The sequence below is a fragment of the Phoca vitulina genome, unplaced genomic scaffold (assembly GCF_004348235.1).
Source record: "Phoca vitulina isolate PV1807 unplaced genomic scaffold, GSC_HSeal_1.0 scaffold3, whole genome shotgun sequence".
Taxonomy (NCBI): domain Eukaryota; kingdom Metazoa; phylum Chordata; class Mammalia; order Carnivora; family Phocidae; genus Phoca; species Phoca vitulina.
This window is the reverse complement of record NW_022589706.1, coordinates 112,087-180,940: the sequence shown is the minus strand read 5'-3', so window position 1 is coordinate 180,940 and position 68,854 is coordinate 112,087. Positions and strand designations below refer to the sequence as shown.

General features: G+C 58.2%; 2 protein-coding genes across 3 annotated transcripts in view; one reads left to right on the top strand and one right to left on the bottom strand.

The window, feature by feature from the left end:
* The first annotated feature begins 11,698 nt into the window (after positions 1–11,698).
* WFS1 (wolframin ER transmembrane glycoprotein) lies at positions 11,699–42,221 on the top strand. 2 transcript variants are annotated; one of them, XM_032399667.1, is made up of 8 exons: positions 11,699–11,850; positions 19,160–19,392; positions 28,502–28,584; positions 29,166–29,310; positions 31,124–31,294; positions 32,795–32,875; positions 35,533–35,678; positions 40,341–42,221. In XM_032399667.1, the coding sequence occupies exons 2-8, from the start codon at positions 19,161–19,163 to the stop codon at positions 42,147–42,149; spliced, it is 2,667 nt and encodes an 888-aa protein (XP_032255558.1). In that variant the 5' UTR covers positions 11,699–11,850; position 19,160; the 3' UTR covers positions 42,150–42,221. The 2 variants fall into 2 exon arrangements, with proteins under 2 accessions (XP_032255558.1, XP_032255564.1); XM_032399673.1 differs by having other exon boundaries at positions 19,157–19,392.
* Positions 42,222–53,390: 11,169 nt separating this feature from the next.
* The window catches only part of PPP2R2C (protein phosphatase 2 regulatory subunit Bgamma), a 97,539-nt gene continuing 82,075 nt past the window's right edge, over positions 53,391–68,854 (bottom strand). Inside the window, exons 7-9 of the mRNA XM_032399657.1 lie at positions 68,620–68,789; positions 63,259–63,350; positions 53,391–55,264 (exon numbers count right to left, since the gene is read on the bottom strand). Of these exons, the coding sequence (XP_032255548.1) occupies positions 54,973–55,264; positions 63,259–63,350; positions 68,620–68,789 (554 nt within the window). The 3' untranslated portion in view covers positions 53,391–54,972. The remainder of the gene's footprint in view (positions 55,265–63,258; positions 63,351–68,619; positions 68,790–68,854) is intronic.

Here is a 68,854-nt window from a genome sequence, read left to right as displayed (position 1 = left end):
TGTTGGTGATGGTGATGATGATGGTGGTGATGGTGATGATGGTGGTGATGGTGATGATGGTGATGGTGATGGTGGTGATGGTGATGGTGGGGATGGTGGTGAGGATGATGGGGATGGTGATGATGATGATGGTGATGGTGGTAATGAGGCTGATGGTAATGATGATGGTGAGGATGGTGCTGGTTGTGATGGTGATGATAGTGGTGATGGTGATGATAGTGATGGTGGTGATGGTGGGGATGGTGGTGATGATGATGATGGGGATGGTGATGATGATGGTGATGGTGGTGATGATGGTGTTGGTAATGATGATGGTGATGATGGTGATGATGATGATGGTAATGATGATGGTGATGATGGTGATGGTGGTGATGGTGATGATGGTGATGCTGGTGATCATAGATGGGTTCCTGTGTGCTGGATAGTGGTTTCCTCAGCACGGGGATACACAGTTCCAGGGACCAGTGAGCACCCACGCAAGTAACCTCAACCATTCACCACAGTCTGCACAAGTACTTTTTTCTGTGTGTGCTGTGGTGTGACAAAGATTGGAAAGCCCTATTTAACTTGGGGCTGCTCATTTTACCTTCAATTTGTTGCTTAGTAACATTGTCTCCTGTTTCTTTTTTTTCCCAAAGACAAAGTCTTCCTACTTGCTCTTTTCCTTCCGCTAAACAGACCCTTTAAAAAGTCCCGTGCCCTCAGTGGAGGAGAAAATCAGAGCCCTGATTCCAGCAATTTGCCTCTTCAGCTGAAATAGTTTCCTGTGCTGACCACATGCCATAGAGGACTGTGTAACAGAGAAGGATCCTGGTGGGGCGCCCTGGAGAGAAGCTCAGCTCTGACTTTGCCCTCCTCGGCTGTGACACCAAGCTGCTCACTTAATGTCCTGGGGCTCCTTGCTGTGGGACACTAAAAATGCCCGCATGTTCTGCATCACCCATCACGCCGAGTCTGGGCTGGTTTCTCTGTGACTATTTTGAACAAAAGCCCGTGTACATCTTGTGGAAGTAAATGCTAACTTCTGAGGCGGGGCCTTAAGAGATGTGCACCTTCTGCTTTGCACACCTTAGAACCAACCCCTGCATGGAAGCCAGCTGCCATGCAAGATGCCGCGCTGCCCCAGACCGCCACGTTGGCAGGAAGCCCAAGCAGCCCTGTAGAGAGAGAGAAGCTATCTGGAGGACACCCAACATCCTCTTCATGTGAATGAAGCCTTCTTGGACCTTCCAGCCCTGCTCACCACCAGCTCCATGCATCTGAGCAACTGCCCCCAGCTGATGCCACATAGAGCAAAAGACCCACTCAGCTGACTTCTGCCCAAATTCCTGACCCCAGAATTATGAGCAAGTAAAGCACTTGTTTCAAGCTGCTAAGTCTAGGCATGGTTTAGGACGCAGTAATAGATGACCGAGGCTCATGAAATATGCCTTCACTCTCCCCAGGGGACCACTTTGGGACAAGCGAGTGGGGAGAACGAGGTGCTATTCCTTTCCCTATCAGACAATTTCCACCCCCCCCAAAATCTGGTCCTCTCCGGCCTCATGGGCAGCCGCCCCCACCACCTCTGCTCTCAGTAGCCCAAACATCTGCCAGGACCCCCTACTCCACTGCCCTCCATGGCTCTGCACCCATCCCTTCCTGCCTTCTCTTTCAAGGGCCCTGCTTTCCCCTTCCTAGAGCAAACCTCCCTTTCTTCTGTAGGCCCCAGCTCCAGTGTTACCCTTTCCCCAGTGGCCCTCAGGCACCGCTGGACTCCACAGGCCTTCATGCATGCGTCTGAGCCTTATTCGGAAAAGCACTACCTGCTGCCCTTGACATGGCATGTGTCCTGGGCCCCTGCGTCTCCCCACGCCAGTCTCCATGCTGACGTCAGGCCAGACCCACCTCCCCTTTGCTCAGGGCTGAAGGGCAGATGTACACTGAGGATGGCAGCTCGTGGTCCCTGCCTCAGGCAGGACAAAGGCAAGCGGCATTGAGATTAGCTACTGACACTGTGCTTCCTCCAGGAAAAAATGTTCAATTCAATGAATCCATGCAACATCTCATGCCCCACACAATAACAGTCCCAAAGTGAGCACCAGGATCATGTCGTACCCAGGCTCCTGCTCTGTTCTCGTACCGGAAGTTCCCTGGCATGTCCCAAAGCAGGTTGCAATCAGAACCTGACAGCTTCCATTGTATCGAAATTTTAAAGAAAACAATTATCTGTGATCACAGTGAGCTTTCTGGGTAATTTATATTTCCAACAATTGTCAAAAACAGTATCTCTTCTGCTTAAGTGTCCAAATTGCTCCCACAAACATCAGAAGTGCTTTTCCCTCAGTCTTCCCTGTCAGTCTCCCCGCAGCTCGTATCTGTTATTCTGAGCACCGTCTGCAAAGTCTTGGGGAGGGTTTTGAAGTGGGTAGTGTTCACCTCCCCCTGACATTTCCCGAGTGCTGAAATGCCTACATTTTCTTCTATTGTTTCCTGGTGAAGTGAGCAAGACGTCCCCTCTCCCACCAGCTCTGGGTTTTGTCACGATGATAGCTGGAACTCAGGACTGAAAGCATACTTCGCTTCAGAAGGGAGGGAGGAGAAGCCGCACCCTCCTCCAGCCCCGGAAAGGCACAGATGTGAGGAATCCACACCGCGGGGGTGTTTGTTTCAATGAGGCCCTTCATGACACAAGGTGTACGTGCTTTAGAGCCACATGAACCCCGCCCCACGTGGGAGCTTGTTGGGTTTCAGACATGGGGTCTACAGGGGGAGGGGGGATGGGAGTGGCATGCCAGCAGGGATTGGGGACAATCCGATCAAAGAGGTGTCTCAGCATGATCTTGTGCACGTTCCTCAACCTGTTAGAACCTCTGCCTCCCTGTCCGTAACCTGAGGATAATACCTGCCTCCCAGGGCCATTGTGTGGATGTAATGAGCCACCAGGTATAGTAACCATTCAGTACAGGGTGGCGATGGTTTCTGGGTGCTATGGAAGGAACCAGCATCCAGCAGTCCCACTGAGCACTCGTGGACTGTCCCGACAACCTACAGGGTACCGGGGGATGCGAGGTGACCCTCCGAGAGGTCTGTGAGTCACCTTAGCCAGACTTACCTGATGACCCTCTCATGCTCAGTTCTGTGATATAAAATCAGCACCTCCTGGGTGCTCCAGTAGGTGCTGGATAGACTGTGGTCCATCCACACCATGGAATGTTATTGAGCGCTGCAGTGGGATGAGCTTTCAAGCCATGAAAAGACTAAACGAGACTCGGATGCACATTACTCAGGGAAAGGAATACGATTCCAGCTACATGACCTTCTGGAAAAGGCAAAACTGTGGAGGCAGGAAAGGATGGGTCGTTGCTGGGGTTGGGGGGAAGATGAATAGTCAGATCATACAGGATCTTTAGGGCAGTGAAACCACTCTGTGATACTGTAATGGTAGATACGTGTTATTATACATCTGCCAAACCCCAGAGAACGTACAGCTCCGAGGGTGACCATAATGTACACTCAGGACTTTGGGTGACTGTGATGTGTTGATGTAGGTTCATTGATTGTAACAAATGTGCCGCTGTGGTGTGGGATGTCACCAATAGTGAGGAAGAATGTGCATAGGGCAGGAAGCATATGGGAACTCTCTGTACTTTCCACTCAATTTTGCTGTGAACCTAAAACTATTCTAAGAAATAAAGTCTATTTAAAAAAAAAAAAAAGATCATAGGGTAAGGGAGGGAAAAATAGAACAAGATAAAATCAGAGAGGGAGACAAACCAGAAGAGACTCTATAGGAAACAAACAAGGTTGCTGGAGGGGCGGGGGCTGGGGGGATGGGGTAACCAGGTGATGGGCATTAAGAAGGGCACGTGATGTAATGAGCACTGGGTGTTATATAAGACTGAAGAATCACTGAACTCTACCTCTGAAACTAATGATACACTGTATGTTAACTAATTGAATTTAAATAAAATAAATAAATAAATAAAACAAGCGAACAAAGAAGGACAAAAAAAAAATTTTAGGTCAGCACCTCCTCCAGGGAGCCTTCCCTGACCACCGCAGTTGGTTGCAATTTCTCCCAATGTCGGGAATCTGCAGGCCAGTGTGGGTTCTCCCTGGTTATCCTGTGCCTGCTAACAGGTGGGTGGCTTTCTGGCTTCTGAACCCAACCAGCCCATTAGCCCCTCCAGAGCAGGGACGGGGTGTTTCTTTCCTTGCCGTGGGTGGCGCCCAGGGAGGCACCTCTTTGTGCCCCCGTCCATGGGGGACGTGTGTGAGATGGCCTGGCCATCAAATGGGAGATGGCGGGGCGCCAGACTCATGCACGTGCTCAGCAAAAGTTGCCACTACAGCCCTTGGCTCCAGCCCTGGTGACACCCAGCCATGTGGCCTATTGACCACGTCCCCAGGGGCTCCTGTGTTGACTCAGCTGGGCTGAGTGGTGTCCAGAGAGCTGTTAAAGCACATTTCTGAGCACATGAGGGTGTCTCCGCGAGAGCTTAGCAGCGCGTCCTCCCCAGTGTGGGGGACACCGTCCAATCCGGTCAGGGCCTGAAGAGAACACGCAGGTGCGGCAGGGCTCTGTGCTTGAGCTGGGACATCCCTCCTCTTCTGCCCCTGGACACCAGCGCTCCTGGGGCTCGGGCCTTCTGTCTTGGACTAGGACTGTACTACGGCTCTCCCGGGCCCCCAGCGTCGTGGGACTTCTCAGCCTCTGCAAGTCTGTGAGCCAATCCCCCATGTGTCTATATCTCTATATTTGTTGTATCGGTTCTGTCTCTCTGGACAACGCCGACTAATGACCAATGGCTCATGGCTAGTGTCAGTGGGGTGACGGGACACAGGAGAGGTCTTGGAAAAGCGCTTCTCTTCTTGCAGGCCATTTGTCTTTCTTCTGCCTCAAAGTTACGTGCCCATTCTCAATGCTCTTTTTTCCCATATGAAACTTCACAATGTACTTGGTGACTCATCACAAGGCCATTAAGTGGCATTAACTCTCTGCCTTCGGAGATGAGTAAATCACGACTCAGACTCGTGGGGGGCCTCAGCTGCCTGGCCGCAAGGCAACGTATGGAGGCAGGCGTGGGGGGGGGGGGCTGGGAGCCCCTGATGTAGCACCCAGTCCTGGTGACACAGAGCCACGTGACCAGCACCAAGCCCTCCATCAGGGAGCGTAGGAAAGGAGGGAGGGGAGCTGCTCGTGGGACATGGGGGTGCGTGGGTGGAGGGACAGAGGGAGAAGAGGACAGAGCAAATGCTCTGCCACCGACCGTGGTGTGACCGTGGGGAGCCTCCAGCTCCTCAGAAATTGGAGGGAGGCCACCCGGTTGGCCATGGCATCAGGAAGATCCATTGAGAAGTGACACCAGGGACCTTTCTGTCCTAGATGTGGCCAAGGGTGGGTGGGACAGCCTCCAGCAAGGAAGCTGGGAAGGGATCCTGCTTGCGGTGGGAGCATGACCTGCGTGCACTCTAGACCTCGCTAAATCCTGAACGTGGCTCCTCAGTTCCCTATCTCTCCAGAATGGCCCACAGAATCCAGACTTCCAGTTCTGCTGGCCTGGGCGGGACAGGCTCTCGGTGGCTCTGATATATGTGCAGCCTGGGCTGGGAGCCTCCTGCCTAGAGCAGGGCCCCTCTGACTTTAACAGCTCTACAGATCACAGGGGTGTCTCTTTAAGATGTGGATTCTGACTCAGGAACCATGAGGGGTTCTGCATCTCGAACACTTGTCCAGGTGAAGGATTCCAGTGCTTGCTGGCCCAGCGACAGATCCATTGCAATCGCTCAGCTCTACAGTCATGGGTATCGAATCCCCCTGTAGGTCAGGACTTCCCTGGGCAACCGTTGAAATGCAGATTCTTGGGCCTCGCTCTGGGGCAGATACCGATATGGGGGGGTCCTGAGGTCACACGGTGGTAGCAGTCCGAAGTGGGGCATGCCAGGCATGTTCCCATGTGTCCTTCTTATCTGACTAACCCACACACTCAGAGTTGAGGTCACTGAGTGCCGCAGATGTCGTGAGGGCCATAGAACCTCTGGAACACTCAGCCTGGTCTTTTGAGCGTATCTCCCAACTATCAGTACCGCTTGCTTATTCTCCTGGGAACCACAAAGGGTGCTTTGGCCCCTTGATTCCTTGATTCTGACGAATATTGATTTGAATGCCAAGGGGCTGGTTCAGCGCTCCCGTTGTGTTTACCCCAAGCCAGCTTGCCAAGAGTCGGAATTTCTGTGCCGCACCCAAGCTCATCTGCAGGCCCCTGTGGGGACACCAGGTGATAGTGACACCAGAGTTCTGACACATCACTGATTATATTAGTTCCCCAAGGCTGCTATAACAAATTGCCACAAACCCAGGAGCTCAAACAACAGAAATGTATTTTGTCACAATTCTGGAGGCCAGAAGTCTGAAATCAGGATCACTGGGCCAAAAAATCAAGGAGACTCCATTTCTTGCCTCTTTTAGTTTCCGGTGACAGCAGGCTTTCCTTGGCTTATGGCCCCATCCCTCCAATCTTCAAGGCCATCATCTCCATATGTCTCCTGGTCCATCTTCTTGTTGCCTTTTCTGCGTGTGGTGGACTCCCCCAGCCCCCACCTCTCTCCTGAAGGACACCTGTGATTGCATCTAGATGCCTGCCCAGGAATCTGGGAGAATTGCCCCATCTTATGCGAACACAGCATATGTAATCCAGTCACATCTGCAAACACCTTTTCCCAAATAAGCTAGCATGCACAGGTCCTGGGAAGCAGGACCTGTATCTTGGGGGTCATTTTCGGTCTAGTGCACTAACAGTCTGCAAAAGCCCCTAACCCAGCTCTCCTCCAGAAGATAACTCACCAACCTCCTTCTTCACTTTTCTTTGTAGGTTTGGCATGCAGCCCAAGGCTTGGAACGGGTGGGAAGTGGATAAATGTCTGCTGGGTAAATTGACGGGGATTAAGCAGCAGGTAGGGAAGGAAGTGGGATGGGGGCATGAATGCAGACTCTGAAAGCGGGTAGAAAAAATCCGAGGGCTGAAATGTGGGAGGCATATTTAGATGTCACATTAAAGAGTCTGGGCACTGTCCTGATGACAAGAAAGAGCTCCTTATGAGGTCCTTGCATAGGGCAACTTGTTCATTCGTTCATTCATTCGTTCATTCATTCATTCATTCATTTATTCATCCATCCAAGCTCAGGGCTTGGCTCTGTGGGGGAGGGAAGACAGTTTTCCTGCCCTACACACTCACACACATGCACACACACACACACACACACACACACACATTATAAAGACAGAGAGAAAAAGATTTATTTTAAGCAATCAGTTCATGCGATTTTGGGGGCTGGCAAATCCAGTTTGCAGGGCAGGATGGCAGACTGGAGACCCAGGGAAGAGTTGATGTTGCAGCTCAAACCCGAAGGCCACCTGCCAGCAGAATTCTGTCTTCATCAGGGGACCTCAGTCTTTCTTTCTTAAGGACTTCAACTGATTAGATGTGGCCCACCTACATTGCAGAGAGTAATCGGCTTTACTCAAAGTTTACTAATTCAAATGTTACTCTCATCTAAAAAGTATCTTCAGAGCAACATCTAGACTGGTGTTTGACCAAAGCTAGGTACCATGGCCTGGCCACCGTGACATAAAAGCACATCACATAAAATACAGCACATCAGAGCCGCTGTATTTTCTGGTACATTCAGATTTATGATTATTGAATCTTTGTGGATTGTACTTTGCATCATTACGTAATATCCCTCTTTGTTCCTGTGAATGCTTTCTTTTTTTTTTTTTTAATTTTTTTTTTTTTTTAAGATTTTATTTATTTGCGAGAGAGAGAATGAGAGACAGAGAGCATGAGAGGGAGGAGGGTCAGAGGGAGAAGCAGACTCCCTGCTGAGCAGGGAGCCTGATGTGGGACTCGATCCCGGGACTCCAGGATCATGACCTGAGCCGAAGGCAGTCGCTTAACCAACTGAGCCACCCAGGCGCCCCTGTGAATGCTTTCTGCCTTGAATTCTTCCTGATGTAATACAAATTTGCCATTCTTGTCATTTTTTAATTTCAATTTTCAAACATTGTGCACTTTGGGCCTCTATTTCTCGTCAGTTTGGAGGGCATTTCTTGTAAATTGCAACTTTATTGGATTTTTTTTTTAATTTTTTTTATTGTTATGTTAATCCCCATACATTACATCAACTTTATTGGATTTTTATTTTTACCCCAATCTTATAGGCTTTTGATGGGAAATTCAGCCCATTCCCATTGTATACGAAAGCCAATATGTGTGGTTTTATTTACTTTGCCTCACTTTGTGTTTACGTGGACTGAACTTTGTTATTGCTATCATTTCTTTCTTTCCTCCTTCCTTAATTTTGCTTCCCTGCTCACTCTCGACACCCTCACCTGCTCCCCCCTCCCGCCTCTTCCAGCTCCTGATAGTCATAATTACACCGATACTCCCTTGTGAATGTAGGAAAAGTAAGCAGTAACAGCACCCCCCACGAGATTCTTCCTTTCCCACCCCTCCTGCTCGCACCAGAGCAAGCCCTTTGTCCAAGCCTCTCCCTGCCACCAGATGCGAGAACATCCCTCCGACCTCTCCATGGCCCCTTGCTCCTTCAACTCCGGGGGTGGCTGAGATTGATTCTATGTTTACTCCCAGATGAATATGGGTTTCCCTTACAGTATCGGGCACAGATTTCAAGAATTCTTACTTAGCAATTATCGTACAAAATCCCAGGCATATTTAGATTAAATCGAGCATTTTGCAAGGGTCACTGCCCACCAGCATTTTCTGTTCTCTGCTTCTGTTCTATCTTGAGATCTCCGCTGTACTTGAATTGTCTTAGTGAGAGGGAACCTTCTGTGGATAAAAGGGACCCTCTGCGCATCTTGCCGTGTGGGGTATTTTCTTTCTTTTTCCCCAGCAGAATTCCATCATAGCAGGGGTAGTGTTCCTTGATCAGATCATCAGAGTCCCTGGAAGTTGTTCCGAGGTCCCCTAGGAACTGGCACTATGCTGGTTCTCCTGCCTTTGCCCGGGACTAGTTCTTTCTGGAACTCTGCTAGCTATGGTCTCCCATTCTGGGCCTTGGGGCCTTCACCGCAGAGCTTCAGCCCAAGACATCTTCCTCTGGAAATTTCCTTGTTTCTTTCACTGCTGTCTGCCCACCAACTCCTTCTGGTGCTCCTGAGAGGTGGGTGCTCTCCCTCCTGGAACTGCCCGCAGCCTCTCGTTTTCTCCCAGAGGATTTTCACGTGTTTTTCCTCCACCCTGAAAGGCATTTGCTCCATGTTATCTTCCTGTTGGCTCATTTTCCTCGCCCTGATGGTTCTCCTTCTGAATCTGCCGATGACTTTCAAGGCCTTTCGCTCCATGGAGTGCCTCCAGGCTGGGCCCGGGCTGCTCAAGCCATCCTCGTCCTCTGCTTATTGAGTCCCCTTGAAGGGGAGTGTCTTGGCTTCTCTGTGATCATGTGTCAGGCCCGTAAGGACCAGGCTATGGTGGTCTCCTGGGCGGTGGCCCACCAGCAAGGGGGTGAATGACGAGTCATTTATGTTCTTGTAGACAAGGAAGACAGTGTTGGCAAGGCACTCCCATGTCCCTGGAGGAGGCTTGTCTGCTCCCAGCCTCCCAGGTGTGAGGATGGCTGCTGGCCCCAAGGGTGGGCTGCACAGGCCTTTCAGGTCTGCCCCCATCCTGCCAGCTGATGGGGAGGACAGGTGGTAAAGAAGGTAGGCTGGAAATAGAAGAACTCATCTCATCAGTTTTCAAAGAACCTAAGAAGCCCAATAGATGCATGAGAAAGTAGGTGCTTTTCAAATTAAGAAACATGAGGGGTGCCTGGGTGGCTCAGTCGGTTAAGCATCTGCCTTTGGCTCAGGTCATGATCCCGGGGTCCTGGGATCAAGCCCAGGGTCAGGTTCCCTGTTCAATGGGGAGTCTGCTTCTCCCTCTCCCCCTCCCCCCAATTCATGCTCTCTTGCTCTCTATCAAATAAATAAATAAAATCTTTAAAAAAAACAAAATCAAGAAACATGAAAAGTTTAGCCTCATTAGTTAGCATGGAAATGCAGGTTACGAAGGCAGGAAGGCCATTTTTCATTTACTGTAGTAGGAAAGGGGTTAAAAAGGTAGTTCCCCATGCCAGTGTGTACCCCTCAGATGTGAACTGGAAACAATATTGAGAAATCTGTTTTGTAAAAATGTATCTAGAGACCTGAAAGAGCCTACCAGGATCAGTGCTTCTGTTTCTAGGACTTGGCCCTAATTAAACAGGTATGTGCACACACTTGCAGTGTGAACACAGGGACCTTTGGAAACCCCTTCTTCAATATGCATAGATCCCAAATCATGAACAGTAATAGTCTTTGAATGATTTTTTCTTCTTTCTACCTTTTGTAATTCTCCAAATTTTCTGTAATAAAAACATTATAAGAGGTGAAAGATTTCTGTGTGGCATTGGGCAAATAACTACCTATGTCTGAACTTCAATTTTCTCATTGTTAAAACAAGCCCCATGCACTCATTAGGGGTGCAGTGAAAACCTCAATGTATGAAAGCCCCCCAAAACTGAACCTGGGGCCGAGCAGGTGCTGCTCTGTGCCCATTTCCTTCCTTCCCCTGTGAGCCTCACAGCCTTAGATGAGACGGGGTAGCCCCGGGGGAGGGGGCGCAGCTGAAGAATCAGATGAGGTGATTGGTGTGAATCACATAGCTTTGACGAAAGTCCCCAGGGCTGTGTGTTCAGTATATAGAATCCATCTCCAAAACCATCTGGGATCTTTGCTCCCCACATGTTGGTAACATATCTGTGGCAGCCACTCTGAGCCAGGTTCTGTCATGATGACCAGGACAGGCATCCCAGGTTGGCTAGGAGGACCAGACACAGAGCAGACACAGCCCAGGGGGGGTCACGGGCCACGACCTCATATTCCCAAGGCCCTGACTTAAGGATAGACCCTTCCCCTCATCTCCAAGCTGCACCTCCTCAGACATAGGAGGTGAGACTGAAAGAAGAGCGTTTCCAAACTGCCTGAGCCTTGCATCAGGACTGATATCTTTTCTTAAACGAATCCCATAATTACCTCGTGAAAAGCGTGCAACATTGCATTTAATTTCGTGCATTTAAAGCTGCACTTGGTTACTTGTACACATTTAAATGGGCCATATTTGTCTATCCCTGTATCAGGAGAGCCCTCTCTGTCTCTGGCAGGGCTGGAATTCAGGGGTCTGGCGCATAGCAGGCACTCAATTGTTAGTTAATATTGCAATAGCGACGATTATGAATCTGAAGTTGGGGACCTTGGGGCCAGAGTGGTGGGTGAAAGGTGGCCCGCGTCTTGCCCAAGGGTCCAACCACCTGTTGACAGAGAGGCAAGGGGCCTCCCTCTGCGATTGAACGCCTTGTGGGCGTGGCCCGGCGGGGCGGGGGCGGGGCGGGGGCCGGGCCACGACGCGGTGGGCCGGGCCGGGGCCGACTCGGCTCAGAAACTTTCGCTGTGGGCGGTTCGGACCCGCCCTCCCGGCGCCCTCCGGCCCCGCGGCACCAGGGGGCAGTCTGCGGCGGCCAGGCGAGGCGCCCCGTGACTGGCGGAGGCGCGCGGTGATTGGCAGGCGTGCCGGCCGCACAGCGGGCCGAGCCGGCGCCGCGTCTTGCGAGCCGCGTCGGGAGTGGAGCGCGGCCTGCGGCCCCGCCCCCGGCCCTGCCCCTCCGTGGTGGGCCCCGCTCGCCGGCTCCCGCAGCAGCTCGCGTCGCTAGCTCGGCCCGGCTGCTTAGCTCCCGCCTCTGGGCGTCCGGCTCCTCGCGAGCAACTTTGCGACAGGCCCGGAGGTCCGAAGGCGTCGCGGAGTCGCGTGCGGCCCACTTGCGGGCGGGTGAGTACTTCGGGGAGGGGGACGGCCGCGCGGGGGACTGGAAAGACACCCGGGAGGCGCCGCCCGCCTTGGGCCTCAGTTTCTCCATCTGCGCGGCTGCTCCCAGCGCCCCCCCAACAAGTTCCCCAGAAAGTGGGGGGCTGGGGTCCCGCACCGCGACGCCCACAGCGACCCCCGCCCAGGCCTGGGTTGGGACTTCCTGGGGGGGGGCGCGCCCCCTCGGGAGTCGCGGGACCCCGCGCGCTGCGAGCACCGAGAGGCCAGCAGCCGTAGCCCCCGGGGACCCGCGGGTGGCCAGAGGGTGGCCGGAGGCGCCCCTCCCCGCACCCCGCAGCGCCGGTCCCGAGGTGCCCAGTCATGGCCCTTCCCCCGCGGCCGTCGGCGGGACCCAGGGCGGCCCTCAGTGCCCGCGGGGACGCGGGTGGGGCGGCGGGGGCGACCGGGGTCCAGCCCGCACTGGGGACCGGGCCCGCCGGAGGGGGCAGCCCCTGGGTCAGGCTGAACCCCCCGGAGCCCACTTAGAATCAGTGCGGCGCTCACTCTCCCCCTGGGGCTCCTCCTCGGTAAGGGGGGCAGGCAGGGGCAGTGGCAGTCCCTCCCGGCCCCTGCTGGGGTGAAGCCGGCCTTCGGCCAGCCCTCCGCACCATTAATTTCTGTTGTGACAGATGGAAACTTTCTGAGGAATCTCGCCCAGCCCTTAGGGATGTGATGAAACCATGCCCTCCCAACGGTTTTTGTAGTTGATGTTAAGAAATTCCAAGGAGCTAACGTTTGTACAATATTTACACTCCCCTCCCCCACCCGTCTTATAGGAGTGGGAATTATAGCCCCAGTGGACACATGATGGAGCTGAGGCTTACTGGGGATTGGTGACCTGCCCAGGACCACAAAGAGCCTGGGGGAAGACTTGCACCCCGATGTGCACTCTCCTCAAGCAAGCCCAGTCCTGCCTCTCCTCACCTTGGACAGTGACCCCTGGCATTTGGCCTGTTTATAAAGGGCTTTCCCTTCTGCTGGGATCTGTCACTTGCAGAGTGCCCTGGGTACCCTCCATGCTGGTCGCCTGTTCTCACTGCAGCCCTAGTGAGGGAGCCATATCAACGGAAACGCAGAGGCCACGCTTTCCACGGTCCCGTCCTGGCCCCTGTGTCTCTAAGGGGCTGTGATTCTCACGGGAGCCCCATGGTGTCTGACCAGAGATTTAGAGGAAGGTTCCCTTATATAACCACTCCTTTGCTGCACCCCCTGCACCCCCCAACCCCCAAGCAGATGGACCTTTGAAAACAGGGAAGGTTGCTGGGAGACCACATCACACCTTCTTTGCCAGGATGGAAGACTATGTGGAGGGCTCCCTGCTCACGCCTCCCCAGCCCCTCCTACGCCAGAGCTGGACAGGCCTTGGGGGCTGGTCAAAGAGGAGACCCAGCTCAGTCCCGGCCCCCAGAAGTGCCTGAGCTCTGGGACAGAGATCAAACCCTGGTCCATGATGGTGATAAGAAGAATCATAACAGGGAGGGAGCTTTATGCTTTATATGGCTCTCGCCCTCTCCCACGTCCCCACCCCAGAAAGTGGCACCACTGCTGTGGCCCCCAGCCACAAACCAAGCCACCCTGTGCTCCCCACCCCTCACATTCAGTCGGTGATACTCCTGTCTCTTCTGGCCCCAGAGCTGCTGTCAGATGCTGGCCCTGGACCAGGCCTCCTTACCTTTCCCTGGATGGTCACCCAGCCCCTTTCCTGGGCTCTCCATCCTGTCCCCACACAGCCCCAGTGGTTCTTTAACTATCACTTCCCTGCTCAGCACTGTCCTTCCGAACTCCTCCTGGCCCTAGGCTCAGCTCTGCCTCCAAAGCTTGGCGTCCTTCAGGCCCTTGGGACCTGCCCTAGCCGCCCACACAGCCTCTTCTCTCATTCCTGTGTCCCATCCCCACGGTCACTTCCCAGCCATCCACACCTTCCTGGCCACATGGCTGGTCACTCTCCCTCTGCTGTCTTTTCTCCTGGGCAGTCCCCTGTTGGAATGCCCACACTCCTCCATTCCTCTTTCCTTCCACCCTCACCTGGCTCACACCTGCTTGTCTTAAAGGCTGAGTCAACGGCTCTCTTCCACAATCCCTACCCTGCCTTCCAAAGCTGAGTGAGACCCCCCGTTGGGTGCTTGCACCCCAAATGCTGCTCCATCTTTGTAGTTGTCTGTTTAGGTGTCATCCTTCCCACTGGGCATGAGCTGCTCGAAGGCCAGCCCTATGGGAGTGCTGTCTGGGGCCGGGAGGCCCAGCACAGTGCCCAGCGAAGGATCAGCCCCCAGTCCGTGTCTGCTGACCCGCCGGGGCCGGGCTCACAGCAGGTGCGGGGTGTGCCGTGTGGGCTCGGCATTGGGCAGACACTCGTGGCTGTCCTTGATCGAGGATTTGGGCATTCCCAACTTGCCTCCCACTTTGTTTCTATGGACTTGGCACATTGAGTGGAATTGGAATGTTCCTTGGTTTGGCCCTTAATACTCTGGAGCAAAAATAGGTATCTGGGAGCCTCCAAGGGCTTTGTGCCCTTGTCTTGAGGAGTAGCCCTTTGCCTTGGGCCATGCTCGAGCAGCCTCCTCAGACCCTGGAAACCCCTGGGCCCTTTCCCTTAGGGCTCAGTCATAGGCGGGTTTTAAAATATGTTTTGTTTTCATTTCAAACACCTTACACATTTTTTATAGAAAATCAGGGAAATACATTTAGAAAAAGAATAAAATAAAACCACTCATAATCCCTCCACTCAGAGAGAGCCAGTATTAACAGTTCGGGGGACATTTTCTTTCATCTTTTTCTGCAGGTAGATTTCGTTTTCATTCTAAAGAGACAGGATGATTCTCATGCTGCTTTAAATCCTGTTTAACAGTGTTACACCAACATTTTCCTTGACTTTAAACATTTATTTGTGTACGGGGTCATGGTTAACATCTTTGTAGGGGAGCACCGTGCTGGGGGGCTGTAATGTTCCTAGCTGCCCTCTGCATGGTGCCGGCAAGTTTGCCGGTGTCAGACCCCCTTGTCTGTGACACCTGTGGGCACCCCTGCTTATTCCCCGGGGCTGGGAGGGTAGTGTGGCGGCTCTGGTCAGAGGGCACTTGAACAACTTGAAGGCTTCCCGTGGGGGCTTGTTTCAGAGGTGGGGCTGCCCCCCCGGGGGACCAGAGTGGGGGCCAGCCTGCGCACAGATTAGAGCGTTTGGGGCAGAAGGCCACATGGGGTCATTCTGCTCCATGTCTCCATAGGTGCATGGTCCCTGCAGCCCTCCTTGGGGGTGGCAGCTCCTCAGCCAAGCTCCTTGGTGCTGGTATTTTGTGTTTTGATGGGATAAAAATATGCCTTGGGACTCACGTGGAAAGAATGCCAGCCACTTTGTTTTTTTGGATCTTACACAATGACAGGTTTCCAGGCTACCGCCCTGGCCATCAGGGGGCAGTGGGGTTGGCCGCCCCACCAGCAGGCAGGTTGGAGGAGTCTTGGAGCTGGGGCCAAGCTGGATGAAGACGCTCCTGTTTTGCCATCAGGATGCTGGGGCCTGGGGGGTGGGAATTGCTTAAAGTCACACAGCGAGGTCCTATAAGCTTGTTGCTTCCCTGAGGGCAGGCTGTCCCGGTGTGCCTTGCACATTAGGCCGCCGATGCGTGCCAGGCAAGGCTGCAGGTGCTCCAGGGGAAGGAGATGCAGGCTCCCAGAACCCCAGGAAAGAGAACGTGTTACAGCTGGAAAGGCCAGACCCTGTGTGGGTCCTTCCACCAGGAGATGGTCTGGGATCCTCCCTGTGACCCAACCCTGGCAGTGAATTGTCTCGTTTGCTTTAAAATAATAAGCCCTCTGCTCCCCAAAGGGCTTGACCAACTCTTAGAGAATCCGAAAATTTTCTTTTATTCATCCATTCTTACTAAGCAGAGATTTTATTTGAAACAGTTATTTTGACTGCCGTGCGACATGCGTAATACTCAGCCCAGAGGCCAGCCACAGCCTGTGGTTGGGTCCCTGCAGTTCCTACCAGAATGTGTTTTCCAACAGAATATGTCCTTGTGGAGCACCTGGGAGAACTAGCTTGGGTTTATTTGGTTGGTTGGTTGGTTGGTTGGTTGATTGTTCGTTTTAATGTTTCATAGTTTGCAGATTACTTTCTCTTCCTTCACACCCTTAATCCCCATGGCACCCCTACATGGGAGGTGGTATTCCCATTTTACAGATGAGGAAACTGAGACACAGTGAGATTAAGTAGCTGCAGGTCCCGGGTAAAACTGAGACTCACTCCCCATGTCTCGTGGTAGTAAAATTGTGTCCCTCCTGGCCTGGGGTCTCCTGGTAGAGGGGGGTACTACCTGAGACACGACTCAGGGAGGCATCGGGGACACTCCCAGGAACGAGGCACATTGGGTCCCGCACTGGAGGAAGAGGGCTCTCTCTCTGCCAGAGCACAGGGCAGGCGTGGCCGGGGTCGGATTGTGAGAGGCCCCTTTTTCAGAAACAGGCTTGGTGGATTTGAATTCCAGCTCCAACACCGTGAGCTGTGTGGCCTGGAGCACGGGTCCCACCTTTCTGGACCCGCGTTTCCTCGTCTGTGAAATGGGGTGAGGGTTGAAGGCTAAGCCACCCGTCCGTCTGTCACACCGGCTAGTGGCAGGACCTGGCTTACAGCGCTGCGTGCGGCACCCCGAGACCGTGCACGGCAAGCGCGGAGAGCAGAGCGCGCCCCAGACACACGTCCGTTCCTGCTGCTATTCCCGACGCAAGTTGGCTGTCGTCAAGGCCAGCTGCGCTCTGCTGTTCCAAGGAGGTGGCCCTTGATTCTGGGGGCAGCAGGCCACGAGAGGTGGCTTGGCAGGATGTGGCCCCATGTGGTCTAAAGAACTGACGTGTTTGCTGTCTTGGGTCAGGGGATGACCTGTGTGACTGGGTTCCGTGTGCCGCGTCACCGTGGGTCTCCCCCGCCCGTGGCTGGCTACGTGCTCACTCTGGTCTACACTTGCAGCTAAATGGCGAGTTTCACAGAAGTCGCCTCCTTGTTGGGCTCCCTGAAGCCTACAGTTTGGAAAGTCGCCTCCTTGTTGGGCTCCCTGAAGCCTACAGTTTGGAAACAGCATGAAGCAGTGTGTTGATTTCCAAGCAGATTTATGTGGCTCGGCCGTGCTCTGGTCTTGCCTCTGGGGGATGGTTTAAAATAAGGACTGAGTCCTTCAGACGGAGGAATGACCAGATTGAAATCTGTGGGGAGCCACCTCGTGTTCTATGTGGGATCTCATTCAACCTCACAATAGCCCCCGAAGACCATGCCCATTTTACAGATGAGGAAACTGAGGGAAGAAATTCACTCAAGGCCTCTGGCTCAAGGTGTCCCACAGCAGGCATGAGCTCGGGCCCTACGTCTTGAGGCCTGGAGTCCCTGCCTCACCGGGCACGAGCCATCCGACCTTCAACCAACCAAATAAACCCAAGCTAGTTCTCCCAGGTGCTCCACAAGGACATATTCCGTTGGAAAACACATTCTGGTAGGAACTGCAGGGACCCAACCACAGGTTGTGGCTGGCCTCTGGGCTGAGTATTAGGCATGTCGCACGGCAGTCAAAATAACTGTTTCAAGGGGCGTGGCCTGCTCAGGACCGCAGAGCTGGGGGCAAGGAGTGCCTCCTTCCCAGGACTGATGGACACAGATCCCGTCTTCAGGACCCACTGTGGCTGGGACAGGGCAGGCATGGTTGTGTAGCCCCCCGGGGAACAGGCTCGTGGCACCTGGGGCCGCCCCAACTCTTCCTGTGATATTTGTCTCCAGAAACATCCAGGGGGCCCCGACCCTGGCAGGCCTGGTGCTTGGCGCTGGGATTTGGGGATGCCTCGCCCCCGTGTGCAGCCCGTAGTCACATCTGGTCCCCACGGGGCCCTCACTTGAGAGGATTGTCCCGTTTACAGTGGAGGAAGCAGAGGGGCGTGGCCTGCTCAGGACCGCAGAGCTGCGGGCGTGGGGCCAGATTTCCACATTTGCAGCCTCTCCCTGCTCCGCGCTCACTTTCCTCTGCGCAGTGAAGAGGGTGGGCGTGGCCTTGAGTCTGTGGAGGGTCACAGCATCTTTTCGGAGTCTGAGGAAAAGCCACCGGGTCCCCCACCCAGTGCACACGTCGTCCCAACAGTTTCAGGGGCCTGTGTCCCCTGAAGTCCATCCTGAGTCCCCGGGTTGGGGATCCTGGGGCCCCTCCCAGGGCTTTCAGCTCCAGGCTCGCTGACTTGTTGCCCTCAATTGTGTCAGTGGTGGTTCCTGCCGTTTTGCTAATCAGCCATGAGGTCCCTTTTATTGACTGACTGAGCCCCTTCGCCTGTCATGAGAGGGCTGTAGAACCACCGCGCTGCCTAGTCTGTTCCAGTTCGTTCCCTGTTCTTAGGCACCTCGCTCTGCTTTTTTAGTGCGTATTCGTATCTGGTGGCATCTAAGCCCAGCGGTTTAGGCCTCGCATGGAGGGCTTTGCAGTCGGGCACATCTGCCTAAATCCTGGCTCAGTGGGCTCTTTGCCTCCCCCCTTCCTGGCCCCCCCACCCCTCCCCTCCTCCCTTCCACTTACCTGCTAACATTTATTTAACTCTTGCTCTGTGATTGGTTCCTTCAGGGGCTCTGAGAGGCCATCCTTCCCCACCTCTCTCCTGGCTTCTGCTGAAGGCTGGTGACCCCTGGTGGCCCTTGGCTTGCAGCCACATTTCCTGTCCCTGGCTCCGTCACATGGCATTCTTCTCTCTGTGTTTCCTTCCTCTTCCTCTCAGGACACTGGTCGTTGGGTCAGGGCCCACCCTAATCCAGGATGATCTCATTTCAAGATCCTTAATTACATCTGCAAGTAGGGTCACCTTCACGGATTGGGGGTAGACATACGATGTGGAGGCCACCCTGCAGCCCCCCGAGCCAGGCACCATGCTTAGTGCTCCATGTGGATTATCTCATTGGACCCTCACAGCTTTGCACCATCCCTGCCACTCAGACGCGGACACTGAGGTCAGATGGCTCGTATCCAGTGAAGCAGGGACTCCAGGCCTCACGATGTAGGGCCTGAGCTCATGCCTGCTGTGGGACCCCTTGAGCCAGAGGCCTTGAGTGAATTTCTTCCCTCAGTTTCCTCATCTGTAAAATGGGCATGGTCTTCAGGGGCTATTGTGAGGTTGAATGAGATCCCACATAGAACATGAGGTGGCTCCCCACCCCACTTCTCTTTTCTGTCCCCTCTCTGCCCAACACTCGAGGCCAGAGCAGTCTGGACCTGGCCGCCCTTCTGTGTTGACCCTCGGTTTTTCTCGCCAGCAGGATGGACTCCGGTGCCCCCCCTGCCCGCCCCTCTGGCCCACAGCCTCCACCACCCCTGCAGCCCCAGGCCCGCTCAAGGCTCAATGCCACTGCCTCAATGGAACAGGACAGGAGTGAGGCGCCCCGAGCTCCTGGACCCCAGGTTGGCCCTGGACCAGATGTGGGAGACACAGCTGCCCCAGCTGTGGCCCGGGCCCCGAGTGCTCGGAGCCGAGAAAGAGCAGACCAAACAGGTAAGGGGCTGGGGCTGGAAGCTGGCTGTCCTGAACGCACGCCGGGGCTGTTGCGGGGAAGCCGGGCGAGCAGCGAGTCCTGGCACGCGGCCCAGGAGCCCTGCCCAGTTCCTCCTGCGGGCCAGGCCCCTTCGGCTGTCGCCTGCACAGTGGGCTTTGGTCCTGATGCAGGCACTTGGAGGGTAGCAGAGGTCACATTTCCCTATTTTATTTATGACCTGATGGCTCCAGTGCCGATCTGTGCACACTCTGGGCTGGTTCTGGACCAGGCAGTTCCGCACCAGGTGCTGGAGTATGAGAGCAGTGAGAGGAAGACTACCCTCCACCCTAGTCCCGCACGGCGCTCAGGGGAGCCCACGTGGTCCCCTGCCCATCAGGGCCATTTGGTTGGCAGCTCTACTTGGTCCTTGGCCACTCCCCTCAGGATCCGGCTGCCACCCTGGAATGCCCCTAGGCTGGGGTCCCCAATGCGCTGCGGGCCATTGTCCTCCATCCCCAGGCCAGACTGTTAAGGGCTGCCCGCCCCACCCCCACCCCCCGCCACTCTGGGGCCTCCTCAGGTTTCTGCTCCCCCAGGCCTTCCCCAGAGGCACCTCCCAGGGGCAGAGGTGAGCTGGTGTGAGGACCTGAGTGGGACAGGACGGTGGGTCATGGGGCCGGCCACCTCGCTGACCCTGGGGCAGGGGCGCTAGGGCTTTGTCCATCCTCCATCCACCTCCTGCTCATGAGCACGGCCCTGAGTGGCCACGGGTTTCACAGGTGAGTCAGGTCTGCCCCCGACCCCCAGCAGTCCAGTGTGGTGGGGAGCAGAGGGAAGCATAGGGCCTGGGGAGCACCGAAGTGGCCCTGGACCCAGGGCTGGGGTGGTGGGAAGCCTGCTCTGTGGGAAGAGGAGATGCCGAGCAAGGGTTAGGATGGGAGGAGAGGGCCTGGCAGGGGCGAGGGCTGGCAGGAAGAGGCGGCTTCACCCAGGGTAGAGGTGGGGCCGTGAGAGCCCCAGGCCTCCCAGGTGACGGGTCGGGAGGGGGAAGGGAGGAGGGCTCAGGGTGATAATGGTCGTGGGTCTGGCCTATGATGGAGATACGCCGGGAGGGAGCTGGGGTCAGGACTGGTCCCTGGGCCGGAGCCCCAGCCTTGTCTGAGAGTTTCTTCATGCTCTAGGGGCTGCCGTGGGCGGGAGGAGCCCCAAGCCTCTGGCTCCAATGTTTGTGGGAAATGTCACTGGTACCTGCACTGCTCTTTCTGGTACTTTCCGCAGCGCTTTCCAGCACGCTGGGTGTCTTACACTCAAGGGAACCAGCCCTACCGTGTAGACCGTTCACTCCGATTACAGATGGGGTCGTGCCGTCCCGCTCACACCAGGTCCCCACCTCCCCGCACACCAACACTGGTCCCCGTTCTCCGGGCCTGCCTCCATGCTTCCCCACCTCCCTTTGCCAGGTGGGAAGCTCCACCCAAAATGTGCCCTCCCCAGCTCCACCTGCTGAAATCCTACCCGTTCAGAGGGCACCACTGCTTCCTACACTTCCTGGCCTCGACCCACAGCAGGAAATACTGTGCCACCCTCAGCTGACGTGCACGCCCGCACACGTGTGTGTATGCACGCACGCACATGCACTCACACACACTCAGTGGGAACAGAGATTTCCCAAACACCGCTCCTCCTTACCGCGCTTGCGGAGTCTGATCAGGGCCGTTCTGTTCCTTTTATGTAAAAGCAATGCTGCTCGTGGACAGTTGAATGGATTTTGTGATTCACTGTGTTGAAACCTACAGTTTATAAAACGCTTTCTGCAGTTTGGCTCCAGCGCTGGTTCTCCATGAACATTTCCCAGCTGGGGCTCCCTGGAGCATGTGTCTGTCCACACGAACTGTTACTGATCGTCAGGGCCCTGAGGTGGCCCAGGGAGGGCCAGAGACAGGTCCCTCTTGGCCCATGCCCTTGAGCCATGTGTCCTTGAGGGCGTCAGGAGGCCATACCAGGCCTGTTTCTGCACCTGTAAAGTGGGCGTGACCATACCAGCAACATGGTGTTGCGTGGGGATCGCACCGGTGCTGGGACCGTGCACCTTGGTGGACATCCCTCAGGCCCCGGTGCACGCAGGAGCTGGGGGTGCTGTGCTGAGACGGGGCCCCTTCGTCCCCACAGGCACCTGGCGTGGGGGCCCAGAGATGGTGCGTACCTTGTGCTTCATGTCACCAAGCAGCCTGGTCCCCTGGTTCCTTCCCCGAGATCCTATTCAGACCCCGTGGGGGGTGCCCGCTATTTTACAAACCCCCCACCACGAACCTCTTTGGTGACTGGCTTCATGTTAGCTCGGGGCTGTGCGTGTGTAGCTGCTATGCGCGTGCTCCAGATTTCTTCTCTCCCCCAAGGGAGGCTTGTGCCACACACTGGCCGTGTGCACGGTGCGTGGTGTGTGTGTGTGGGGGGGGTGCTTTCTTTATCCCCTCCCCCACCATGGGCGGGATGCTGGGCCATCTCTCCTCAGTCCCAGGCTGTTGAGAGGAGGCTTCGTTCCCCCAGGTGGTCTGGACGAGTTAAGGAAGTCCAGCCCCTGCCGCCACCTGGTCACACCTCACCTCCCCTTTCTCCAGCTCCCCCAGGCTTTGTCATTTTTTCCTTCCTCTAGAGAGGCCGCTGCTTAAGATGACCACCCCCAGCTCAGCCGTGCCGCCCACGCAGAAACCCCCAACCCACGATGAGCATCTGCCGTGCACATCTGTGTGTACCACGTGGCCAGCCCTGTCCTCAGGGCTTTCCGTGGGCCACATCTGATCCCCTCATGGGGATTAGCTGTGAGGGCAGCTCTGTTGTTACCCCACTTAGAGATGAGGATACTGAGGCACAGACTTGCCCAAGCACCCAGCTGCCGAGTGACGGGCCCACAGGTGACCCGAGTCTCCCGGGTTAACACCAGCCCTGCCCAGCGGAGATCGAGCTGTGGTGGAAGCGGGCTAGAGTCTCCCCTGTGCAAGTTCACGCCAGGCTAGTGCCTGATTTATTCCAGAAACTCACCCAGTCCTTAGGCACTTCTGATCTTCGCATCTCCTTGAAAGATCCGCCGTGTTCTCTGCTCTGTTTCCAAGGCCTCTGGGCAGACGAGGGGTCCTGACCCTGGGCTCTGAGCCACGATGCCTCACGGCTGCAGAGCACAGAAACTGGGGCTGGAAGCACACTTGGTTTCAATCTGAGTGTGCAGACCGTCCTCGGAGGGCAGCAGCAAGACTGCAAGAAGTTTCAGGTGGGAGTCAGGAAACAGCCGTGGGCTCTGTTTGCCATCCGCCCCCCTAAAGAGGGAGAGAAGCAGGCCCTGGCAGTCTTGCAGGCATGGGGTCCCAGCCCCCACGTCCAGGCTGTCCTGCTCTGCGTCCCTCACAAGTCACTGAGGCAAACGCAGTGGACCCCACCCTGCCGGCCCTGTGCAGCCCGGAGAGCGGCTGCTGGGGAAGGGCTCTGTGGGCCTGTTTCGGTTAGTTCCCTCACCTGTGTGTCTACAGAGGTGTAACGAGCCCCGGTTAGGTACCCACAGGTCACAACGAGCGTGAGTGTGGAAGTAACGCTTTCCGTGCCGGGCATTAGCCCGCTCACTTCTCCAACATGTTCAGACAGGAAAACCTAGAGAGAGAGGTGAAGTGGGTGCCCCCAGGGCCCCCAGCCGGTGAGCCATGAGGTCGAGATTTGAACACACTCTGGGACTCTCTGCTTATCGGAGGGCCGCAGGTGGGCATCGCGTGTGCCCAGTACTCTGGGCCGCCTCTCCAGGGAGCCCAGCGCAGGACCGAAGCAGAGCCGGCTGGGCTGGAGTCTGGGCTCGTCAGCCGGCCCTCAGGGTGATCTCTGGTGAGGCTCAGGCCTGCCCTCCAGGAGCCCTGGGCCAGGGAGAGCCAGAAGCAAACAGTAACCATCCTGAAGGGCAGGCACTGTGCTGGGGACAGCTGATGTTGTGGGGGCCTGGGGAGCAACAGACACCCTTTCTGCTACCCGCGGTGGGCCCCAGCTGATCGCCACGGGACCGCCAGCGCCGTGAGGCCTCCCAGCTGCGGGGCCACAGACGGGGGTGGTGGAACCCTTGGGCAGAGGTGTAGCTGCCAGGAAGCATTCACCCCAGTGCTGATGGAGGACCTGCCCAGCAGGTGCAAGAGACAATGGGTGAGGCAGGTGGGGCCCTGACCTCCAGGAGGGATCCCGGGTGACTACATGAAGAAGGACCTGCACAGTGTGGGGGCGTGCTGGACCCCAAGGGCTCCAAGACTGATGGCCCCCTGGGCAGGGGTCAGAGTGCAGGGTCAGGAGGTCAGCCAGGCAGGCCCTCAAGGGTCATGATAAGGGTGTTTGGGGGAGCGTTAGAGGGTCTAAATCAGAGGAATGACATGCTCTGTGTCAAACTAAAGAGGAGGCCACCCCAGCTACTGGGCAGAGCGGTGGCCGAGGGGCGGGTGGAGAGGGGGCAAAGGAAGCAAGGCTGGCCCCCAGGTCTCTGGCTGGAGCCGTGGGTGGGTGCTGGGGTGCAGAGCTGGTCGGTCGGAACCGATGCCAATGTGAGAGTGTGAGCAGATGCAGAGTGTTGAGGCCCTGCTGTCCTGGGGACAAGTCACAGCGATAAACAGCTGGGGTTTTTGGGCTCTGGTCGAGGTGCTGGCCAATGACAATCTAGGGACTTTTCTACACACGATATTTTGTCCGGACCCCGATACAAGCCCTGGTCCATCTGATGGTCGTGCCCGTGTGATGACCCCCTCGCTATAGGATGCCCTATCGTGAGCCGGCGGGGTGGCAGGGTCGGGTGAGTCCTGGGTGTGGTGGTTTCCTGAGACCTTTGGAAACTTGGCCGTGTGCCCTCATCAGTTACCTTTAACTATCTACTTGCGTTCCAAGCCTCGGGCGTCACCTCCTCCAGGAAGCACCGCCCACCCCCCCATCAGGATCGATGACTTCTGACACCTCCACAGCCCGTACTGATGAAATGTGACAGTCCTCGCCCAGCCCCTGGATGGGCCTTGAGGGCGGGGGTCCTGCCTCGTTCGGCTTGGTGCCCTTAGCTCCTGGCGCCCCCGGCTGGCACGCGGCCAGTGCTCAGTACACATCTACTGGGTGTGTGATAAGGAGCTGAATCCACGACCCGTGCCCGAGGCTGTCAGGAGAGTGGACCTCCTGGCCAGGACCCCCTGCCTCAGCTTAGCCAGCCCTGGGCAGAGATGGGGTGGCAAGGATTATTCACCCTGTTTGTTCATGAGAACCAGAGTCAGCATCACAAAGGCTGATGAGACACCCCCCTGGTGCAAGGCGACCCCAGCTCCGTGTGTGTGGGACACCCTGTTGGTATAGGGCAGCCCAGCCATCCCATGTGTGGGACATTGGTGCAAGGTGGCCACAGCAACGAGGAGGACACACGATGTACCCTGGGTTGCTTTTCACCCTGCCCTTCCCTGCAGCCCCCGTGGCGGGCGCCCTGGGAGGACCAGGGAGTCTAGGAGGCTGGGGGGTGGTGAGGAAGGAGCTGACAGCAGCTGCCTGAAGACAGGGGTATTGCGTCATTCTCCTCCTGCAGGCTTCAGGTGGCCCTCCCCTTCCCGGAGCTTCTGGCATGCACTCAGCAGATCTAGCTAGCAGCAGTAGGGAGCAAGGGAGCCAGCTTCTGTCCTGCTCCCGCTATGTCTGGGAGAGCTTCGTGCACGGGCTTCCCCGCTCACGGCTCAGGGTCCTAGTGCGCTCCAGAGTGGGCGCGGGGCTTGCTCACCAACCTTCTCCCTTTCTGCAGAGCGCCTGCTCCGGCCGCAGGGGCAGGGGCTTGAACTTGCAGCGCAGTCACCGTGTGGAGCTTGTCCTGTGTCCCTGCGCCGGGATATAGGGAGACAGGAATGCCGCAGACCCTGCCTGCCATCCTGCCGCCGGTGGCCCCCATCCTCATCCCTCCATCCTGCACCGCTTATCGAGCTGCGGGGGCCAGCGCTGTGCCAGCAGCTGGGGTGCGTTGGGTCAGACCCACCCACTGGACAGAGTGTCCCCGTGAAGCCTGGCGGGAGCTATGAGACACCACGTCCCAGATTGCGGTGGGAAAACGGCAAAGGACCCCGCCGGGGAGAGGAGACAGCGTCCTGGGGCTGTGCTCCCCTTGCCAGGTCCGAGAAGATGAAGGGTCATGTACCAAGTCAGCAGGGCACACACACATCTTTCTAATGCACAGGATCTGGGGAGAAAAACAATGAAAAGATGGGGATGGGTGTGGACGTGGTCCTCCGTGGGCTCTGGCAGAGGTGTGCAGACCTGCCCAAGGCCATGCAGCTCTGATTACTGCTGCTTTATGACAGGAAGCCTTTCAAAAATGAGTTAGAGTCAGGACCCCTCCAGTTGAAGTGACACAGAGACACGATGCACATTGACATAAGCCAGAAAAAAAAACAGGTTGAGAGGAATTTCTCAGTTCCGGGTATCTGTAGAGCGTAGGGTGTGCTGGTTTCACACAGGACTGGATCCAGGGGCTCAGATGATGTGATCAGGAACCCCAGCTCCGCTTTCCCTCACCTCAGGTGGGCTCTCCTCACTGGGCGGCCCTCCCGGGCTCCCAGCTGACGTCCATCAGCCGAGACCTAGCGGAAGGAGGAGGCTGGTTTCCCAGCAGTTCAACACAAACCCCACCTGGCTTGGGTCTGTGTCCATCCCTGAAAACCAAGTGCTGTGGTCAGGGAGACGGAGCCCCTGCTGCACACCCCCCCACCTCCCCGCAGCCTGGGTGAGGGACAGTGCCACGAGAACTTGACGACCGAGATGGGGAAGGGTGGGTACCCAAAAGGAACATCAAAGTGCTAGGACCAGAAAAAGCCAGGAATGCAGGTTGGGCATGCAAAGAACAGTGTGCTTCACGGTCCTTGGTCCACACTGACTCAGCCAGCTCTGGGGGGTATTCTTTATGACACTGAACAGTAAGCCCTTGACCTGTGGGAAGACTCCTCACATGAAAAGAGCCAGAGCCCTCTGATTGCAGCACGGGCCCAACATTTGAGTAGTTGTAGAAATATTTCTGTCAGTGCCAAGTGGAAACTGGAATCGCAAAGAAGGTGTGGTGTGTGATTCAAGGAGGTTCTGTCTACTGGGGAGACTTCTTGAAATGCCAGGCTATGAATAACTTCTGTGAAAAATTAATCATGGACAGAATCTTTAGCCAGCAGATACATGCTTGAATCTTCTATATTCTGATTAAAATACAGAAAGAACGTAGGCTTGCGAATTCACCTAGTCAAGAAAAGTTTTGAACCTGTGGGAGGTTGCCTGGTGGGCACTGCAGTGGGAAGTGCAGTGTCAGTGAGCAGCAAAGGCCCTGGGGTCAGCCGAGAGGTGGGAAGTGGGGAGGGAAAAGAAACCCCCACTTTGGGAATGCCAACTCTGGCCCAGTCACTTAATACAAAGTGTCTTGTCCTTCACCGTCCCGTTGGATTGGATATTAACGATTGGGTTGAAAATGACTCTGGGTGGGTCACGCAGCACTTGGATGCTAAGGGCAGAGTCACACACAGGCCAGGTTTCCCTCTGTGCGCACACTGCTCCCCTGGGAGCCCGTGGAAGGGACTGGCTTGGAACCTAGGGCTTTGTGTTCTCCTGTTCTAGGCCAGAGAGTGCATCCAGGGGCTGGGGGTGGGGAGGGGGTGGGTGACAGCGGCCAGAAGGGAGAAGTGGCCTTGGCTCAGGAGGCACCAAGGTCCTGGGCACAAGGGAAGGGTGGGCATGCTGAGGCCACGCTGGGCAGGGGCCCTGAGGACCTCGGTGAGGAAGCCCGGTCTGATCTCAGGGAGAGGTGGCCTGGTATTTTCCAGCCGTCCCCCAAGAGGGCCGCAGTGTGTACCTGAGCTGTGAGGTCTTCAGAAGCCTCCGCGCTCTGAGCTGTCCGCAGTCCCCGTGCCTCTCCACCTTTGCACCTGAAGGCTGCACTGGTTCAGGCCACGCCCCTGTCGCCTCCTCCCGGAGTCCTGTGTCCTGTGGACTCGGGTGCCTGGAACACGGGCTGGTGGCATTGGTGGCCGCAGAGCCAGCTCCGAGCCTGGCAGAGCTGGTGCTGGGAAAGGCCTAGATGAACCCATCAGGAAGGCTGGTCCTCGGGTGGTGCTACGGGGGACCATTTTTGTTTCTAGAAACTTCTAGAGCGTGAGAGGCTGTCAGTGTGTACTGAGCACCTACAGTGGAGTCCGTGGTGCTGGTGGTCCATCCCGCGGGTTGCCTAGAGGTGTGCCGTCGTACCTGCCGAGGTGGGGTGTGGAGCGGGGTGGAGGCCCCGAGTATTCATTGTATAAATCAGACTGGTAAAAAGTATAAAAAATAACAAAACGAAGCAAAAAACTATTTTTTAAAATTGTTAGTTATGCTGCCTATTGCTGGTGAGGTTGTGAAAGTTGCCTTTCGTAACTCAGGATAACTTTTTAGAAAGGAGACTGTAGCGTGAGCCGTATGACGTTTGGGCCCTTGGGCCTAGTAATGCACCTGAAGAACCTACGCTGGGAGAATGACCCCCCAAAAAAATGTATACGCAGAGTGGTTTGTGGCACCATTTTATAAAATTAGTGAATATTGGGAATAATGTAAAGGCCCAGCACCCTGAGCATGTCTCTCCATTGGGTTTCTGAACCGTGGAAACGGTGCATTTCACCAGAGTAATGTGGGAAATTGGTTACGATTCACTGTCATAAATGTGTGTGTGTGTGTGTGTGTGCGCGCACTGATTGTGACCTCCAAAAATCATGTGCATATAGACGGCAGTCTTGGAAAACATGGATTTGGTTTGTTTATTGGGGCACAGGGGTGCTGGGATCTTTCTAGAGCCCAGCTCAAGCAGGCCTGAGCTCAGGGGTGAGGGTAGGACTGGGGTCTGTGCCCCCTTGTCCTTCCCGCCGCTCTGAGCTGCTACTGAAGACCACCGTCCGTGGGAGTTTTGCTGTCCGTGTCCAGGGCTGTCTGCATCACTGGAAGGCAGCATTCTGGCATATTCTATCTGCATCTGACCTGGATTTTAACGAAGCTGCCCTGGGTCCGAGCCCATCGTTGTAGTCCCCTCTACTCCCAAACAGGCAACAAGGACCAGCCTCGCGACATTCTGTCTGCTTTTCTCCTGTGTTAAAGGGCCTATGGAGGGAGACGTGGAGGTGCCCTTTGAAGAAGTCCTAGAGAAGGCCAAGGCGGGGGACCCCAAGGCACAGACGGAGGTGAGGACCGCGTGTCGGGAGGCTCAGCCCGCGGCCCCTGCACAGTGGCCCCAGGAGAGGCCGGTGCCGTGTGAACGGGGAGCAGGGCTGCCGGGCTCCCGTTTGTAGTGTTCCCATGTTCTCTGTGTCATTTTGCCCCCCACCGCCCTCTGTGGACCCCGTGTTCTCTCCCATGTCCAGCTCACACCCCATCTTGGGCACCCCCTCCTCCAGGATGCCTTCCCTGCCTCCTGCCGGCCCTCGGTGCCCCAGCCCCCCTCCTGTCATCTGTGGAGGGGGGGCCACACCCTCCCCGCAATCTTCTGAGGAGCCAGGGCCCCGAGGGTCCCACAGGCTCCACCGGGTGTAGACGCCCAGGGGCCCCCGACCCCCGCGCCGCCCCCCCCCCCCACCGTCTTCCTGGCCCAGGGCGAGCGGGGTGGGGAGGCGGGCTGGCCAGGAGCCCTGGGGGGGCGCAGGAGAGGGTCGGGAAGCCCCAGCCTGCCGGGCTGTGGGGAGCAGGTCGGGGCCAGGACGAGGAGCTCCAGCGCAGCAGGCGGGGGGCTGCCGCGGGGCGGGGCTTGACGGGCCTCTCGCCGCAGGTGGGGAAACGCTACCTGCAGCTCGCCGGCGCCGCGGACGAGGAACTGAACAGCTGCACGGCGGTGGGCTGGCTGATCCTTGCTGCGAAGCAGGGCCGGCGCGAGGCCGTCAAGCTGCTTCGCCGGTGCCTGGCGGACAGGAAAGGTGGGTCCGCGGGCGGCTCGGTGCAGGCGACCCGCCTGAGGGATGCGCGCTGCTGGCTAAATCAGCAGGTGACGCCAGGAAATCTGCAGCGGGTGTAAATTCTGTTCCACCGGCGGGTTGTCATGTAGACGTTTCTGGAGCATGACATGGGATGTGTAGCGAGCAAAGCCGCTGTCCTCTTCAGCGTGTGCTGGTGTCTGTCGGTAGATCCCTGCTGGCTTCTAGTCTTGACCGAGGAGTGGATCGTAGAGCCCGCGGGTGGTCAGCTTCACCGGGTGCAGTAGGAGAATGTGACAGTGGCCTGAGGTCAGGATGGAACTTTCTGGGCTGACTTTGCATCCAGTCTGGGCTGAACAGCTGGGGGACCGCAGGCCAGTAAAGACCTGCTCAGGTGCATTCGCTGCCAGGAAGCGAGCGGGTGGGGGGGGGGGGGGGCAGTGAGACTGAGCCCGGCCACACACGGCCACTTATTCCATTATCCTGCCCCGGGGATGTGGCTCGTCCCTGGGGCCATGAGCGGTGCTTGTGGAAGTTTCAACTTCAGAGAAAAACGGAAGGGTGTGTCATAAAGGGTTTTTTAAATGATTTTCTCCGGATTGTAGAAGTGTCTTATATTTATCATAGAAAACTTGGAATATATAGAGAGCAAAAAGATGCAAATTACCCATAACCTTGAAACCCAGAGAAATGCTCTCTAGTTCGGTGTGTTTTCTTCTGGTTTTGTATCGTAATGTTTTTAAGAGTTACATTTATTACATGGAATCTTCCCCTTTTTTTTGGAAATGGGACCGATGCCTTTGAAAACAGAACAGAGGGGTTCTGTCAGCCAGGGTTTCTCACCAGCCTGCCCTCCCATTGTGGAGCAAGTCAGTGAGGGAGGGGGCCTGGTCAGGACCAGGCCCGAGGGCGTGTACTGCAAGGGGCCCTGGGAATCCCTGCGTGCCCCGCACCTCCCACTGTTTCACACCAAGTGCTTCCTGATCTTGAAAGAAACGGGCACTCAGGTGGAAAATTTGGAAGATGTTTAGAGGGAGAAAAAATCCCGTCCCCCATCTCAAGTCTTACTGCTCTTGGTGGGGGGCCGCTGATGGCCCTGACAGTTGGGGGTGAAGGGAAAAAGGCGGCCGCAGACCAGCCTGTGAAACCTGTGCCCATCTCTCTCCACGGGGAGTCTCTGTCTCCCTGGGAAAGGGCTGGCTGTGCGGGAACCGGATTTCCCAGCCGCCTCAGGAGGGGCAGGGCCTGTGAAGAGCTGTGGACGCAGGGGAGGCCCGCTCTTGCACCCAGGCCGGTCACCGTGGTTACGTCTCTGACTCCCATGGTTACCTGCCGGTCTGCCTGCTCCGACTCCCTGGCCTCGGGCAAGCCAGGACACCCCTGTGTCTCGGCTTCCCCATCTGTAAATGAGGGAGCGGTACCTACTCCCGAGGGTGCTTGTGAGGAGGAAATTGGACAGAGAAGTGGGTCAGGAGCACAAGAAGGTCTAGCACATGCCTGCCGGGGGGGTCACCTGGGGAGGTCTGCCAGGAGCATGGAAGGCCTGGCATGTGCTTGTCCTCGGGGTCACTCCAGGGAGGGTCCACTGAAGGACCAGGCTGGCCTCCAATCTGGAGAGTGGGTCCCAGCAGGGTCTTTAGCCAGATGTCCTTTTTGGTCGGATGTCTGTTTCTGCCCTGGTGACCAGGGGTGCCTGCAAAGCATCTTGCGTGAGTCCCCTCCCAAGCCCCTGCAGGCAGGGCTGGTCAGGGCTCAGAGCGTCACTAGCGGCCCCCAGGCAGACGGGACAAGGCCGGTAATGCCTCTTGTCTTGTAGGCATCACTTCTGAGAACGAGCAAGAGGTGAAGCAGCTCTCCTCCGAGACGGACCTGGAGCGGGCTGTGCGCAAGGCTGCCCTGGTCATGTACTGGAAGCTCAACCCCAAGAAGAAGAAGCAGGTGGCCGTGTCAGAGCTGCTCGAGAACGTTGGTCAGGTCAATGAGCACGGTACGTGAGCCTTCCCGTGGGGAGCTCATGGGCTTCTCTGTGGGGATTCTGGGGGGCTTCCCTATGGGAGCCCTGCGGAGACTCTGGGAGCCTAACTGGGGGCTCCCAGGGACCTTGCTGTGGGGACCTCATAGGCATCCTCTAAGGCCCAGGGAGGGTCCCTCCTGGGGTGTCATCCTGTCCTTGGGGTCCCCTACCTGCCCTGAGCTCTGGTGCAGTCCATGGGCAGAACCACAGATCTTGTCATTCTCAGGGTGTCCTGTTCCTCCTGAGGGGACAGAAGCCGGGGGAGAGGAACAGATGCGGGCAGGGACCTGGGTCCCTGAATCCCCGAGGTTCCAGGGGCACTGAGCCGACTGTGGCTCTGACGGCCTCCCTGAGGCAGGCCTCATCACCGGCCTCCACGGCCCCTCCCCCAGCCTCCTGAGCAGGCAGCCAGCCGGAAGGACAGATGGGGCAGAAGAACGGCGGCCCTGACTGGGCGTGGCTGCTCCAGTCCCCAGGCCCGACCTGACTTCTCCCTCTCCGTTACTGGAGGACCACCTGCCTCTAGCTGCTCAGATGTGATTTCCGCCCAGGCTGCACCCAGCCCTCTCTGGCCCCCCAGGACTGGGGTCCCCTCCCAACACAGCAGAGCAGTAGAGAAGGCTGCTGGGCAGACACCTTTGCCCCTTCTCCTGGGGTCTCCGGGCAGGACCCCTGCCCAGCTAGACCCTCTGGGGACTAGCCTGCTCTCTGGACAGGGGTTGGGGAGACTACGTGCTGGGGCGAGCAGAGATGTCCGTGAGGCCTGGGTCTCAGAGGGGCAGCACCCTGGAGAGCCATGCTTGATGTGACGAGCTTGGGCCACCCCTGTGGGGCCCCAGAGACCCTGCAGTGCTGCAGCTCAGCCCCCACCTGCTGCCCCCCCTCCCCGACCAAGCCCCTTCCATGGCCTTCGGTCTCTCTGGGTCCCAGCGCCTCTCCCCTCATGTTGTCTGTCTCCTGCCTGACCTGACTCCGCAAAGGCATGCCTCGGTGCCTGGCACGCAGAAGACTTGAATGCTCGCCAGATTGAGGGTGCGGCAGGGGGTGGATGTTGACAAAAGGGCAGAATACTTCAGTCTGGGCTCAGCGCTCAGCCACTGAACAGACACGTGTGGAGCCCCTTCCAGCCGCAGGGCTGGGGAGACAGCCAGGCCCGGCCCCCAGAGAGCTCAGTCTTTTCCAGAGGAAAATCATGCCAAGGGACGATGCCAGCAGAGGTATTTGGGGATAAGTTATGCTGACCAGAAACTTGTGTGTCTCTTGCCAAGGCTGCATCGGTAGAGGGGATGACTGTGCCCAGCAGGGGCCGAGAGGTGGCCCTCACTCTGCCCATCAAGGGCTGTGGGGAGACCCCAGGCCCTGTGGTCCCCAGAGCTCGGGGACACCCCGGGAGCACATGGGCCAGTTTCTAGAGGGCTGCAGGGCACATGGGAACAGCCTGCTTTGATTCTCTCCTTGCTCTGTCATCTACAGATGGAGGGACACAGCCAGGCCCGGTCCCCAAGTCCCTACAGAAGCAGAGGCGGGTACTGGAGCGCTTGGTTAGCAGCGAATGTGAGTACGGCCCCCTGTCCTGCACCTGTGACCCCTTGGGCCGAGCAGTTACGCCCACCACCCCGGGCACACGTCCACTCCTTGTTGCAGACTCCAGGCCTGGGGCCCCCAGGGTCGTGGAGGCATGGTGGGTCTTCAGTCCAGTCTGTTTGGGGCTGGCGGTGTTCTGGGCAGTGGGCCTGGAGCCTGCCCAGCGGGAGCACACGGTAGGAGGGAAAAGAGACCCGGTACAGAGGGCAGTAAACACAGTCCTGCAGGACGGAGCGGGGGTGGTGCGTGAGTGCGTCCGCGTGCTGAGCAGGTCAGCAAGGGTGAGGAAGCAGCCCCTGAAGCGCAAGGGGGGAGAACCACACACAAAGGCCCAGTGAGGGGGCGCCCAGCAGGGAGTGTGGGGGCTGCCCCGAGCATGGGCTGTGGGAAGGTGAGGAATGCAGGGTTGGGGGGCACGCAGAAGTGGGTGCCTTTGGGGCATCCAGTTAGGAGAGGTCCTCAATCCTCCCATGTGCAGCTGCCCAGCCGTGTGGGCGGACTCTTGGTCTTGGTGGCCAGGGCCCCCGTCCCGTAGGAGACCAGACAGGAGGGACCCAGTGGCTGCTCAGCACTGACAGGAGGCCCGGCTCCTCCCCCAGCTCTGCCACACTCCTTGTGACCTCAGGCAGGCCTGGTTTTCCTCTCTGGGGCTCGGTTTCCCCTTGTGCACAGTCAGATTAGAGGGCCAAGGACCCCACCAGTCCTGAGAGCTTCTGTTGGAGCGGGACAGGGGGCATCATACAGAGGGGCACACACACCCCTTCCCACCGGGCCGATAAGCGGTCCGTCCGTGAGGTGTTGTTGGAACTCTGGTGACGTATCAAATCCCAAGTCTGGCTTTCCCAGGGCCTCAGGCAGGGATGCACAGATGTGCTTTCGTGCTGTGTTTGGGGGACGCAAAGCAGTGTAGGACCCTGGCTGATGGGCAGCAGAGGAATCAGAGGTTCTAGATGGGTTTTAAGTACAGAGGTGCCAGGAGTCTGACTGTGTTTGGGCTGAGAGGTGCCTCCGGGCAGAAGTCAGTGAGGGGTAATTCCTCCTGAGAGAGCTCGGCTCTGCCTTCTCCACTCTAGTCACCTTATGCTTAACCGCTCAGAACTTTCCTGTGCACCTGGTAACTGCTAGAACGTCCTGGGGTCCTGGGGGAGACCCCGTGCTCTGGGCTCAGAGGGATGGGTCTGAGGCCCACCCGAGGTGAGAGCTGGGCAGAGACATGGCCTCTCCAGGCCTCCGTGGTGGGTGTGGACAGTGCCATCCAGGGGTGCCCCCCTCCGGCCATCAGCCAGCCGGGCAGCCTCCCCTCAGGTGCAGGCTCCTGGCCCCTTCCCACCAGGACATTCCCAGCAGCCTATGAACATGTGCTTATTCCCCTCACCTCAGAAAAAAAAGGATGAGACGCTCTCTGGACCCCTTGCTCCCATAGCAACCACCCTGTTTCTTTGCTCCCCTTTCTAACGAAGCTGGAGAGGGGCATCTGCAGTCACCATCCTGGCTCCCCTCCCCCCTTCTCTCTGGGCCCTCCCCCTCGTCGTCCACCGCAATGGCCCTGTCCAAGTCACTGGTGACCCGTCCTCAGACCCCGCTGTATCCACACTCTGTGCCTCGGGGCGGGTCTCATGGTGTCAGACCGCCCACGACACCAACACATAGCCCGGGCCAGGCCACTGGGCCCTGTCTTCTCCACTGTCTGTCTCGTGTCAGCTCAAGCCTCGCGTGTCCACCTGCCACCAGCGCGGGCCCCGCCCCAGGCTGCCCCATCTCACGGTGGCCCTGTGGCCCAGGTGTAGTCCTGGACGTCTTCCGGCCCCCCAGGTTAGCACACAGCCCCTGGTCCACAGCCCGCCCTCTCCCGGGGTGCTCGCCTCGTTCCTGACACTGTTGCCTTTGCTCTTGCTGCTGCTTATTGCTCTCTTCCACGGTCGGCTTGTGTCCCAGTGTCCCCAGTGCCCAGGACACAGCCCCCATACGGGCGGCCCCAGAGACACCTGGTGAGTGACGGCCCCACAGCTGGCGGCCTGCTCGTGATGTGACCGCTGGGTTAATTCACTCACTGCGCCTCCCTGGCTCCCCTCTCCCTGCCTGGAGGACAGTCTGACGTGGACATGACCGTGGCGAGCAGCCGGCCTCGTCTGGCGGTCAGCCTTGTTGAGCGTGACCCCGCTAGACCAGGAGCCCAGACTTGGGCCCACGCTGGGTTGGTGCACAGATCCAGGTATTCCCAGTGCTGGGTCGGCCCTCGGTGTCTGCGTGCTGAGCGGAGGGGTCAGTAGTTGGCGGGGCTGCAGGGCCACCGTCAGCAAGCCTGTGAGAAGCCGGGCTTGAAGGAGGGGGCAGGAAGGCGCTGGTGGTGAAGGTGGCTACACGGCCCCTCAGGCAGACCCTGGGCTTGAGAGCTGAGCAGAGGGAAGCTCAGGGCAGGGACAGCATGTCACCAAGGCGAGGAGGCGGGGTGAAGGCCGTCCCGTCTCTCTTCTCCCCGCCGGCCGTCCTTGCCCACCTGTCTGTCCCGGACAGAGAGGCCTTGGCTCCCGAGCCTGCTCTGCTTCCCTCTCCGCTGGGCCCCAGCCACCTTCGCGGCCTGGCCTGTCCGCGTGGGGTGACCCTGTGCCCTTCTCCCTTGTGCCCAGCTAAGAGCTACATAGCACTGGACGACTTCGTGGAGATCACCAAGAAGTATGCCAAGGGCATCATTCCTGCCAACCTGTTCCTGCAGGACGATGACGACGATGAGCTGGCGGGCAAGAGCCCTGAGGACCTGCCCCTGCGCCTGAGGGTGAGCGGGCCCGGAGGACTCTGACACCAGGGCCCCCACCTGCCATTGCACGCGCCTGGTGCTCTCCAGGGAGGGGTGGGGGGAGGCCCTTGCCAGACACGGGAGCCTTCCGGACCGTGCAGCTTGTCCCTGGAGGCGCATCCTGTAAGGGTGGTCCCCATGCTTATTTATTTATTTATTTATTTTAAGATTTTATTTATTTATTTTGACAGAGAGACAGTGAGAGAGGGAACACAAGCAGGAAGAGTGGGAGAGGGAGAAGCAGGTCCCCATGGTTATTCGCTCACCACACCTCCCCAGGCTCCCCGTCTCTCTGCCTGGAGGACAGGATGTGTTCTCCTCCTGGGGACCTTTCATAGGCACTCGGCCTCCAAAGCCAAGGGCGCTATTGGGGGTGGGCCTGCTCGGGAGTGACGGATGAGCCGCCTCGTGTCTTTGTCAGCAAAGCGCTGTGGGCAGCAGTGAGCCATGCACTAGAGTCTGACTTTCACTTAGACTTTGTCAGTTTGAAAAATGATCCATTTACGGCACGGAACGGAGGTCGGTTTCTCAAAGATGCCTTCCCGCAAAAGCAGAGTGCTAGTGTTCGGAGACCGTGAGGATCCTGCCGGGGTAGCTGTTTGCCCAGATCTGCGGGGGCGAGTGGGTGAGATGCGGCTAGCCGCGAGGACGTCCCGGCGGGCTGGCCGGAAGGGAGGCACCCTTGCCCTGCCATTGGCCAGCAAGGAATGAGCGCAGAGCCCACAAACAGGTGCAGAAAGCCGGGAATGGCGAGTCATGGCCCTGGCGTGACAGCTTTCACGCTCTGGGTCACGTGGTTGAGACCTACGGTGCAGGCGGTCAGTGTGGCCATGCCACGCTCTCCCGGATTCCTCAGGTCGGCTCTCCCACTTGGCAGACACACCAGGATTTCCCCAAGTGCGGCCACCCGACCCAGGCAGGTCCGTCAGCACGAGGGGCTCCGAGCCCACGAATCGTCCTGAGGCCCGTGGCGTTCGTCATCCAAGAGTCCGTTGTTCTGAGCTCAGCAGGAGTGTGTGTGAAGCACCATCAGTGAGGCGGGGGGCAGGGGGTGGCGCGGCCCCCAGCGGGCGGGAGTGGCTGGGACAGGAGGTGCGCTGAAGTCCCCTCACTGGAGGCAGCTCCGTGTAGCCCCTCGTGGGAGCCTGGATGTGGAGGCTCAGATCGGGCGCCCTCCGGGTGGAGAGATGCGGTGGCCCAGGGTGGCCGGTGTGGTGGCCACACTCGGGACCAGCGGGCTGAGGGAGTCCCCCGAGGAGAGGGGCTGCGTCCGGGATGAGGTTCTGAGCCGCAGGCCAGGAGGGCCAAGGAGCTTGACCAAGGGAGCTCACGGCTGTTACCGCAGGTCCGCTCGGACAGGCCTGGGCTAAGTGTGTTCACAGACGGACGCTGTTAGTTTCCCTAGAACATGAGAGGAGGAGTGTGGAGCGCTTGCCGTGGTTCTTGGCCAAGAGGAGGCGCTCCCCAAATGCTAGCGAGGGTGGAAGGTGAAGGGGCAAGTCCGGAGGACTAGGGGCAGGCCGCGCGTGCCCCGCCCCGGCATAGTGGCTAACGGTGCCCGCTTTCACGGCAGCCTGGTTGGGACGGTAAATTATGTCCCCCTTCTTATGGGTGACAAGCTCAGTGTTGTCAGAAACGTCTGAGAGTCCTTTTTGGGAAAGAGATTTAAAGTATTCTAACAAGAAGTAAAAGAGGCTCTGTTTTCTTTTCGGTTTTTGAAATGGTCAGAGCACTTTGATGCCTTTACAGTTTGTCTCGTTAAAAGTCTTTTGTAAAAGAGATGATGAATCCTAGCAGGCGTCTCTAAAACCGAAGGCTGTCCCAGCTTTTCGTGGCCTTGTGGAGCCCGGGGAAGGGCCGTGCGCTCCCTGTTCCCGCCCCCGCGACATGCCAGGTGCCTCCGGCAGCCAGCGTGGCCCCCACAGGCGCGCTCCAGCCTCCGAGCCCCACGCTGCCCCAGCCTTTTGGGGCAGAGAGTAAATTTAGCAATATTTAAAAATCCACAGTTACACGCTGAGTCATCGGGAAGTCCACTGTGTGCACGCTTTCGCTCGGGTTGAGATGGCCTTGCTGTGACCTGCCTGGTGACAGATGCTGTCCTGTCATAGAACAGACTCCCTGCTCATTTTTTAAAAATTTCTTTCCTGCTCAGAGAACAGCTCCTTTTAATTTGTTGGACTTGGTCTACAGAAAAGGTTTTCAGTTTCCCAGCTGGGTGGGGCCCCCAGAGGAGGGTTTGGGTGGAAGCTCCCGGGGGCCAAGTTGGGGCCCTGAAAGGAGGGGACTCCCTGGTCCTAGTGGCCCAGGCACCTCAGTGTGCAGAGAGAGGCCGGACACCACTGGACATCATGTTCAAGAAGCTTCGTTTTTTTTTTTTTTTAATTCAATTAACATATAGAGTATTATTGGTTTCAGAGGCAGAGGTCAGTGATTCATCTGTTATATGTAACACCCAGTGCTCATCACTTCACGTGCCCTCCTTAATGCCCGTCCCCCAGTTACCCCATCCCCCCACCCCCCTCCCCTCCAACAACCCTCCGTTTGTTTCCTAGAGCTAAGAGTCTCTTACGGTTTGTCTCCCTCTCTGATTTTGTCTTATTTTTCCCTCCTTTCCCCCATGCTCCTCTGTTTTGTTTCTTAAATTCTACGTATGAGTGAGATCCTATGATCATTGTCTTTCTCTGACTGACTTACTTCACTTAGCATGATACCCTCTAGTTCCAGATTGCTTTTTTTTTTTTTTTTTTTTTGAGAAGCTTCATTGTCTCTTAAAGTTTCTCTCCACCCTGTTGTGTGGCCTCAGGGGCACAAAGAAGAGGTGTGAATGGTTCAGAAGGCGAGGGGAGAACGTCAGATTCATCTTCAGGTTTTCAGGCGCGGGCTGCCTGCACAGAGGAGGGCAGTGAGCTAGGCAGCCCCGGGGGACGCCTGCGGTCTGTCCTGCCGCCCCGCCTCCGGGGGGATTAGCTGCTCCGGCCGCAGCTGACGCACGCGGGGCACGCGGGGACTCTGGGCCAGCCGGCCTGGCTCTGTGTCCGAGGGCCCCTTCCAGGGGAAGCCTGGAGCGAGTCCGTGTTCACAGCGGCTCAGAAGTACCCGCCGAGGCTCACATTCCGGGGCCCGATGTCGCCAGTGCCCATCCCCGGTCACGTGGGAGGGTGGCCCCTGTGAGCTGGGGGGTCGTTGGTTCACTTCCTTGCTTGTTCTAGAACGAGAGTCAGTGGGCTGTCACAGATGTGTAAGAAGGAATGCAGCTCTTCACACACGTACGTGTGTGTGCGCACAGGCGTGCATGCACACACGTTCTTTAATATCTCCGACTCCTGTATGAGCCCGGCTCCCTCTCATCTGTGGAAAACACACTATCCAGTTGCTTCCAGATCATCCTGAGTTGACAGCCAAGGTTCTTGGACAGATGACAGCCACACCCGGGTATGGTCGCTCGGTTACGTTCCCCCCAGGATCCCCCTCGTTGGCCAGTCTTCTCCACGCTCCGGCCGGGCAGAAGAGGCGGAGGCCATGCTGCCCACCTCACCCGGGCAGGGGCGGGCGTCTGTCACGTCGCCAGGCTTCCCTGCCCCCACACGTGGGTGTTGTTGGGCAGTCAGCGGTCCACGCCTTTGGCCCTCCAGACACACCCGGACCCCTGCCCTCCTCCACGCCACGCCACCTGAGGCTGGCACGTCCAGCCTCTCTCTCGTTCCCCCGAGCCCTGGCAGGGCCGGAAGCCTGTGGGAGTTGTGCACAGGTGTGGGGTCTGGCCTGGGTGGCAGAACCCCCCCTGCCTCACCCTGCTCACCTCCCCCACGTCCCTCGTTCGTTCTTTGCTGTGTGAAGCCTGAGGGTCACTCTGCCCTTTGTACTGGGTGCAGAGTGCGGGAGCGGCCGCAGGGGTTGTGTGTCTGTTCTGTGTAGGAGGTGGTAGCAGGCAGCTGCTTCTCGGGGTCCGCCGCCACGGGCGAGCGCGTCTCCTCTGGCCCCTTACAGATGAATCATCTCCATTTGGTTATGACATGCCGAGCCCCCACGGTTCACGTTTGCACGGAGCCCTCCTTCTGGAGTCCCGGCACCCGCTGCCGCTCCTGGGATGTGCAGAGCCTGTCATGGGCTTGAAAGTATCGGTTCCTCTGCCCTTGATGGACTGGGGGGGCCGAGGCTCGGGAGGGCAGCCCTTGCCTCAGGGGTGGCCAGGTCACAAGCCCCTCTCCCTCCCCGGCAGCCAGGGCTCCTGTCTCCACCAGCGAGGCCCTGTGGCGAGGGAGGAGGGGAGCCAGGTGCGTTCCTCCAGGTGCTTGAGGTCTAGAAGGGGACACTGGCTCACAGGAGTCCGGAAACCCTGGCAGAAGGTTGGGACGGGAGGGGAGCCAAGGGATGGACTCCAGGGGCCTAGAGGAGAGGAGCCAGGACCTGCAGGACTGGGTGGGATTGAGGGAGGTTCGGTCTAGACCGTAGAGCCTGGGGACGACGTCACCGCACGGACATGGCACTGACCAGGGGAAGGACCCGCTAGGACCAGGGGCTCGGGGGTGAGCCGTTCACTTGGAGCAGAGCTTGGGTGGTGGGCAGAGTGTTGAGGACGGCAGCGGGGCTCTGGTGCTGGCTTGCTTCCGATGCCCTGTCTTTGTGTCCACCCCCCCCCAGGTGGTCAAGTACCCCTTGCATGCCATCATGGAAATCAAAGAGTACCTGATCGACATGGCCTCCCGGGCGGGCATGCACTGGCTGTCCACCATCGTCCCCACCCACCACATCAACGCCCTCCTCTTCTTCTTCATCATCAGCAACCTGACCATCGACTTCTTCGCCTTCTTCGTCCCCCTGGTCGTCTTCTACCTGTCGTTTGTCTCCATGGTGATCTGCACCCTCAAGGTCTTCCAAGACAGCAGGGCCTGGGAGAGCTTCCACACCCTCACGGGCCTGCTCCTGCGCTTCGAGCCCAACCTGGACGTGGAGCAGGCTGAGGTGAACTTCGGCTGGAACCACCTGGAGCCCTACCTCCACTTCCTGCTGTCCGTCGTCTTTGTCATCTTCTCCTTCCCCATCGCAAGCAAGGACTGCATCCCCTGCTCCGAGCTGGCCGTCGTGTCCGTCTTCTTCACCGCCACCAGCTACGCGAGCCTGAGCACCTCCGCCGAGCCCTACACCAGGAGGGCCCTGGTCACCGAGGTGGCCGCCGGCCTGCTCTCCCTGCTGCCCAGCCTGCCCTTCGACTGGCAGCACCTGAAGCTCCTGGGCCAGACCTTCTTCACCGTGCCCGTGGGCCACCTCGTCGTCCTGAATGTCAGCCTGCCCTGCCTGCTCTACGTCTACCTGCTCTACCTCTTCTTCCGCATGGCGCAGCTCAGGAACTTCAAGGGCACCTACTGCTACCTGGTGCCCTACCTGGTCTGCTTCATGTGGTGCGAGCTGTCCGTGGTCATCCTGCTCGAGTCCACCGGCCTGGGGCTGATCCGCGCCTCCGTGGGCTACTGCCTCTTCCTGTTCGCCCTCCCGATCCTGGTGGCCGGCCTGGCGCTGATGGGCGTGGTGCAGTGTGCCCGCTGGTTCCTGACCCTGGAGCTCACCAAGATCGTCGTCACCGTGGTGGCGTGCAGCGTCCCCCTGCTGTTCCGCTGCTGGACCAAGGCCAGCTTCTCGGTGGTGGAGATGGTCAAGTCCCTGACGCGCAGCTCCATCGTCAAGCTCATCCTGGTGTGGCTCACGGCCATCGTGCTCTTCTGCTGGTTCTACGTGTACCGGTCGGAGGGCATGAAGGTCTACAACTCCACGCTGACCTGGCAGCAGTACGGCTTCCTGTGCGGGCCCCGGGCCTGGAAGGAGACCAACATGGCCCGCACGCAGATCCTGTGCAGCCACCTGGAGGGCCACCGGGTCACGTGGACGGGCCGCTTCAAGTACGTGCGGGTGACGGAGATCGACAACAGCGCCGAGTCGGCCATCAACATGCTGCCGTTCTTCATCGGCGACTGGATGCGCTGCCTGTACGGCGAGGCCTACCCGGCCTGCAGCCCCGGCAACGCCTCCACGGCCGAGGAGGAGCTCTGCCGCCTCAAGCGCCTGGCCAAGCACCCCTGCCACATCCGGAAGTTCGACCGCTACAAGTTCGAGATCACGGTGGGCATGCCGTACAGCGGCGCCAACGGCTCCCGCGGCCCCGAGGACGACGACGTCACCAAGGACATCGTGCTGCGGGCCAGCGGCGAGTTCAAGGCCGTGCTGCTCAGCCTGCGCCAGGGCAGCCTCGTCGAGTTCAGCACCGTCCTCGAGGGCCGCCTGGGCAGCAAGTGGCCCGTCTTCGAGCTCAAGGCCATCAGCTGCCTCAACTGCATGGCCCAGCTGTCCCCGGCGCGGCGGCACGTGAAGATCGAGCACGACTGGCGCAGCACCGTGCACGGCGCCGTCAAGTTCGCCTTCGACTTCTTCTTCTTCCCGTTCCTGTCGGCGGCGTGAGGCCCCGCCCCCGTGCGGCCCGCCGGCCCAGCGCTGACGCCGTGCGCGTGCGTGTGTGTGCGTGCGTGCGCGTGCGCGCTTCGGAGACCCCGGGCACGTGCGGCCGGCCCCCCTCACGCCCCGCCCCCCCCGAGCGCCCGCTCTGTGCGCTCGCGGCGCCCGCGCCCTGGGGAGTTGCATGCAGTGTCGGCCCGCAGCCGCGACCTCGCCGAGCGAAGCGGGGCTCCCCCGCCCCGAAGAGCCCTTTACGGCTGAGCCGGCCCCGGGCGCTGTTCCCCTTTGTGTTGGATTTGTTTTTTAAAGAATCACGTGTGCTGCTGTGTGAAGTCCTGAGAGCATTTCTTATTTATTTGGCCACTGCTGAGCCTCGACCGCCGTTTGCCGATCTGGGGCCGACGCAGGGGCCGACGCAGGCCCGGGAGCCCGTCAGCCCCGGTTCCCGCGGATTCCGGCGGATTCCGGCGCGAGGCTGGCGGGGCGGCGGCTCCGGGCAGAGTGCGCTCGGCCGGGGCTCCGGGTCCCACGGCCCGCCCTGCGGCTGTCCTGGCGGGTGGCTGTGCGCGAGCTGCCGAGGGTCTTGATGCGTCCACCGGAACCGGGAATTGGGAAGATTCTGGAGTGTCCCTTTGTGGCGCCCAGAAGAGCTTGGCCACGTTCAGGACTGGGAAGCAGAAAGTGAAGGTCCTCAAACAGCCAAAATAAAAATATTTCATGAAATCTCTTTGTCTTTTCTTCATTTGACCTTTTCTTGTACATTCGTGAACAGCTGTCTGTACTTGCAGTGAACTCACTAAAGTGACTTACGAAGAGCAGAACTGACATTCTCAGTAGCTGACCCCCCCCCCCGTGTCCCCCCTCCCCCCCGTCCCCCGTCAGTGCGCGGACCCTGGCGCCCCTTCCCCAGTGTTGCCCACGGCTGCCCAGCTGTGCATCACGTCTTACGGGCGGAGGAGCCCACGTGTTCCCAGGGATCCGTGAGACTCGGGTCAGGGATCAGATGGCACACACGTGGTTGTTCGTGGTTTGGAGCAGCCCCCGTGGGCAGGAAGTTTGTGCAACCATGTCCTGTGATGCACGATGATAATGCCACAGAAAGACAATCAGAACTTGAGCCATTTAGGGGTGCTAGAGCAGCTTGGTCCCTCCGTAAACTTATGCCCCCTCAGCGACCTATGTCTGAGTCCCCCAGGTCTTTTGTCTCTTCCCTGAGGTTGAGGACAAAGCCACCACCCCGCCCCTCCCCAGGGGCAGACCCTTGGTGAGCAGTGGGTCTATGTCTTTGCAGAGGTCAGGAAACCTGGAGTCCTTCCTACATTCTTTCTGTGGTTTGGAGACCTTGCACTGACCGTTCCGGGGGTGGCTGCCTGTGGCCACGGCGGGTGGCAGCTGCACCCCTCCCGTGTCAACTCCTCCTGCATCATCCGGGGGTCTGCCTGAAATCCCGCGTGCTGGGGGTGCTCGCAGGGCGGCATCCCTCTGTGCGGGGTTTGCTCCTGGGTTCCTTCCCTGGGCGGTGAGGGGAGGTGAAAGGTCAGCCCATCCCCCTCTCTGATCCCAGATTTGCGAGGCCACAAAATGCATTCACAGTGTGTCCTTGCCTCCCAGAGTCCCCACTGATGGTCCAGAGACGGGGGAACGCGGTGACCTCATGTGATCCTTGCACTCGAAGGGGGGAGGTATGGGGACAACCCTGACACATGGAGGGGTTAGAGATAGATTCAGAGACGGGGTCACACTGCACACTAGCCGCGGGACCAGGGCTGCACCGAGATCTGTCCCCTGGGCCGCCACACTGCCACTCGGCCCCCAGCAGAGCCGCCTGCTCAGTGCAGGGGGTGGTGTGGTCTCGGGGGCATCACCCCAGACTGGGGGTTGGACCCCAGACCTACTGCCTCCATCACAAACCCCTGCGTGGCCGGCAGCGGTTCAGTCCCCGTCCCCGGGCCTGTGCCCTGATCTGCAGAACGGACAGTCTGGGCTATGTCTGTGGTTTCCAGAACTTAGCCATGAAACGCTTTCTCAACTAAATGTACAGAACTCCAATGCACAGAGTGAAGAAGGTGTTATTGTAAATTCAGGGGCAACATCATCCATGGCAGGTGGGAGTACCTCTCCTGTGCCCTCCCAGCTGTCTGAATTCGGGCAGGTTCCAGCTTTCCAGGCCTGTACCTTTAGACCCTCACTGCACCACCTGGAAGGTCCCCTCTAGCTTTTTAAAAACTTAAACTTGGGGGGCGCCTGGGTGGCTCAGTGGTTAAGCGACTGCCTTTGGCTCAGGTCATGGTTCCACGGTCCTGGGATCGAGCCCCGCGGCGGGCTCCCTGCTCACCGGGAAGCCTGCTTCTCCCTCTCCCACTCCCCCTGCTTGTGTTCCCTCTCTCGCTGTGTCTCTGTCAAATAAATAAATAAAATCTTTAAAAAAAAAAATCATTGAGGGGGTGAATAAAGTTTAATCCAAAAAAAAAAGAACTTAAACTTGGGGCGCCGGGGCGGCTCAGTCGGTTAAGCATCTGCCTTCAGCTCGGTTCGTGATCTCGGGGTCCTGGGATCGAGCCCCATGTGGGGCTCCCTGCTCAGTGGGGAGCCTGCCTCTCCCTCTTCCCCTCCCCCCTGCTTGTGCTCTCTCTCTCTCTCAAATAAAATCTTTAAAAATAAATAAATAAAAATAAAAACTTAAACTTGGGGCACCAGGGTGGCTCAGTCAGTTAAGGTCCAACTCTCGGTTTCAGCTCACATCATGATCTCAGGGTCTTGGGATCAAGCCCTGAGTTGGGCTCGGCACTCAGCGCAGGGTCAGCTTGTCCCTCTCCCTGCTCCCTCCCTCCCCCCCTCCCCCCCCATCATAAATAAAATCTTTAAAAAAAAAAACAAAAAAAACTTAAACTTTACTTAAATAACCATGTTTAGGTTGGGTCTGGTTGAGTGGGCCTGGTGTCAGGATGACCTGCCTGCAGCTCCCCCGCCCAGGCCCCCCAGAACACAGTCCCGCCCTCCGTCCTGCATCACAGGTTTAATTCCTCATGACTGCACATTCAGAAAAGCTTGGCCGATACCTAAAACATTCCTTATTTAACTTAACTAATGAGTCTTGAATATACTTGTTGCCACCCACGAGCAAATATTTATTGCACTGTGATGCTGAGCAGATGCTGCTGCTCCCCAGTCTGAGTCAAACCCAGGTCCCACCCCCAGGAAAGTCACATGGGCCGGATGTCAGTGGCCCTGATTCCATCAGAAGGGCCCCCCTAACCTTAGACACAGGAAGCAGGGAGGGAAGCCCTCCAACCTGGGCTGGGATCGGGGTCAGGAGGCTCTGGGAGGACAGGGTGCTCCCCATTCTGATAGCAAGGGAGGGACTGCAGTTGGAGAGGTCAGAGGACTACGCATCATTCGGGGCACCCACTGGAAGGCGTTGGGTGTGGCCCAGGAGGCCACGGCTTGCTGGACACAGCTGCAGGTCCAGCGGCCAGGTTGGAAGGGCGCCTGGGTCCTTCAGGCAACTGGGAGGCCCTCTTGGCTCTGAAGCCAAGGCCCCAGTAAGACCCTGAAAGGCTGTCCCCTGCTTCTCATCCGACCTGGCCGGCTGTGAGCCGTTCAGTTCTGGACACTTGCTCTTCTGACTACTTCCAAGGAGCCATGACCATCAGATTGTCCTTGGCGCCTGTGGCCCTGGGGGCTCCCTGACGTGCTGGCTGTCACGCTTTCCCGGTGATAACCAGGCTGCTGCCACCTGGCACAAGACCGGGTGTCAGCCTCGTGGACGCACTTGCCAAGCTCACGCTGCTGGGGGCCAAGGGTGCCCCGAAACCAGTTTCAGAGCTGGGCTGTGGGTCTGGCACGTCATTCACATGAACTCACTTGGACTACACACAGAGGTCCCACATAAAGCCCCCCACACACACACACACGCTATTTCACATATGAGCATCGTTCAGCGTCATGGGGCAGGACTTGCCCGACATCACACGGCTAGGAGGGAGCAGAGCTGGGATGGGAACCAGGTCCCACTCTTTCTCCCGGGGCCACGAAGAAATCACATTGTGCTGGGGCTTAAATTGTCTCTCCACAACACCGCCCAGAAGGGCTGTCCCTCGGGCCAGCAGGAAAGAACCAGGGGCAGCCGGCTGTCAGTCAACACCGTGTCTAAGCCCCCGCTGGGCCCACCATCCAGGGAGCGTCAGGGAGGGTCTGCACTGGGGTGAGGGGGGGGGCGTCTGGTCATGCTTCTGGGGAACAATATGGCACCGGGAAGCTGCTCACGGAAGACCCACTGGGTGGCACAAAGAACCATGAGGTCTCTTCAGAGTGTCGAGCTGACAGAGGCGGGCGCCCCGAACGGCAGGGACAGACTTGCCCGCGTGTGACAGACCGTGGGCAGCGGGGGCTGGCGTGGGCGTCCCTCCTCCCGGGACCTTGGGGCTCTTTCCCGGTCCACTCTCTCTTCCTTCTCCACTCTCCTTCTTACCCGGCTTGGAGGCAGAAGCGCCTGTCAGCACCCCGAATCCTCGGGCGGCACAGCACAGTCCCGGGGGGAGCCCCGCTGTCCACATTCTGCCTCCCCGACCTCGGCGTCTCTATTGACCGGTGTGGCCTCAGCCCCGGCCCCACGGCTCAGCGTTGCTGGCCACCCGCCTGCCACTGGAACCTGGTGGTCTTTCTTCTGACTCCCCGGCCCAGGGACGCTCCTTGGGCCTCGGCTGACGTCCCGATCTCTCTGTGTCTCCTTGAACCCAGCACCTGAGGACTCGTCTTGCTTGTCCTTTTCGCCTCCCGGCTGCCTCCTCCATTCTGTCCCTGCGGGGCCCGTCCCGCGAGCTGCCTGTCCCAGCACTCGTTCCCCTTGGCTTGCTGATGAAAACAGGCCCAGGCTTTTGGTTGTTTTTTTTTTTCCTCCAGTTGAAGAGAGAGCATGGTGGGGAGGCGCAGAGGGGGAGGGAGAGGGACAAGCAGACTCCTCACTGAGCGCCAAGCCTGATGCGGGCTTCATCTCAGGACCCTGAGATCCTGACCTGAGTAGAAACGGACGCTTAACCACCTGAGCCACGCAGGTGCCCCAGGCCCAGGCTCTTAGATGGTGACGGGCCCACCCAAGCAGGAGCGACAGGCGTCAGACGTGGACCAGCCGTAGGGTCCCAGCACGCACTGCCCCTGCCCAGTGGTCAGGGAGCCCCACACTCCCCCAGAGTACAGCATGGTTGGGAGTGTCAGGAGCCCCTTGCTCCCGAGACCCCACCCCCAGGTGCCTCCTGCTCTGCTTCTCGTCCTTGGAAGTTTTCCAGCCTCCCTGGCCCGGTGCATTTCCGGCCAGCGGGAGTGATCGGAGGGAACCCGGCAACTTCTAGGCGGTGGCCTTAAGGACAGAGGCGCGTTCTGCACCTGCTCTCTTGCCAGCCTTGCGGAGTGAAGCCACCGCACTAGGCACTCCGCAGTCACGGGGCTCAGCTGGGCCTCGCAGGCCGTTCTTCTCCTGGCTCTTGACAGGAGCCACACGGCAACCCCAGGACAGGGGGGCAGGGCCCTGGCACAGCCCCCCCCCCGGCCACCCCGTGCTCAGCGGGAGCAGGGATTTCCCTGGCCAGGGCAGAGCCCAGAGGGACAGAGGCTGCTGGGGCTGTAAGTGGCAGACATCCACCATGCTCCCACCCCGCACGGCTGCAGGGAATCCCGATTCGGGCCAGCAGCGCCAGGGGTCCTGCGGAGACCCTCGAACCCTAGACGAGACCAGCCAGCCTTGGTCAGCCTGCAGATCTGGGCTGCAGCTAACCCCCGTGCTCCCTCCTCATGCTCAGCACGGACGCCGGCTGTCCCCGGTGTCCCCCAAGGATGGTGGGGGCCGTGATGCAGCGTTCCGCAGGGCGGGCCTGAAGGTGGGGTCACAGTGGGAGGGACCAGCGATGATGTCATTAACAGGCTCCCAGGGAGCTCGGCTGCGGGCTGACCACTTACGCAAAGATTCTCTTGTTTAACCCACGCCACCTCCCCGAGCTAGATACTGTCATTCTCCATGCTTTGCAGGTGAGAAAACTGAGAAGCACGGAGGTGGGGGGTGGGGGTAACATCCCCAAGGATCCACCAAAGCCAGGATGTGAGTCCCAGCACTGGGCTCCAGTGTCCCAGCTCGGAGCCCCAGGGTAGCCGTGCTGCTCACACGGGTGGGTGCTCAGAAGCCCTCCGTCGGGCGAATGATTAAGTAGATTTGCCAAAAGAAAAGATGATTCTTCCAAGGTGAAGTTAGCTCTTACTTGGCACGTTCATGAACAAGATGGTCATCAGCACCTCTCATAGGCTTTACAGATGAATTAAACGGATAATCACTGCTCCAAATGTTCATATCTATTTTGCATGTTTAGACTTCTCTTTTGCATAATTCTAATAATGGATTCCTTTCCATTTTCATTTGTACTTTTGTCCTAATGCTGCCACTGCCTTTTGCAGATTTCAGTCCCTCCTCCCTGAAATTCATCATGTCATCTGACTGCGTGGGCCCTGTGGAAATGCGAACAGTCTCCAGGTAGAGATAATGGGACTTTGTTTTTTTTTAAAAAAGGGACATGGCTGTTTGGGGGCGCCTGGGTGGCTCAGTCGTTAAGCGTCTGCCTTTGGCTCAGGTCATGATCTCAGGGTCCTGGGATCAAGCCCCGCATCGGGCTCCCTGCTCAGCGGGGAGCCTGCTTCTCCCTCTCCCACTCCCCCTGCTTGTGTTCCCTCTCTCGCTGTCTCTCTCTCTGTCAAATAAAATCTTTAAAAAAAAATTAAAAAAATAAAAAAGGGACATGGCTGTTTGAAATGAATCACTTGCAAGTTGGGCAATTATTTCAAGCATGAAAAGCTTTTCTGTTGCTAGGAAACCACCCCAGAGCTGATAAGCCTTTGTTCAAGTTTTTCTCACGTGGTTACCTTCTGCAGGTGGCCCTGAAAAGTAGTCTGGGAGAAACAGAACAGAAGACTGGGGGGCTGGGTCTTTCTTTCCAGAAGTGGTGAAAATCAACTGTTCCACACACAGTTTTTAGCTTCCCCCCAACAAAATATAGATCATTTGCTTTTCCTGCTCTCCAGAAAGGCACTGTTTTCCTATTTAATTAACAGAATAACCCGTCTCTTGAGGATGGTGGAGTCCTCTGATGAGCTTTATTATTTTTTAAAGATTTTGTTAATTTAGTCTATCGAGAGAGCCTGAGTGAGTGCAAGAGAGAGTGAGCAGGGGGAGGAGCAGAGGGAGAGGGACAAGCAGACCCCACGCTCACACGGAGCCTGACATGGGGCTGGATCCCACGACCCCGCAATAACAACTGAGCTGAAATCCAGAGGCGGCCGCCCAGCTCACTGAACCACCCAGACGTCCCACCTCTGATGAGCTTTAAAAAGTTCCTATGCTGAATGAATCCCAGTCTGAGATGCTGATGACTGGGCCGTGGGGTCTGGGAGAGCCCCCGGGTGAGGCTAAGGGGCACCTGACCCTGAGAGCCACCGGGAGACCAGCGGTGAGGGGATCATCTCACCCCCCTGCCTCCCAATCTCCACAGAGCTGGAAGAGCCCTCGGGATGTCAGCCCTCCCAAGGAGGGCACTTGGGCCCAGGGCAAGGGGTCGGGGGACGGCTGACTAGGTCTCTACAGAGACACGGCACCTCCCACGTGCCAGATGCCGTGACAGTGGCTTTGTGGACATCAGCACCCCTGAGTCTCTCGAAAACCCCTCATGCGGTCGATGTTATTGTCACTGCTTTGTAAACAAACCCTGGGCTCAGAGAAGTGCAGTGGCTTGCTGGGACCCCTGTGGCAGTCTCCAGATGGCCCCCAGTGACCCCCACCACCTGCTGCAGCTTCTTGCCCCATGGCCCCAGGATCAGGCTATGTGACCAATCCAAGGTAGCACCTCGGAAATTACAGAAAGACCGTGGCTTTCGGCTTAGGCACTGTCTCTCTCTTAGATCGGTCACCCCGGGTGAGTAGGCTATGCTGGGAACAGCCCACGCGGCAAGGAACCAAAGCCTCAAGCCATGTAAGTGATCCTGGAAACAGAACCTCCACCCCAGTCCGTTCTTCACAGATGAAGGACGCCCTGAGCCAGAAACACCCAGCTCACCGATGTCCGATTCCCGACTTTCAGAAACCGTGTGAGACCATAAATGCCATTGTTTCAGACTTCTACCCTGGGGGGCCATTTGTTAGGCGGCAGTAGATAACAGATACAGCCTATATGCTGGTCAGTGACGAGGCTGCGATTAAACCTGGGATTGAACCCGGGTCTCCTATAGCTGTGTCCCCAGCGTATCCCCAGGCCAGCAGCCCTGTCTCTTCCAGAATCTCGCCCCCAATCCCCTTAAAAGTCCCCAGGTGCCTTTGAATGTTGTCATGAAGACCTCTAGGCTGTTGGATTTGCCAGCCAAGGGGGGTGGCCCCACATTTTTTCCTTACTTGAATCAGTCGTATTTTTCTAGATGTTTTGATCACTCCTGCCTCAGTTTACTTTAATGAAGCTTAAGGCAAGTGCAGTTTTTCTGCCCATAGGGCCACGGCAATGTTCCAAGTCAGCCCAGAGCTGAGCTAAATTGAAAAGATGCCATGGGGTCACCTACACTGGCCCCCAGTCCCCTCTCATCGAGCCCCTGCTCCTGCCAAGATCATTTGTCCTCCTGGTCAGACTCCCTGTTGTCCTGCTTGAGGAGGGGTCTGAGCACCACCCAAATCTCTGTCCCACCAGCCACCAGTTACATGTCAGATGCCCGAGGCTCACTTCCTCAGGGATCCCTCGCAGGATTGCAGAAGATGAACAAGGAAGTGCCCAGCAGGCCCCTGACCACAGCGGGGTTCCCCCCCAACCTCTCCCCAGTACAGCTCTTACAGCTACTCTGACGCCCTGGACACACCTTCCCCAGGCACTTTCCAACCTGGAGGACTTCACATTTAGGTTAAAACGAGGAGGCTGTGTGAATTTCGGCAAGAGGGCCCCCTTTCAGTGAAAAGCAGCAGAAGTTCCCATGCGGCAACTTTGGGGGGCACGTAAATAAGGAATCTAGTACCAGTAGAAATCATAAAGCTGTCTCTCGATTTTGCAGGCTGCACGCGGTCGGCCACTCTTTGCCCCAGGGGTGTCGATGCCGGAAGAACTGGGCACTGAGGTCAAGACAGGATTAAGGTCAGACCCCAGCTCCAGAACCTACGACTGCACAGGACACAAGTCTCAGCTCTGCCTTTACTGTGTGGTCCTGGGCAAGTTCTCTAACCTCTCTGAGTCTCGAGTTCCTCATCTCTAGAACAGGAGCAGTAATAGTACACGTGGTCTACCATGGCATGAAATAATGACTGCAAAGGGCTGAGCTGGTGGCCCTCAGTGGTCACTAGCGTGGTCATTACCATGTGGGCGGTGAGCCTTGGGCAGGTGCCCTAAACTTCCTGGGCTTCCAATAACTCCTCTGGGAAATCAAGACCATAAGGATGAGCATTTCAGAGTTGTTATGGGAGTCAGTGAGGAATAAATCGGGGCCCCCACGTTCCTGGGCCTGTGGACTGCCCCCTCCCCCATCTTCAGAGCCAAAAATGGCAGGTGGGACCCTCCTGCCACATCTGACCTTCCGTCTCTTGCCTCCTCCCCCTCTGAGGTTCTCTGCTGACAAGGACTCATGTGACAGATGGGTGCCGCCTGATGACCCGGGATAACCTCTCATCTTAAGGTCACACGTGCACAGCCCCGAGCTGGTGCTTAGCGCTGGTTGCAGCTGGATTTGGTGGAGCTGAGGCCATGACGTCCCTGACCATCCTCTGAGCACCCGCCATGTGCCTGGCGCGTTCACCATCTGAGTTTGAATCCAGACTCCACCCCTCCTTGGTTCTGTGAATTTGGGCGCAGGTTCAATCACTTCACCTCTCTGCGCCCGTTTCTCCATCTATACAGCGGGTATAACAGCAGGACTCCCCTCTTCCCCTGCAAAAGGGATAACGTGGAGCCCAGACGGGTGTGTGGGTCAGCGGCTTGAAACCCACTCCAACACATGCTGGCTGCGTGATGTCGAGCTACTTCCTTAACCTCTCTGGACCTCCATGTCCTCATCTGTACCACACCCTCATGCTGAAGTGGTGAGAAAGGTCACGACAGAGTGTGAGAATACTGGAAATCACGGTGGGCTATGCGCACCTGCCTCAAAACAAAACAAAGGGCAAAACAACGGTCAGTTATTGAGAGCTTATGTGCCAGACGCTATGCTTTGCAGGCTCTATCCGGTTCACGAGGTTAGCTCCATTTCTCCAGTGATGCAATCAGAGCTCGTGAAGGTTAAAAACTTCATCAAGAGCTAGAGGTCGCAGAGCCTGGAGGTGAACCAGCACCCACCGCCCTGGGCTTGGCCTCGTTAGAAACAAATAGCATTCTGAGTCTCATGTTCGATGTAACATTTGTTATTTTATTGGAAAAAGCTGGTATTAACATATTTATAATTTTATTCAACAGTTGAATAATCTGAGATACCGAAGAAAACCAGAATGCACCCATGAGCTACGGAATCCAAAGTGATCAGGTCTGTCTACCTACCACCACATACCCAACGCCACCAAGAGCTCAGTCCTCAGAGTATTAGAATAAAAACAGAACAACCCAACAACTTCACAATGACTATGTGAATGCTCATACATTCAAGAAGAGCAGAAAATTTAAACAGTAAGAAGCAGAGTTTGTGACTATTTTACTGGCCCGTCTGCCACATACGTCTAGTCTTGCCCCCCCCCCCAGTGTGTCATTATTCACAACTTGCTTTGGACATCACGACTTTCCAGGGATCTGAAGACATGCTTTTCCTCTAAGATCAATTTTCTTTCTTTCTTTTCCTTTTTGGCTTGGTATCCAAAGTTTAAAACAGGAGTAAAGAACCAGGAACTGTATTAAGACCTCCCTTTGAATGCAGTGTTAAGGGTTGTTACTCTGTAGACGGTAAATGTGAAATCTACCATCTGACAGTAACCTCCAACTGCAAAAGCAAGTCTCCTCTTAGCGTCTGAATCACAAAGGGAAACGGATTGTGCCAAATATCCGCGTAATTGTGTAAGGCCCTCAGAGCTGGATTTTGGCTTCAACAAGTTTTCTATACAATGTACCACATTCTTGAACCTCTTTACAAAGGGGGAAAAAAAAGGAATCCAATCCTGTGATTGTTAATCTTAATTAGAATAGATATGTACATATAATACTGTCCAGGTCACCTGGATTTTACAGTGATATATAAACAAACATTCTTCATTCATGTTGATTTAAAAAACAAAAAAACCCAAAACGAAACAACGGACTCATTTCCTTGTGTAAATATCATATGGCCAGAAGTGAATGCACATGCGTTTTGTGCTTTGACACACACAAAAGTATACCATTATCCACTGAGAAAAATCTCGGGTGGGTCTGTTTCCTGGGTTGGGTTACTTCTCGTAAAAAAAAATGTTGGCTTCGGCCTCTGCACTCTGTTCTCTGAATCCCACGCACAGCCAGTGGTTCGCTGTAATTGTAGGCAGAGAAGACGAGTGGGGGGTGGGGGACATGGTCTCCACCACCACGCGGTAGGAGCAGGTGCTGCGGAGACAGGCGTTCTCTGAGGCCCTCAGGGAAGAGTCCTCCGGGGCCGGGTCATTAAAGAAAATGTATCTTGAAATGGTCATAACATGCAATTTCCTCCTGGAGGCAGCTCAGTGCACCTGAACAAGGGGCTGGGGCAGAGATGTGGGTGCAGCGAGGCGCCCCCAAGAGGGTGGGGGTCTGAAGTCACCACACAGAGCTTGGCACCACCGGGGTCTTCTCCATTCTCCGTGCTGCGGCTCGGGTCGCCCCAGACCCTCATTATCGCCCACCTCCCAAGATGAAGAGGTGTTTCCAGAACCTTCCAGGCAAGAATGCTGCTTTAATGCGAGCCGCCAACGTGGTGGATCGGAAAGCGCCCAGTGCTCGGGATTCCTGACTCCACCACTTGGTCGCTGCGTGCCTTGGACAAACTGTTCGTTCTGTCGGGGCCCGCTGCCTCGTGTGTATAGTGAGGATGGTAATTATTCACCTTTCGTCCCTGGCGCCTGGCACAGAGCCTGGCACTCAGTGAGGGGCTGGTGTTTATGGAGTAAGTGAACGGACACCCACCTTACAGGGTCACGGACAGGGCCCATGTGAGCTCCCACGAGGTGCCCGGTGACCGTGAAGCAGGACGGGAGAGCCCCACGGAGTGGGGACTGAATCCACGCGCCTAACGGGCCGAGTACTGTGCCTGGCCCCCGGCCCACGCTCAGCAAAGGCTGGGTACATGGTGAGAAGAACAGGCACACACACACGGGCGGGTTTCAGTGCCCCCTTTCCTCTCAGGAAACGCCGGACCTGGGGTATTGAAAGACACTAAAAGAGGAGCTTGCACCTGCCAATTCTCAGCATGAATTCACGATCCAAAAGGCCAAGGGAAGACCCTCGGCTCTGAGACAGTGGAAATTGCTCCATTGATAACCAAAAGAATCCCTGGCTGGCTTGTTTGAGTCTGTCCTCTGTCCCCAGAGCCCTGATCTGGGGCCTGGGGGAGGGGGGTTCCCAGGGCGCCCACTTCCCCTGAAAGTTGCTGCTGGAAGAAGACAAGCATGAACCCAGAGATGTCTAAGTCCTAATCGTGGAACAGGCAGCTCACGGTTAAGTACGGGAATGAAGGGCCTGGACCCCAAGGCCACGATCACGTCCATTTCACGGTCTGTGGCTGTGAGCCCTCCTGACTCCTGTCTTCAAACAGAGTGTGGCCAGCAGAGGCCGCCTGGGCCGGAGGGACAGGGCCGCTCCGGGCTGCGCTGCCCGTGTCCGGGACGGGGCTCCCCGCGCACCTAGTGCATCTCGGAGTTCACCTTGTCCTGGAAGATGTACAGGTTGTTGGTGGCCGCGATGGCGATGATGTTCTCGGCCGGGTGCCAGGCCGTGTGCAGGATCTTTTTGGTGAAGTCCAGGCTGTCCACGCTGATGTCATCCCGCCTGCGCTTGCCGCCCACGCACACGCGCCGCGGCTTGAGCACGGCCCGGGGCTTGCTGCTCTCCCTCGACGCCTCCAGGGTCACGTCGCGCTTGGTGTTCCGGTCAAACATGCGGAAGAAGTTGTTGTAGGCCCCGGTCATGATGACGCTGGCGGGAGGAGGAGAGACGTCAGGTGGGGAGGAGGCCAGTGGAGATGCGCCACACCCCCGGGGACAAACCCTGGGCTGCAGGGCCACCCCCTCCCCCAGGGGAAGAGACAGTCCGGTCCCCACCTTCCCTCCTCTTGGGCTCTGGTCCTCCCTCACAGCTCAGCTGCCATCCACACGCGGGCTCCCCTCAGACCCCTTAAAGCTCTGCCCCAGACACCACGGAGAAAATTCTCCCGTACTCTCCCTTGCCTCCAGGAGAGGCCTGGCCTTCCAGAGAGACTAGGCACCAGCAGAGGGCAAGTCAACACAGAAGCCGCCGGCCCAACTGCAGACTCCAAGGCCGACCCAGGGCTGGCCCCGACCCCAGCCGCCGCACCCTTCGCCGCGGGCACCCAGCACCCTCCTGCTCTGAGTTAAGACTAAGTGCTCTTTGCACACCGGTGCTGTGCAGGTGTTCATGCCCTTCCCTGTCCTGCTAGACAATCTGACATTCGTGATCCACTGCGTTTCTCTGCCCCCCACCTCCCCCAAGGAGAAGGGGTTCCTGGGGCGTGGGAGGAAGGCCGTGTCAGTCTGCTGGGACAGTGAGGATGCCAGCTGTGGGGCCTGGGCCTAGAGAAGGGGTTTTGGGGTTTGGCTCAGGAGAGGCCCTGGAGCAGCCAGGCAGGGAGAGGGGGGCAAAATAAGGAGGAGGGAGGGGATTCCAGGAAATGAGGTCCCCCTCAACGTTCTTCAGGGGGGTGCATACAGATTGGAACTCCTTTCCTCCCTTGGGAAGCTGAGCGTGTTTCTTGGGGGCGTCACTGCTCCGAGACAGAGCCCCGTGGACCCCTAGTTTACAAGGGTTATGCACATGGGCCATGTCTTCAAGATCGCCCGTCAGGGGAACAATGCAGACGAGCAGATGCCAGAGGCAGACGTCCCCGGACAGACCAGGAGACGTTGTCGCATCAGGCACCTGGGCTTGGGAGGTCAGACGCTCACGGAGGGGTTCGGGGGCCCTGGACGATGCTGAGTCACAGCCTGAAAGTGACACGTCTCCTTGTAATGTGTTCCCTTCCGTGGGAGAACGTGGGCTGGTAAACAGACACGGGGAGAGTAGACGCAGGGCCCTCCCTCCCCGCAGCATCTCTACCAGAGCCGGTGGGCCATCCCTCAATGTCAGCCCCTTCTAGATGGTGGGGAGGCCTCACAGTGGCCTGGCTCCTGGACCTGCCCGAGGGGAGCGATCTCCCCGGCAGAGGGCAGGGGCTGGGCTGACAACCGTCTGTCTCCTTTCTCACTGAGAAGACGGCCCCTCGGAGTTCTGATCCTTCCCAGGAAGGACCTCGGGTTCTCGGGGCCTGGCGAGTCTGGGCCAATAGTTCCTTGGAGGGAAGTAGAGGCTTTGGGTTCCCACCCACGAGCGGCTTCGAGGCCTCCCCTGCCCGCCCTGCGCGTGCGGTTTCTGGAGACGGCCTGCACCCACAAGGCGAGGCTTTGCGCCAGAGTCCACAATCCGCAGTGCCACCCTCTGCTGTCCCCTCCCCTGCCACCCAAACTGCTTTGTCAGACCTTGTGTTGCGAGATCAGTGGGCGGGGGAGGGTGCTTGAGGGCAGTGGGGGTGGAACACCCCCTCCAAAAAGCGGTTCTTCTGCGATGTTCCTGGGGTGTCCAGGCAGACCCAGGCGGGGGTCACCTGGACCCCAGCAGAGGACAGAGGGCACATGCCAAGTGGGTGACTGGAGAAGAGCTCCATAAAGAGGTTATGCACAAATGTTCTGGAAGGTTCTAAAGGAACCACAGGGAAAGTGCCGAGCCCTGGGGCTGCAACATCCCCCCAGGCCTGAGGGGTGAGGGGAGGAAGGCTGACAGACAGAGAGACAGATCTGTGTGAAGAAGGTAGCTGACTGGACCTGTGCCCACAGGGACACAGCTGGCTCAGAGGACAAGGAGGGACGTGGGACAAATACCCCGTCTCTCTCTGCTGCCCTCAGACCTCCTTCTGGTGTCCCCACTGGTTGAAGCTGGCCACAAGCCAGAGGGCACGGCGGCTGCCAAGCCAGCCCCTGGTGGTCGGGAGCCAGAGGGGCAGGCGGGGGACGCCTCACGGCGCTAGTCACCGTGGGCAAGCGTCTGGGGGGCCTGTCTCTACCACTCGGTGGGGGCTCCTGGGGCAGGCGTGTCTCGTCTGAGCCCCAAGGCCTGGCTTGGCCTCACTGGGGGAGCAAATGCTGACCCTCAGCCGCAGCCAAACAGAACGGGGCCAAGCCGAGTGCCCTGGCCCGGTGCTCGGGGAGAAGGCCGCAGATGCTCTGTGAACCGTAGGGAAGGAAGGGCCAGAAGCTTCTCTTGTTCTGCGGCACCTGCAAGTTCAGAGCACCCCGTGGGTGCTCTAGGGGTATGAGTGAGTGAGTGCAGCAGAAGGGTCATAGGCCTTCACAAAGACCCCCGGGCGGAGTCCTAGGAAAGCCGGAGGCCGCCTCGCCCATCCCCCCTCTGCACCTGACCTGGGACAGGGCAGGGCGGGCGGAGGGGCGTCTCTGCAGCTGTGCCTGGGGGAGGGGCGCAGCCAGGCAGTCCGGCCTTTTCTGGAGGTCTGTGGCATCTCTGGCGGGGAAGGCAGGCTGGCTCTACTCTCTTCTGATCCCTAACTCCGTCTCTATAACCTTAATCTGTGGGAACAAACCCGTTGCTTGTAGAGACAAAGACGTGGCTCGTGGGGAGGTGCAGGGCCGCGCTGTGTGGGGGCGGGTGGGGAGAGGCCTTCCCGCTCCCACCTTCCAGAAGAAGCCCCTCTCCTCACACATCAGCTTGTCCCGAGGACGGCCGGGTTGGCTCGAACGTCCCCCCAGGTTATGACCCGTGAGGCCTCTCCCGCGTAGCACGGATCCCCCCGTGTGAGAACGGGGAGTGGGCTGGTGACTTCGTCATTGGAAGCCAAGCCCACGGGGCTTGTCACAGGGCTGCCCTCAGAGCTGGCGTGCGGGCCAGTGGCAGCCCTCGGAATCCAGGCGTCTGGCCACCGCAGCCAACAGGAGACAGTCCAGCGTGGGACCCTCGGCCGGGCCAGGCCATCACCCGAGTACCCTCCCTCGAGCTGCAGCTCAGAACTGAGACCAGGCCGCGGGAGGGGGACCTTGGACAACAGGTCAGAGACCCAGAGCTGTTCTCCTGCAGAAAGACAGGCCCCCAACATCAGGCCCCAGGGAGCCCACTGGAGACCTAGGGACGCCAGTCAGTCCAGGGGGCTCCCGGGGCCCAGCCCGTGGAGCGCCCGTGTTCGGGGCTTTAGAAGGCCCATGCCGGAGGACAGAGCTGGGGACAAGGACCAGATGATGTCAGCGTTGCCACCAAGGCTGAGGGGCAAGAGGGGCCACCCTGCGGCCCAGTGCCAGAGTCCCAAGGCTGACGGGCAGGGGGGCTGCAGGGGGCTCGTTGGTTAACTCTTGCAATAACGAGTGGACATTCAGGGACAGATCCTCATGCAGCCCGGGAGGTGACGACCCCACTGGGGGGTTTCTGCACACATCTCTTGCTTTCCAGAAAAGGGGGTATGTTTTCTCGAAAGCTCCACCCGGGTCCCTGTGGTGGACGGTGGATGGGAAACCCTGGCCCCCGGGGCCACCCCTGAGGGTGTATGCGACCCAGCTCTTGTCCATCCTCAGATACCCTGAGGGTGGTTTGACTCCAGCCCTTCTCCTCTACCTTCACAGCCCACATCACCCTCGTCTCTGGCCCCGAGGGACGGCTACAACAGCCTGCTCACTGGTCCCCCTGCTTCTGACCCCCAAGCCCATTATCCCCCATGCTGCACTCTCTCATGGCACCCACCCCAGGGAGGCCCAAGAGCACTTACTCACCCTGAGACTTAACCTCTGCCCTCAACACCGAGCTATGGCCACACCCGTTGGCCCTCAACATCAGCGATAGCCACTTCTTTCCTGAGGCTTCTGCCATGCTGTTCCCCATGCCCCAGTGCCCTTCCACCCTCTGTGGGCAAATTCCTACTGGTTTCTTGAGACTTGAGGGCACCTCCTCCAGGAGGCCATCTCCAGACCCCTCCCCTGATAGGCCCCCAGCCACTCCCCTCCTGCCCAAGGCTTCCCTCTGAGCTTTGCTCTAGTCTGTGCCCTGCAAACCACAGGGTCCTGCCACGTAGGCACCGGATCCCATCTCTGCTGTGTCCCTGGTGCCCTGTGCTCTTGGGGGTCCCAAGACTGGAATCTGCAGATCCCAGGCTCATACCTGCACAGACAGGAAGCACGTTAAGGGCAGACTGTGCCACGTGCCCTGCAGAGGGGGATGCTCAGACCTCGGGGGTCACCAGCTGGGATGAACTCTGACCTCCCGACCCAGGACAGCAACCCATCAGGCCTGTCTGGCTCAGCAGACAAGGGCGGAGTCGGAGGGACCCGCCTGTGGCCCTGCCAAATGCCCCCCTCACTCGCACAGCAGGTGCCCCCTGGTGTCAGGTGCTGGGCCGGGCTGGGCCACGGGGAAGGCCCCCACCTGCCAGGAGCCCACAGCAAATGCACAGGTAGGCCGTGCTGATGAGCCCAGGTGCCCTTGACCGCAAGCTTTATTAGAAGGTGATCCTGCTTTCGCTCCCTCCTCGTCACCCACCATGCCCGGCCCTGGGACTCAGGGGACATTGCTGAGATGCCAGCAAGAGAAAGGGGGCTCTCCCCTTCCCCCAGGGCGAGCAGCTGTGGCACCCCTTCCTTCGTCTGGCCTCACCCTGTGACCTCCGCCCTGCACCAGGCTGCCCTATTTGGTGGTCACTCCCAGAGCCTGCAGACGAGAGGGGCCACCTGTTGGCCGCAGACCCACCCAGGGTGCTCACAAAACCCACAGCAGCCCTCCTCGGGGGTAGACTCAGGAGCCTGGGGCCAGGGCGCAGCTGTGGTTTCCAACACCCACGCTGGATGGCGAGTCTGAGATCCCCATGGGGCCAAGCCCTCCCCTCCCTGGGCCCAGAGCTGCTGCAGAGCTCAGACTGGGGTCAGGAATGCGGTGGGGCAGCCCCAGGCGCTGGGCGGTCTGGGGCTGGTGACTGGCCTCACCGTAAAAAATGGGGTCAGAGGCCTTTCTCTCTCCACCTGCTTTACTTGGGCCTAAAAGGCAAAGGCACGCCCCGAACCCAGGTATTGTGGGCAGGTGCTCGGGCCAGCACCCCTGGGTCCAAATTCTAGCTCTGCCCTTAACCTGCTCCCCCCACCTCCATGCAGGTTTTCCCATCAATAAAATGGGGGTAACGAGGAACCCCAACTCCTGGTGAGCATGGCATGGGATTCTTGGTAAAACGGGGCAGTGTGGGGCTCGGGAAACTCCAAGAGGTATTTCTTGCTTCTAATCATTCCCCTGGCCTGAAGCCCCGGCTTGGTCTGAGACAGGACGCCCCAACTAGGGGAGTGGAAGGAAAGAGTGGATGAGGAATGATTCTCAGGGAAGGGTCCTGCTGGAGCCCCCCCACCTCCAGGCCAGGAAGGCAGAGAAAAGAGGAAGGCAGCCGCCCCAGTCCCCTACCCCGGCTTCTGATCCACCAAGGGGAAGGCCGAGTGAGGTCACTAAAATCACTGGCAACCCACAAAATTGGGCGGAAGAGGGAGCCCCCTCCCCACCTGCACGGAGGAGGGTCTCTCTCATCTCAGAGCACCAGGTCCCAGCTCCCTGCAAACCACGCCCGGACAGAATGGCCCACTGCTTACATTCCAGAAGGTTCCCTTAACAGAGAAAAGCCCCTGCCCCTGGACTGTGTCTAGGCAGGTTGCTTCACCTCTGCTCGCCTCATTTTCTTCATCTGCATGGGGGGGGGGGGGACTTCAGTCACCGCTCTTGTCCCCAGGGCTCTTTGCACTGGGCACAGCTGAGGGACTGTCGAGCTCCCGGCTCTATGCGCCCCCTGCTGGCCAAGCGAGGTATCCAATAATCGTGTCCAGGCTGACTGGCTCAAAAAGTAAGCATGTAACCGGAAGCCAATCCGACCCTCCAAGAGACCTTCCCATAGATGCGGGGAGGGTTGTGGGTGGTGAGATCAATGCCACGGGAACTATTTAGGAGCGTCATCCCCAGCAGCGACGGGAGCTGCAGGACAGGATGAGGCTAGTGTGTAAGGAGAAGCAGGGAGGCGCAGAGATGGGAACAGAGAAAGCGACGGCCCCAGGGAACACCTGAGCCCTGGGGCAGCCTTGCCTGTACCCGCCCAGAACAAGCTTAGGCTTGTCTGACTTTCTGCAACTGGAAGATGCCTGGTTGACACAAATCTCTTTGTCCCAGGCAGAACAGATCAAGGAGAGCTTCCTGGAGGAGGTGTTCAGGATGAAGTGGAAGGAGGTGGCCCACCCCTGTGCCTTCGGGAACATTAATAGCCACTGACTAGACACTCCTGAGGTCCCGAAGGAGCAGCTCAGGATGGGCTGGGCCCCAGTCACACCCCCAAGGGCACCCCATCCAACAGGGAAGGCAAGCAGAGGCAAGGAGAAAATGTGATAAATGCCAAGACATAGATGGAAGATTCAGGAGGTTGGGCGGGGGGGCGGGGGGGGGGGGGGGGGAAACAAGATGGAGAGTGCCCTGAGGGCTTCCTGGAAGAGACAGCCTTCAGTTGAGTCAGTAATCTGAGGTGACAGCAGGAGTGAGCCAGGTGCAATGCGGCCAGGATTTCAGGGTACGGGAGCAGAGCTGGTTGTGAAGGGGAGCCACTAAGGGGAGTGGCAGGACCCCCAGGGATGGGGGTGGCTGCCATGTAAAGTGCATGGCAGGAAGTGGCGTGAGAGGCACTGGGAACAGAGCTGAGCTCCAGGCTGGGCACCAACCAGGACAAGCTTGGTGGCTCGTCTCTTGGGAGCCAGGCATGGGCTGGTCACGAGTGCCCCCTGGTGGTGACGTGGAGGAAGGGCGTGCAGCAGTCGCGGCCAGTGGAGACCCCCACCCTGTAGTGTTGGAATCCCCTTTAGCCAGCAATAAGTCTCTCTCCTGAGATTCTAATGGACCCCCCACCCCAAAAGCCACTGCTGGTGCTCACTCGGGAGCCCCCAATGTGTCAGGGTCTGCAGCTCAGGGGTATTTGAGAAGCCCTGTCCTCACTGGGGGTGTCTGGGGTCAGCCTGAGTGCAGGCACCTGGAGGGAATGCTGTGTGTCCCTTCTGACCCTCTGTGTCAGCCTGGTCTCAAGGCAGGGCCTCCACCCTGGTTTTCTAAGTGTTATTGGACAGAAATCCTGTGATCAGCGTGCTGGTGTCTGATGGAGAGCATTGCCCTGCTCAGAGACCCCCGTGGGCCAGGGGAGCCCCAGGATGTCAGCAGCAGCTCTAGGGGATCCCTACCCCCAGACACGGTGGCCCAGCCCCACGTGGGGCCAGCCTGTGTGCAGGTGGCTCCCTCCCGGCCCGTCCCTGTGGTTTCTGGGCCCTCCTCTGCACCCCCACCCTATGGTCTCAGCGTAGCCCTTCCTATCCACACCTGCCCTGGGCTGAGCCAGCAATGGGGAATCAGGAGCTCACATCAGGCCACTTCCCGGGTGGGTGGGGCTGTGAGATGTGGCTGGACTTGGGGAACCCCTGCCAGCCCCAGGGGTGCGGGAGCGGGAATGCGCCCCCCCCATGGCCCCAGCGGGCCTGACCTAGGGGAGCCGCCAGAAAGAGGCGGGTGCAGCTCTGATGCGGGGTGGGGGCAGGGTGCACGCCACTGGCTGAAGCTCTCCGCCCCAGGGAGGTTCAGCCCTCAGTCCCGACGACCCGGGGAAGCGGCTGTGCGGCTAGGGACCCAGACGGACAGTTTCCACTACGGAGACCGGCGCTCAGGGTGGAGGCGGGTGTAGTCATGGACAGCGGCGTCCTATCCCGCCCCAGCGTGGGAGGGCCGAGGGCTCTGGGCGCCGCAAGAAGCCGTGGGCCCCCCTCCGACACCGTCATTCAGCAAGGCTCACGAACAGCACATTCGCACGATGCTAGGTCAGCAGCCCAGGCCCTGCCCAGCGAGGGGGCCTCGGTCCCAGGTCTGGGGGTTACCTGTCGCTCCCGTTCCAGGCACATTCAAACTTGTCGAAAATGCAGTCGTTCTCATACAGGGAACAGAGCTTGCTCCGAAGGTAATCATGGACCTAGTGAGAGAAGGCGCAGGCTGAGCTGGGGCAGGGGGGGTCCTGGCCCCTGCAGCGAGAAGGGTCTCCCTGAGGAGTGAGGGGCTATGCCCTCGGGGGTCCGGATGGCCCGCCCGACTCAGCCCTGCTTATTGAGAAGGGCCCACCGCCTGTCACGGCCGACCCCTGAGCTGTGGCCAGAGAGGGGACAGTCACAGTGACAAAGGGAACCACACTGTAGGGACCAAATCCTGGCTCCACCCCTCCCCCAGCTGTGTGATCCTGGACAAGTGACTTCACCTCTCTGAGCCTTGGTTTCTTCCTCCTTCGAGTGATAAGAGCACATACCTCATGGACTGCTGTGGGATCAACCCAAGGAGGCTGCCTGGTGTGGGGTCCTGCCCTCTGAGGTTAGTAACAGTCACCATGAGCACAAATCATGGAGGAAAGGGGAAGGCGAACGCACACGGGCCTCTCGAACATGATCTCAGTAGGTGGCACTTGTCCTGTTTTGTGGATGAGGCACTGACCCTCAGAGAGGGTGAGTAACTGGCCCAAAGTCACACAGCTTCTAAGTGGAAGACCAGGACCCTTTTCCAGAGTCACCTGATACCACGGGAGAGATGGCGATGCCCCTGTGGCCGCGTCCACCTCCCAGCAGCCTGATCCCCAAGCTCTACACCCAGAGGGCCTCATGGGGGCTGGCTCCCTGCAGAGGATGTGGTCCTGCCCCCTGGGTGGGGCAAGGGGAGGGGACAGCGGTAACCCAAAGCCTGAACGCCTGTGCGACCCAGAGAGTCACTTAACCTCTGTGAGCCTTAGGTTTCCCACCTAGAAAGGGGGTCATGAGACCCCCCCCAAGCAGACAAGTGCGGGGCAAGGCACCGATAGGTATTTGGGACCCTGATTAACTGTGGAGGGACAGACAGAAATACAGCTCAACTCCTGTTGGGCAGCGACTCGGGCCACAAGCCAAGGGTCAAGGGCGGGGGGGTGGGGAGGGGAGAGGAAAGAAAAAGGGGTTCATCCTTTTCTGTCTGGGAACCTCTTACTCATCTTTAAAAGGAGGGGTGCCCCACTGGCCGCCCCCATGGGTCCCCAGGCTGAACCGTCTCGTCCCCTCCGGGGTGTCGGGGCAACTGTGGCTCCTGCCCCGACTTTCTGTGTTCGTGTGGACCCCCTCCCCTGCGAAGGTTCGCCCCGGTCTCACACAGTGACTTCCCTACCCGCCCGCCCGCCCATGAAGGGGGCTCCATGGCCCTTCCCCACCCCCACCCCGCCTGCACTCCTGTGCGATCCTCTCCATGCTCTGATGACGAAGCACATGGGGGACCATCTAGCCGCCAAGGGGATGGGCAAGAGGCCCATCGAGGCTGCCCACTGCTGAGCCCCTGGTCACTCCAGCGTCCCCCAGCCTTCCCGGCACAAAGGCCACCAACAACAGCATCCCTCCCCACACCTCTTGTCGGTTCCACCCCACATGCAGCTGGTCCAGAATCCAAAGTGATCCAGAGCCCAGCTGCTTCTCCCCACGTCCTGTGCAGCTACCTCTCCAAGACCAGCTCCCAGCTCGTGGCAAACTCCTCCTGACTGCTCTCCTGTGGCTGCCCATGCCCCCCAGCCCCAGTCTCTCTCCATGGGCAGTCAGGGAGACCCCGAAGAAACCAAGCTGGATCATATCACACCGCTGCTCAAGACCCTCCAGGGCTCACAAACCCCCTGGGCTCTGCCCCCAATCACCTCTCTGACCTCAGACTCTTCTTCTCTCCCCGCTGCTCACGCTGCTCCAGCTAGCCCCCCACCATTCCTTGACCACGCTAACCATGTGCCTGCCTCAGAACCTTTGCACTCACTGTTCCCTCCTCCGGGAGCACCTTCCCCCCAGATGGCTGATGCCCTCACCTCCCTCAGGCTCCAGCACCCCTACTTTCTTTGCCTCAGCCCCTGGTTTGCTTTATTTGTCACACTTTTTGCAGCCTGTGATTATTTTGTCTATTTGCTTGGTTTCCAGCCATCTTTCCTGTTGGAACGGACGCCCCTCGAGGCAGAATCTGTCTTGTTCCTCACAGTTTGCCTGTGGGGTGAACAGGGCCTGGTACATCACAGGAGCTCGATGCACTTTTTAGAATGAATGAGTGGGGTTAGAGACTTGACTCATGGCCCTCCAGGTGCTGCAAGGCTCTGGGTCTGGGGGAGGGCACGCAGTGGGGAGAGGATGGGCCTGCATCCCCAGCCAGAGGCTAGGAGGAGAAGGGTGAGCCCTGCAATGGGCTGAGAAGGAGGCCGAGAGGCAGGAAGGGGAGGGCCCAGGGAGCTGTGTGCGGGACCCAAGAGAGGAGGCCGGGGTGGGGGTCTTGTGCATCTCCAAGACCTGCAGGGAGGGAAGCAGAGGGTAGTGCTCTGGGACACCTGGGAACGGCCCAAACCTGGGTCAGGGACTCCCGCCCTCCTCCCATGGTGAGCGTGGCCGTGGGGGAGGGGGGAGCACCTGCCTCCATGGGAGCCAGCACGGCCAGGGAAAAGGCGACACAGAACCCCAGCAGGAGGAATCATGATCATGCCAGGTGACATTACAGCCCCAGGCTGCCTCTGATGGGACACTGGCCTGCTTGAGTCCCCGAGAAAAAGGGGAAACAGATGCGGGAGGGCGCTATTTCTTTCACACAGGTGCCCGCCTCGGGGAGCCTCCCCCACCCAGTGAGCCCCATGGCCTGAGGCCACATCACGCCGAGGCTCACTGCGTGCTTGTCATCCAGGACCCTGGAGGGTGAGGCTGCGACTCCTACTTCTCCCTGAGCCCAGGGTCTAGCCAGGCACAGAACACACCTGCCGAATATGTGTAACGACTCAGATGAGTGGGGATAAATGGTGCTTGGCTTCACTGCTGGCCACAGACGAACTCTCGGGGGCTCGCGTTCAACCCCTCCAGGTCTGCACTGCTGTGTGCACTCCGCTCCCTGTGCGGTCTCAGCACCCTCACTGATGCACTCGTCCGAGCACCGGCACGCACCGGTCTCCCGCTCCCTCTCCTGCAGGGTGAGCGCCCTCAGGAGGCAGGGCAAGGAAGAGCGTGGGCTCCCGGGAAAGCAATCCCAGGTGCGCGGGTTGCCAGCTCTGCTCCCACAGATACACCATTTAATTCCATTTTCTCCAAACAAAATGGGATCGACAGAACATTGGCTCCACTTCCCAGGGCAGCTGTGAGGCTTTAGAAGGGAAAAGTGTGCCAAGGACTCAGCTCAAGGCAGTGCATGCTGAGGGTTGGCTCACTCAACACCCATCCCCAACCCCTCTCCCCTACCTTCCTCAGAGAGGCTGTAAAACTACTCATTCCCCAGCCTGGTCACAGAGCCATTCTGGCCAACAACTTGTAAGAAGTCTTCTGAGGAGTGTTCTGGGAAAGCTTCTGTGCTCCCAAGAAAACATCCAACAGACCCAACCAGCACAGACTTTCACATTTCCTCCTATTTCCTTCCTGGAATGTAGGCACAGTTCCTGGAGGTGGGGCAGCTATTTTGCCACCATGAGGTGTCACACATGAAAGCAGGGAACCGATATACAAATGATGTTGGACTAGATCACAGAAGGAGCTGTTGGGACACCAAGGAGGTCCCAGAGCCACTCGCAGTTCCTGGATGCCCCCTTCCAGACTTCTTCTGAAGGGAGAGAAGTCCCTATGTGTTCAGCACTGCAATTCAGCCAACCACAGCCCTGCTGAGCACAATTCTAGAGCATAAGAGCCAAAAATATTAGTTACTGTGCTGGTTTTATAAAACTATTGTTATTTTAGAATCAGTAGGCCAGCAGGCCAGAAGCCAAGCACCGGCTCTCAGCCTTGTCTCCAGAACAGTCTCCTTCCACTTTATTGGGTCCTCATATGCTCTGAAGATCTCTGGAGGCTATGGATCCTCTCCCTGCAAAATGCCTGTATTAAACATAGCACCTAGTTTCAGGGTCTTTGGGCCTTTACTGACTCCAGGGCCTCGGAAGCCTGAGGGCCCCGTGGGCTTAGAGAGAGTCATTTCCCGGGCTGGCTGTAAGAGGGGCTGGTCACTCCTGCACCTGAGTCAGGGCTGTGTCATGTCTGCCCCAGTCTCCAGCCTCTGCCATCTCCTGAGGGTCAGAGGAGGGGCTGATCCCCCCTGGGGTGGGCAGTGTGAAGAGGGGCCTAGGTGACAACTGGGGGACTGGGCAGGACCTCTGGTAAACATGTGGCTAGCAACAGGGCTGCCACCAGGAGCCATGACGGCCCTTCCATGAGCCCTTCCCAGGAAGAGGTAGAAGCTCAGGGAAGGGTCTGAAGGGATCAGAAGTCCTTGTGGGCGTATGGCCTCCAGACTGAGCTCCCTATCTCTCCCCACAGCTCTGCACCCTTCCCAGTGAGGCCCCCCTGCCTCCTGGGGCACCCCTACTCCAGGCCCCGGCAGGGAGGGAGGACAGGGAAGGGGCTGGAGGGCCCCGAGGGCTCTGCATCCGTCACTGCCCAGCTGCGAGGGCAGGTCCCACTTGTCCTGGCCTCTTGGCACCCAGGATCCCTTCCTGCCAAGTAGAGCTGATGGTGCCCACTTCGTGGGGACAGTAAGGAACAGAGGTGACAAGTATAAGTGCGTGACCCCCTGTGGGCACCTAATACTTGGTGACACTGTGAGGGTTTGCCCGGGGCTTCTGGTGAGTCTTACTCTAACATCTCATGAATTTTGTTTTCCACCCCTAACAGAGCTGGGTGGATCATAACAGAAAACTGATAAGTAAATACCGTTCCAGGGAGGGGTCTCCTGCTTCAGCCTCAGTGCCTGGCTTCCAAGGCCCGTGCCTGAGGATCTAGAAACATAGCATCCCCGCCCCCCCCCCCCGCCAGCCTCGGCCTCCCGCACACGCTCCAGAGGGTGCTCCCCAGGGGTAGGGCAGCTCTTCTCCTGCCTTAAACTGGGCTGCAGACCCCGGCTCCAAGGAGGGACCGCGTCACACCCTTAGTCACCTGAACCCTCGAACTGGGCAGAGCCTGACGCTCATCCTTGTTCCCTTGGGCCCCGGATCACAGAGGCCAGCGAGCGGAGAGCACCCACTGACCCCGCGAGGCAGGACTGAGCAGGTGCTTCTGCTCTCGGCCGAGCTGGGGGCTGGGGACGGGCTGCCTGATTTCCTGAGCCTGAGTGTCTTCACCTCCAACACGGGCGTATGAAAGCCACCTCTGCGGCCGGGGACGTCCCCTCCGGGGGGATTGTGGGCACAGGGAAAGGAGGCCGGGGGTCTCCCAGCCCACGGAGCACGGAGGGGCTGCAGCACCTACCTGGTAGGTCTCTAGGGGCCTCGCCTCCATGTTCAGGTCCCAGACCTTGACCGTGAGATAATCCCGGGTGAGCATGTACCGGCCGCTGCGGCTGAACTTCACGTCCGACACGGAGGAGATGATCTCCGAGAAGAAGGAGCGGTTACTGGGGTCCTCGGGCTCTTCGAACACTGTGGGGACAGAGAACGGACGGCCATCAGCGGGCTGCTCGCCCGCACGGGCCAGAGTAACAGAC

Excerpts from the sequence above, each read along its gene's own strand:
- WFS1 (XM_032399667.1), top strand. The coding sequence starts at position 19,161 with ATGGACTCCGGTGCCCCCCCTGCCCGCCCCTCTGGCCCACAGCCTCCA. Across the intron at positions 32,876-35,532 it reads GCGCTTGGTTAGCAGCGAAT|CTAAGAGCTACATAGCACTG; the intron begins GTGAGTACGGCC and ends CCTTGTGCCCAG. Across the intron at positions 35,679-40,340 it reads ACCTGCCCCTGCGCCTGAGG|GTGGTCAAGTACCCCTTGCA; the intron begins GTGAGCGGGCCC and ends ACCCCCCCCCAG.